The sequence below is a fragment of the Panthera onca genome, chromosome B3 (assembly GCF_046562875.1).
Source record: "Panthera onca isolate mPanOnc1 chromosome B3, mPanOnc1 haplotype 2, whole genome shotgun sequence".
In the NCBI taxonomy this organism is placed as follows: Eukaryota; Metazoa; Chordata; class Mammalia; order Carnivora; family Felidae; genus Panthera; species Panthera onca.
Window position 1 is genome coordinate 6279045 of NC_138344.1, and position 70134 is coordinate 6349178.

The 70134-nt window shown below is 55.3% G+C and overlaps 1 protein-coding gene across 4 annotated transcripts; it reads right to left on the minus strand.

Moving 5' to 3' along the window:
• Positions 1 to 21329: 21329 nt before the first annotated feature.
• LOC144616736 (uncharacterized) lies at positions 21330 to 54630 on the minus strand. Of its 4 annotated transcripts, none has more exons than XR_013556440.2 (4): positions 53373 to 53608; positions 37743 to 37828; positions 28469 to 28532; positions 21330 to 21531 (listed from the first exon to the last, which is right to left on the minus strand). XR_013556440.2 is itself a non-coding variant. In XM_078449009.1 (4 exons), the coding sequence occupies exons 1-4, from the start codon at positions 54589 to 54591 to the stop codon at positions 21513 to 21515; spliced, it is 426 nt and encodes a 141-aa protein (XP_078305135.1). In that variant the 5' UTR covers positions 54592 to 54630; the 3' UTR covers positions 21330 to 21512. The 4 variants fall into 4 exon arrangements, 1 of the variants encoding a protein (XP_078305135.1); XR_013556438.2 differs by having other exon boundaries at positions 53369 to 53608; XR_013556439.2 differs by lacking the exon at positions 53373 to 53608 and adding an exon at positions 38051 to 38355.
• Positions 54631 to 70134: the final 15504 nt, after the last annotated feature.

Sequence of the window (70134 nt, forward strand, 5' to 3'; positions counted from 1 at the left end):
ACATTCTGCAGAAGAGTGTGAGGGGTAAATAGGATAAAAAACCCAGCAATGCTGTCCAGCACTTGGTTCTGACAGATGGTCCACTGTGGGATTTACTGCCTCCCTAAAGTAACCCCCATGGCCTGGAGCCAACCATTTTGGCTCCGAATGGTTTAGAGAGGTTAAATGACCTGGCCAGGGTCACGAAGTTGGAAATGTAGTGCTCCATGACTCCAACCCAGCCTCTCTCAGAGTGTTTGGGAGGGCAGGAAACGGGCTCCAGACCAAAAGCTATAAGGTGGGGAGCTACAGGGCTGGTGAGGCTGCCTCACCTGAGCTGCTCGCTGGCTCCCCATGATCCCCGGGCCCTCGGGTGCTCAGGGAGAAAAGCGGACACATCCCGGGCGGGTCCCACCCCGTCCAGGTCCTGCCACCCAACCACACGCTCACCGTGGTGGGGGATCCCTCTTGTCCCGGGGCAAGGAGAAAACCATCAGGGTGCTTCACTCCTCAACGTCTTTCTGATTCTTGCATTTTCAAGCCGAGACTCAAACTGGGTTTTAACTAGCCACACTGATGGACTGTCAGCAGCTCTGATATTTTATGATATCTATGAAAACAGCTATCATGCCCATACATATATACTACCAGGGCTCTGAATTATTAGCTCTTCTCTCCGCAGTGGACCCAATACCACCTGGTAGTGGTGGAGAAAGTATGGCACAGCCAGAAGCAGAATCAAATGTCACCGTCAAGGCCAGTTGTTACAACTTGGCTCCTGCCAAGGGGGATCCAGGCTTTATCTCTTCCCGGACCTGTGCAGGGGTGGAGGGAAGGGCTGAAGGAGGGGTACTGTTTTCACTTCACCTCCAAACTGCAATGAAGGGGACTCCTTATGTCCACGCCTCTAGGCTATATGCAAAGTCTCCCTGCGACTCTAGGCGAGAAGTACGGGGTGCCTCCTCTGAGCTGAGTGCTCAGCGGAGAAGCAGAATGCACGGCCCTGCACCACCTGGGCTTCCATAGCACAGGCCCCACCAGGACCCAAACCTGGGCCACGCCACAGCGAAGGGACCCTCGTGCTCAAAAAGTCCGGCCTCCACCTGCCTGGCCTTCCTGCCCTTGCGACGCCGCCCAGCCCCTGGCAAGGACACCGCACACAGTAGGTGCTCTGTGGGGAGTAACTCCCTCCCGCTTCCGTTGGCCAGAGCCGGCTGCGCTGCGGCGCCTCGGGCTCCCCCTGCTGGCTCACGTGGTAATGACCTGAGCCGTAGCCGCGGGGAGGAAAAGCAAGAAAGCTGTTTTTAACTACAGGGGACTCTCCTAAGGTACCACCACCAACCGCCCGCCCCCCGGCCACTCCCACCCCGCCCGCCACTTCCGCGAAAGGCACACGAAAGAGGCTTTCAGGAAGATCTCATTTTCTGGCAGTTTTATCAAAAATGCAAACAAAATGAAAAATGGACTCATTTACCCAACAAATATTTACTTTAATATTAATCACCATGGCTAACACGGAGCACTTACTTGCTGCCTCCGTGGCTCTCCTACATGTATTAGCTCATTTAACCCTCACAACAACGCTATCGTGGTGGTACTGTTATTATCCCCACTTTACAGTCGACGACACTCAGGCCCCAAGAGATGTGCCCCAGGTCAGGCCTAGCTGGTAAACAGCGTGGAATCCACCTCCAGAGCCCGGAGCCCCAGCCTCTATTTTACACCATCGTGGTAAAACACTGTGGTAAGAAAAAGACATTGGAAGTGGCCTCAAAGCATTCCTTGTTCTCTAATTTCCCTGGGGAATTTCTCCTAGAAAAAGAAACCGACGAATGTTTTATCTAGACAGCGATGTTGGAATTTTGCTGGGCGTTTCCTGGGTATGTGTTTGCTGGTGGCAGCAGCAGTTACAAGGATAAGATAGTTTCCCTACATTTCAAAGGAGAGGTAAGGTTAAAAAAATAAAGAAACAAAAGCATGCAAATCACCAGCAGTTTGAGATCCCCACCCCTATCTCTCAAAACGACTTCCTTCCAGCAGAGAAGAGAATGAATCTTAGTAAGATTCAGTGGCCTGTTCTACACTCCTAAGAAGCCAGGAATCGAGAAGGAATTTGACCTACTGCTGTTCTTTGATGGCTTCTCCACCTCAAAGTGGATTCATCACTCTCTTCGTGAGCCTCTCCTTTGTTCCTGGGGGATGTGGATTAGGCCCCAGTCCCACACTCACCATGGACCTGGGCACCGCTTTGGTGCTTGGCAAGAAGAGGGCCTGAATGAAATAAATTTCCCCATAAAATCTGACTGGTGATCATCCTGCCCTTATCTGGATCTTCCAGCAAAGAGAGCACACAATATTTCTCCATAGGACTGCTTCCCCCGTGAGACAGTTGGTAGGTTGGGTTCTTCCTTCTGTGGCTTCCCAGACCTAGCATTGCCCTGTGAGCCTTTCCTGAGACCTGGGGAAAGCTACAGATTTTACTGAGAGCCAGATACCTGCCTTCTGTCTTCAGAGCCCAGTCCAGAGAGGAAATCTGGAAAGGGGAAATTTCTCTCCTCAAAAGGCATGGGGAGACCCACCTGAGCCTCAGAGGAAAATCCGGAGCATCTGGGGTTCACAGCATAGTGTGTATTTGCACGGGGGCGTGCCCTTCCAAGCCTCCTTATATCTGGTCTAGGAGAGGCTGGCCTAGATACACCAAAATACCGTAATGGTATTTCAGTCCCACAGTATTTTCCTGAGTTTCCATGTGTCAGTGTGGGCTAGGGGGTGTGCACGTGCCCATGCACATGCATGTTTATCAATTTCTGTATTTGAATACAGGCTAAGCATGGATCCAAGAATGTGACCAGAAGCAAGCCTCTCTCCTGGGGTGTGGGGGTGGGGTGACATCACCACAGTGCGCACAAGCTGGTAAATGTCCTACAGCCACAGAAGAAAATGGGGTCTGGATGATCCTAGGGGTGTATGTATACATACAAGTGTGCAGGAGTGCATGTGTATTCATAAGCAAATCCCAGTCTGAGCGGTGTGTGTGTGTGTGTGTGTGTGTGTACACAAAGACAAACCACAGTCTGTTTCTATGCCTGGGTGACAGTGTCTGTGGTATGGTGCATATTTACAAACACTCCCCGACCCGGTTCTGTGACATTGTGATCTCGCAGCTGAGCGCACATGTATGCAAATTTGCATGTAAATAAGTGTGTTTACAATATAATCCGAAACCTATATGTGAGTGGCTGTGTTTGTGTGTCTAAATGTGAAGCTGTATCTGAATCAGGGTCTGGATGAGTCTGGGTGTACGAGTGTTTTACGTGCACACCCTGCCTGGTTCCGCATCCCCGTAGACATACTTGGGTGCTCTGACCACAGAGGCTGAGCCCAGACGGGTCCTGAGGCTGGCTGGCGGAGTGTGTGTAGGTGACCGGTGTTTATGGGCAACCCCGCTAGAGCCTTTGTCTGGTGCCCACTCCCTGTGGCCCCTAAATTCCTCACCCTGGCAGGATCTTGGCTGTCCTTGCTCCTAGACCGCCTTCCCCAAGGAGTCCCTTTAACTCACAGCCCCTTCCCGGCCAGGGGGCTGAGAGTTGGGGGATATTCATCTCGGGGAGTTTTTGTTCCGCCTCATGAAAGGCCTCAATGGCTGGGAATACCATTCTAATTACAGGGAAGCCCAGCTTATGGAGGGGACACAAAGGGCTGTGATCTCATAGCAGCTCCTTCCATCCGTCAAATAAGGCTGTCTAATGACGGGGTGAGAGCTGTGAATGCCTAAAACAAACTCGAAAAGGAGGGAAAATAAAGCCGCCGGGGGCTTAAAATATATTAAATTACCCTGATTAGGAGTCGTGGCTTTGCAGAGCTGGTTGGAGGGGCTGAGGAAGCTGTGAGTCCCACTATTCACTTGGGGGGGAGGAGGGGTCAGTAGGTCGGGAGGGGTTCACAGAGCCCCGGCCCATTCTCATGCTAACACCAGGGACACACTGCAGGCTTAGTGGGCTGGAAAATAGAAATGAATTTGCCATAATCCTCCTCCTCCGGCTCCTGTCCCCAACCCAGGAGAAGTGGTGCCTAATTGCAGCTCCTTAGAGCCTGCTGGGCTCTGGGGCAGGGCCACACCCTGGAGCCTATGCCTCTGGGCCTTCGCACCCCGTTTCCTCCTCTCTCCAGTGGGGTGGGCTCAGGGCCTGGCAACAGGTCCCGGTGGAGGGGTGGGGGGAGTGGCGGTGTGCACGTGTGTGAGCGTGCATACACACCCACGCTCACCCCTTCCGACGGTGCAAACCCTCACACCTACACACGCCAGGCGCAGATGCAAATATGCCTTCCCTCTACCTACACCCCTTCCCAAACGCACTTTTGTAGGAGCACAATTTGTAAACATGGGGACTCCTCTGTGGGGGAGTATACACAGGCCTCCCTGTACTTTCACGGGCCTGAGACATGTTGCTTCTCAGATGACCACGTGCTGCCTCCCTGACATGAAAACACACACATGCACGTAGCCCTTCAGATGTGCTCCCAGAACCAGGGACCTAGAATAATTTCAATGTTTTACAGTAAAGGATACCGGGGCCCAGAATACAGCCAAGGTACAGGCTTTTCCCAGCACCACCTGAGTGAGCCCTATCTCTGCTGCAAGACCCTAGATAAGCCTGGCCCTCACCTGGGCCTCAGTTGCCTACCATTAAAACAAGGTGCTTGGACTAAATGGCGCAGAAAACCCCCTCCAGCTCAGAAACTAGGAGGGGCCAAGTGTCAGGGGCTACTCCCCCCCCCCCGCCCCTTCCCTGCCTCTGCACGCTTAGCTGTGTATACACACATACGCCACAGCGCACAGGACAATGATTCTGTCCAGTGTTCTGACAAACTAGAGGGCAGGCCTAGGAGCCCAGTAGCCTGCATCCGCACAGGTCCTGCTGCACGCGGGGGGCAACCACCTCGCCCACCCGCCTTGAGCCTCGCTCATCTGTGCCTGGGTCCACGCGATTTTGCCAGTTTGTGACGCCGGGGAGTCAGGGACGGATCTGAACCACAGAGCCCCACCGTGTGGCGCCCAGAACCCAGGAGAGGCATCCAAACAGGCTCCTCCTCGGTCGGGGGCTCCCTCTGCCGGCGGATCTGGAAACGCAGCGCAGGGAGGAATGCACGTGACCCTCAGACGTGACCCGAAGAGTCGGAGCAGTACGTACCCCACCCCTGTCCTCTGTTCCACTGTAGGAGTCAGGGAGCCGTGGGCTAGACTGGAACGGAGACTGCAAGAGGAAACTGGGAAGAGAGCATGGGAACCAAGGCCCGACCTCCCCGCACCTTTCCCCTCGTGGTCTCTAGGAACATTCCCCTCCTTTCATAGCCCCTCAGAGAACCAGCAGACCCGGGTGTGTGGAGGGGGCCAGGGTGAGGGCAGACACACCCAGGCCCACCACCAGCAGCTGGCCAACCTGAGCCAATGTGCCTCAGCGTTTCCACCTGTGCTGTGGGCGACGCAGGGCCCTGGGCAGCCAAGGAGAAGACCCAGAAAGGGCAGGAACCTCCCTCCCACCCACTCAGAGAAGGTGGGGACCCCAAACCTCCAGAAGACCTTTCTTGGGGGCCCTCAGGGTCAGCCGAGGCCCCTGCTGTCCTCTGGTCCCTGGAGGGAGGCTAGTTGCTGAGAATAGGGGCATGACCCCTGGCTGCAGTGGGAAAAGGGAGTACAATCCAGATCTTCCAAGCTTGGGCACCCAGATGCGGTGAAGTGCTGATCGTGCATGGGACTGGGGAGGCAGAGCAGGGGTCTGGGGGACCAAAGGCACGTCCTATAGGCGGGGTTGTTTCAACGAACCAGGCTGTTCAGAAGGAGGGAAGATACAGGGATGGCAGGTCCCTCCCCACCCACTCCACGGGGACCAAGGTACCTGCCCAGGGGCCACAGGTACTCCCAAGGTGGGGTGGGAGAACGTGGGTCTGCTGAAGCCTAATTGTGAGGTCAAATAACAGGCTTCATGCGCCCTAAGCGCTCTTCCTAGGCCCCAAGCATTCGCCAGCTGCTTCCCCAGCCTGTGACTTGCTTGGCTTTGTCAGAGCTCCGTTTTCGGGGCGGGGGGGTGGTATCTAGACCGAACCCCACAAGCCTTCTCTGGGCTTTCCAGCTCCAGGCCAGGCGGCCTGGCACACCTTTGTCACAGGGACTGTGGAAACTCCCGCAGGTCCGGAAGAACCCAGATGAAATGGGGGTGGGGGGAGATTTGGGGAAGGTGAGCCGTTTCAGGACCAGCCACGTTGGGTGGAGGGCATGGCTTATGCCCAGTGCTGAGGCCCAATGTAGCCAGGAAAGCCTCGCCTGGGCCCCCAGCGTTTGCCAAACGGCTGCCCTGGCCCGGGGCCTGGCTGCGCCCAGCGGGTAAGGGAACCAACCCCAGAGCTGCCTAGGCCTGCTCTGGCTCTTTTCTGCTCCTCCCGGTTTTGGGGGAAGTTGGGTTGGATCCCTGAGGGATAGCAGAGACTGAACCAAGGGCGTGGCCAAGAAGAATGAAAACCGAAGGGCAGACTGGAGTGGACTGAAGCCCTAATTGCTCCCACCAGGCTCCAGCCATGCCTCAGTGGCCAGTCCCAGTGTTTGGGGAGGGCGCCCTCTCTTCCCGGTCCCCGAAGCCCTTCGCTGCAGCCAGCTGCCCTGAAATCCATAGATTCCTGAGGGAGCACACACACCCACATCACACAGGCATTCAACATAAGCATACAAGAGCAACGAATTCGAATTCCAGAATTTTCTCCAAATAAAATAAAGCTGCAGGAGGCAACGCTCAGCCTCTAGACTCTGACGTGGGGAGGAGGCACCGGAGAAGGGGTTTGTTGGATACCCTACCGGAGCATCTCCCGCCGGCCTTTCCGGAGATGCCCCGCGGCCTGCTGCCCTCGATCTGGGGCCAGGAAAGCGCCCGGCGAACTCCATGGCCACAAAACGAACCTGTGTGCCGTGGAGGCGGCCCACGAGCTGCCATGCAGAAACGCCCGAGTTCTCCCAACACAGGAGCCGCCAGAGTCCGATGTGTAGCCAGAAAGGCCAGAGATTGGGGAATTTCGAGTCGTTTTCAGTATAATGCATGTCTCCCTAAGTCACCCTCACAGTTCTGCGTCTGCCTCCGTGCAAATGGCCCACCCTATCAATTACCTCCCTTTACTCATAAAGAGAAACGGGATCTTGTTTTTTTCTAGAATATTCAAAAACGAGCGGCCGGATTTGGGTGAATTCCAGCGGGGCTGAGCTTATTTTCTTCGGCACGATGGCGCTGCCAGGGCTCGGGAAGGATCTCTGAGGGCCGGTCGCCGCACGGTGGTGGAGACCGACCGACCGGAAAAGGGCTGGGGCCTTGGGGCCACCGGCGCTTCTGCGGAGAACCGCAACCCAGAGTTCGCACGCCCCCGCAACAGTCTGGGGGTCTCATGCTCCGGCCCCGCGTGCCTGTGCCTCTCGAGGAGAGAACCCAGGTTCCCCTGCAGGCCTCTCCCCCAGAGCCCGGGACCGGGCACACTAGCCAGCACGACAGCGGGACCCTAAGGGTCCTACATAGTCTTTGGCAAGAGACTGGAGGCTGCATTTTCAGAGGCTGCCTGTCTTTAGCGTCAAGGGAACGAGCTAGGGAAACCCTAATATGCTGAGATTTTCTAAACATCCCGGATTCCTGAACACCCGTGACCATCGCCAGGAGCCAAGCAAGGGCTGGGCGGCAGAGCTGGGCTCTTGGCAGTGGCTCCGGGCTTCTATTTGTAAAATACAGAATGAAATCGGGAGAGCTGAATGTAGACAAAGCCATCTTAAAACGTTCGATTGGCGAAATCGCCACACTTAGCAAACACTTTCATTTTCAGAGCCGCCCGTGGCCGTAGGCAAGTCCAGAAAAATCGATTGCGTTTCCGGACGAATTCCACCCAGGGAACAACAGAGCCTTGGGAATGCTCGCCCGCCCCGCGCACATTGGAAACACATATATTGGAAGGAATGGCGGACTTAGCCCTCAAACAAGCGAACCCGCCGGACGCAAACGTGCTTGTAAACTCACTTGCGCGACTTTGAGTTCATCTACACATTTATGCCTGTTTACCTGGCTTTTATACCCTCTGCGGAACTGCTATATTTGTGTGGGCTAGGCCGGCCACCCCTTCTCTTCCTCCGCGGAGAAACCTTAGCTGCGTGGGCCGGAAGCTACCATTCGGACCGGCCCCGGAAGAGCCACTTTTCCTTGTACTGGCCACGGTTTCGCAAATTGAGCTGTCCCGATCCTTATATTCTCGGTCCTGCATGCCCACGCCTTAACGGTCAGACCCAGGTGTAGAGCCCTACTGGAGAGAGGAAAACCGAGGATAGTGAAGGTTGGGAAAGAGAGTGCAGCTGCGGCGCATCGAGCCAAGGTTGAGGGGCACGGAGGACACCTTGGCTCGCCTCGCCGTTGCCAACGTTTTGCCCAATGTCTGGGGGACTCGCGGGATTGTGTGCAAATGTGTCCTCAGGCACCGTAGCCGGAACACAGGACTAGGCTTTTCCAAGACCGTGCATTCCGCGTGATGACTTTTCCTATCAATGGAAGAGACGTGGGCAATTGACCCAGCGGCCTTCTCCTCTCCGTCTATTGTGGCGGCTCAATCACGCATTTACCGAAAGAAAAGCGAGTTTATCTTAGCCTGGAGGAGCCTCGTGTTGCGTGTGTGTGTGACTAAAGGGTGGGGGAAATTCTGCAGCCACGACTGTGCAGATGGGCTGAGGATAGACACGTTCAGAAAAGGGCCAATTTCCCCTTCACAATGAGCGCTAAGTACCTGATAAATGGGGCTGGTGTTTATTCATGAGCAGGTACTTTGGAGATGGCGATTAGAACAGCCGCCCGCGCCGCCTCGCCAAGGTACTTAAAGCCGGGCAGGTGCAGCGCTGCGCGCGGCCTGAGCGCACAAAGCCCGCGGCCGCTGCGGCGCGGGGAGGGGCGTGAATGCGGGCCTCGCCGGGCCCCAAGGGCGCGCGGCGCGCAGGCACCTTAGCCTTTTGTTCTTCAGCCGAAGCCAAGGCCACTTCACCGAGGGGCGTCCCGGGAAAACCTCCCCTCTAATTACCAAGGATTTCCTACATCCCTCCTGCCGAAGCCCAGTCGGGCAACTCTCGGTCTGGCGGACGCGGGGACGCAGCGTGAGACCGGGTTCGGCGTTTGCGTAAATGCTGCTTATGAGCAGGCTATTAGCTAACCAGCTGAGTAACTAACTCAACAACTAGGGAAGAAACAGAACCCGGGCCTGGGAACCACGCGGGCACGCAGTTCTGGCCTCCCCCGCCGCCGAGGCGCCACCTCTGGCCGCGCGGGTAACCTCGGGCTTTCAGGTTTTGTTTCAACTCCAAGGGGAGAAAATTGGGGTCTGTCTCTTTCCACAGCTTCCTGGCGCCAAGGTCGTGGGACAAACTCAATCTCGCCCTCAGAGTGGCTCCAGAATCCCTAAGAACCCCCAGTTTTCTGCCCATGATCGCGGCCTGGGCTGGGCGCGCGCAGAGAGAGTGCAGCTGGCGTCTGGCCTTGGGGGGCCAAGTGCAGCGTCCTCTGCGCAGGGACGCGCCAGCGCGTTTCCCTTGGGGCCCAGCGGGGCAACCTGTGTCTGACATCCCTCCCTGCTCCCCAGCATCTTTGAGGGTGCTTCATGTGTGTAACCTTGGGTGGGCTGAGGCACTCGTGGGGTAGGCACCCCCGGCCTGTTCCCTGGGGCCTATTGGGGTCGCTTTTTTTTTTTTAATCGTTTGGAAAAATAGACCAAGATCGTTTCTCTCCAGTCCACAGAATGAGGAGAAATATGTGTTGCGAACAAGTTGGGTTCCCCCTTGGAAGAAAATTGTTTCAGAATGACCGTAAGCAAGGGGCAGGGATTTGATGTGACCCACCACGAGGCAGTATTTTCATTTTCCACCACGAAGAACCCGATGACTCTCCCATTCGATCAGACCAGGAAATTGTAGACACGAACCTTCATTATAGGTTTCCTTAGAACCTTGGGGTTCGAATAAATTGCATATATAATAATCCCGATTTCGCCGGGGAAATCCGACCCTCGGCGTGTGCATGCAAACCGAAAGTGGTAACCCAGTAGAGCAGCAGGGAAGGGGCGAGGTCAGCCCAGTGCCCACGGCCCCGGACGGCTCTGCCAGCCGCCAGCCGCGCCAGCCCCGGCCGGTGGCGGTCCTTGGTTAAAAGGATCGCAAGAGAGGCAAGGCTTCACCTCTTGCCTTGCACCAGAAGCTGAGTTAGGGTGGGAGAGTGAAGCATTCTCTCGAGTTACAGCCTGTGTCCCCTGCTCCAAGGAGACACCGGGGGATTAGGGGACCAACCGTTACCGACAGAAGGCCAGAGACCCCAGACGCAGCACCCCCTCTCCTTGCGTGTCGCGGTGTGGCCAACGTCTTGCAAATAGCTTCATTGCACGACGGCCTTGGATGAGTGTTGCGGGCCGTTCAGGGGCGAGGGACGGGCCATGCCAATCCCCGCATCCGAAAAGCTGGGAGTCGGGACCGCCAGGCGCTGGAGGCGACGGAGCCCGGCCTCTCCTGTCTCCACCGCAAGATGGTTGCCGGCCGGCATGTGGCTCCAAATTTAGGCAGAAAGTGAGAGATAAATTGGAAGGGGAGCGGGGCGTCGGTGGGACTAAAGACGATGCATTCCAAAGCAGTTTTTAGACTATCCATTCACCAAACCTTTAAGGCACACCCAAAAGAAGCAGGTGTGGGCAGGAGGAGGGCCCTCCATACTAACTCCACCATTGATTTTCTTCACATTACAGATTTCGAATAAATCATAAAAATATAATGAATAAGATTCCTGGGGAAGCAGTTATGCCCAGCTGTCATCTTTGGCCCTGGACTCCTCAGATCGGCTTCCACTGGCTGAAAGTTGTTTTTGTTTTCCAAGGAAAACCATTTGGGCAAATGCATATGGGGCCCGCATGGGCGTCCCCAGCCTCTGATTCACACATGTCACTCTTTCGAAGGTCCACGGACCAAGGGCCTCCATCTAGCAGTCTAGGCCATGAGGCCTGCCAAGGGGGTGGGGGGTGGGGCTGGGTGGATCTGCTCCTTTCCAGAACCTTTTCACCCATGAAGAGCCTTATCTGGTCTTTTTTTTTTTTTTTTTTTTTATCTGGTCTTGAAGTAAGTTGGGTCAGGAATCTCCAAAGGATTTCTGTTACTCCAGCTACTATGTCACAAACACCTTATATTTCAGCTGGTTGGTGACAGATAGAATCGCTATGTCCTGGAAAAGCCAGGAATATCTCACTAACCTGGCACCCTCCTCATCCCCAGGCCAGTGACAGATGTCAAGTGAGCTCTACTGAGTGTCACGTTCTGACCAGAAGGCTTCAAGGTGGAAGACAGACTCCTTGACCGGTCAGCTTGGTGTGTGTTGTTGCCCCCACCCCCCACCCCCCAACCCCAGCGACATCCTCGCTGCAGGGAGCCCCTCCGCGAAGTAGGACAAAGGCAGCCCTCAGGATGAAGCCTGCGCTGGGGAAACTCCGAGAAAGCCCACTCTTCCCTGGTCATCTCTGATGCTGTTTCTGGGTTTGTGAGGAAAGGACTGAGGTTTCTCTGACCCAGGACCCTTGAAGAGTCTCCAGTAAGGGAGGACGCTCTTCCCCCACCCCCCAAGACCTGGACACACAGCCCCGTGTGGCACAGGTGGGCCACACTCCCCCAAGAAACTAGTTTTGATATCCACTTCACCAATGACTTTGGGGAAGGTCCCTCCCCCTCTTCAGCTTCCTCGTCTGCCCACGGGAGGAGGGTTATAAAAGAAGCCTCTTAACATCTCTAACCTGGGGCTCCAAGAAATGTGAGGGAAGGCAGCACACAAAGACTTTGAAGACTTCCGAGGACACTGGGGGCACCTGGGTTTACTCCCTGAACATCTTTTTCTGAAACGTGGTCCTTTGATAAGCAGCTTGGTAGTAGAGTTAGGCACAGAGACCCTGGAACCAGGCTTCCTGGGCTCAAATGTGACACAGAACTGCCCTTTGCTACCCATGTGGCCTTGGGACACTTTGCTCAGTCTCTCTGTGCCTCAATTTCCTCATCTCTGCAACAGAGATTAATAACGATCCCTATTTCACAGGGCACTGGACGGATTAACTGAGGTCATACATGCAGAGCTTCTAGAAACATGCCTGGCACAGGTTAGCTGTTAATAGGAGTTGCCCAGACCCCTGGATGCAACCTCACTCCTCCCCAGTCTTCTGGGTTTTCCTCCACTGACCGTCACCATTTCTGTCCCTGCACCACTGCCAGGATCTCAGCCTCCTGTAGGTCCCAGCACCCGAGGAATGGGAGGGAGGAGGGCAGAACACCCATGCATTGCCTGCTTGCTGAGCACTTTGAGGACTCTCTGTGCCAGCCCTTATTTTCTGATATGGAAGGAAGTTGGGTCAGACTCCCTCCCTTTCTCTCTCCTCAATTCAACCCATAGACGGAGACAGCTGCGTGAAAACCTATGCCCTTGGCTTTAAAGAGGGAGAGAGTGAGGGAGACCCAGCTGATCCATTTCCACACAAGAGGGGTCCTGCTCAGAGGCGGTAGGACTATACTGCACAGAACCACAGATGTTCTCTACACACACACACACACACACATACACACACACACACACACACACACACACACACACACACACACACACCAGTCAGCTCCCTGAGGGCAGAGGCTTTTCTGTCTCCTTCTCTGCTGTATCCCAGTGCCTCAACACAATGCCTGGCACAGAACAAGCATCCCCCAAAAATAACATTAAGTCAATGAAAGGAGGAAGTGCCCACTGACCAGATCTGCTTCTGTGGCAGGGTCTAGTCTTAATTTATTTTCCACATTGAGAAGTGATAGATTTGGTAGCTAAGGGGAAAAAAGAGAGAAGGGAAAAGAACATACTTCCAAGTTCTCTCCATAAAAGTCTTCCGTCTCACCCTCCTGTTCTCTCACTTATCCGTGGGATCCTTCTTCCAACTTTTCCACCACACACACACACCTCTAAGTGGTTAGGCTCCAGGAGAGACAAGATCGGAAGGGTCCGTATTTAACGTATCACCTTCAAAGACATTTGGGGAATCTACATGACCTCCTGGGGGTTGGGTTCTCTGCCCACAGAAAGGAGCTGGTATCTTTCCACAGTCCAGGCCCCTCCTCGGCTGTTTGGTTAAAGCGTTGGAAGACCAACTGGTGTCAGTTTTTTTCTTTTCTGAGGGAGGAGGGACACTGTTTTTTGAAAACGCAAAGTGACTTAGTCATTAAAGGTGATTGCTGTTAAAATAATAACAGCTCTCATTCATGGATACATTTACATTTCTCAGGCACCTGACTGAGCACATCTGTCTTCTATCCTCACCAGGAACCCATGAGATCCATTTGCGAGCCCATTTTACAGATGAGGAAATGAAGATTTGGCAAAAAGTCATACGGTTGGTAAGGGAGAGAGTCAGGCTTTGAACACAATATTCCAAAGGCCGTTCATCCCTACTCTCTAACTCTTTTCTGTCTCTGAGTGATAAGGAAAGCAAGAGAACCCGTGCGGAATCTGGTTTGGGAGGAATTTTCCATGACTAGCTTAGGAACAAAGCTAGAATGTTGGTAGTTCAGTCAAGCACACTGATTCTAAACCAAAGACACCTGGACCTCTTTCTAGCTTCGACGCTGAAGGCAATTTACTGAATGCCTTTACACTTCAGCTTCCCCTTCTGTAAAAGGGGGCTAAAGACCCATCTCCTTTAGTGGGGAGTTATTATATATGAATAACAAATGATTATTCCCTCCCCTCAGTCTACTTACAGAGAGTAGTGCTTAGTAGCGTTTAGCTCACTGCCCTTTGCAGAATGCTGCCTTAAATTTCCTCATTCCACCCATCCACGAGTTGGGAGCCTCAGCTATTAGGGGAGAAAATGGCAGCTTGTGGAAGATGTCACAACAACCCAGGGAGAATCAGAGCAGAGCTCAGGCCAGAAGTTCCTTCGCTGAGGAAGAGGAAGCGTCTAGAGCAGCATCTGCAGTTGGTTTTGCAGAAAAACGTTTCAGTCTCGCTTTTTAAAAGGGATGTAAACATCTTCCCAGGCTCCTCTGACATCAGCCTGTCAGTGATGAATCATTGGGAGCGTGAACACAGGCACTAGGTAGGTCACAGTCTCCATTTTTAGTCAACTTCCTGGTGGCCCCGCTGAGGCCTTGCAGGAGGGCCCAAGGTTTGATAAAGCGCGTGAAACCTCAGCCCCTCTGTGCCCTCGGGGACCCAGCCAGAGGGAGAGCAGAGCCTTACAGAGAGGAGGGTTCCCTTCTGACATTTCTTAGCTTTTAAATTTTAAAGCAATTTGCATAGAATTTGTCGTCTTGGGTTTTGGTTTTTGTTTTTAATAACAAAAGTACAGGGGACCAGCCTCTCCTGGCTGCTTCTTGCTTGTGAATGAGACCTCGGATGTAATGGACTAGAAGCAAAGCGCCCCTGGGAGATGGTATCTCAGTCTGAGCCAATGTTTAAAAAAAATCTCAATCGTCGATGCTTTTCAAATTTATGTGTGTTTGATTTCAATTAATGGATCCAGAAACGATTTTATTTATTGAGTGTCTACTAAGCACTTGGCAGTGCAGCCAAAGGGGTTAAAAGGGGAAGTGATGTGGGGGAAATCTGGGCAGCCCTCCTGGAGAAGGAGGCAGAAACTTTAGCATGAATGAAATCCCACAGGTGAGAAATTTGGAGACTGCAACAGAGAAGAAGACGAGAAGGGGAGCAGTGTGGCCTCAGGGGAAAGGCCATCTCCCCCTTTTTAATTTGCTAATTCCAATTTGCTGTGAATTTAGAAGCCAGATATCAGGGATGTTACGTTAGAACCGTGTGTACAGCAGGAGGGCGTAAACGACTTCAGAGCGAGCATCAGAGAGAGGAAGGCAGGAACGGAGGGCAAGGTTTGGACCTCTCAGAAGCAGCTCTCTGTGCCAGGTCAGCTTGGCAGTGTGCCCGGCCGGTGAGGTACAAGCGAACACCTGTCCCCACACAGAATCCAGGAACTAGGCACACAGGGACAGAAAGAAGTTCTACGCGCAGAAACAAGGGCCCGCTGTGGTCCCTGCACTGCCACTAGATCCCAGCCCGCCCGCCTTCACTCCAGCTACCACCCTTTGGCCCGGGGCCTTAATTCAGGTGCTAAGGTTGGAGCGAGGAGGGAGTGCCCTCAGCTGATTCTCCTTAGAGCCGAGCCATACGCACACATTCCGGGGCTAGACCCTAACCGGGGGCTCCTCCGGCCAGAATCGGAGGGGAGTCGAGGAAGAGCCAGAACCAGAGCTAGCGGCACAGAAAGTGGACACCAAGAGGCTAACCGACGAGAGATGGAGAAGCTAGGCGCCCTCGGGAAAGGCCGGCGACCTCACCAGGCCGTCACCGGGCGCCCTTGCTCCCCGTGCCCTGGCCCCCGCCCCAGGCCTGGTACCCCCGAGAGCCCTGGAGCGGCAGCGCGCCCCCCGGAGGCCCGGCGGGGCTGCCCAGTCTCCCAGCCGCTTCGCGGCACACGGCCCTCCGCGCTGTTCCTCCGGCTCGCACGGTCCGGGGCGGGGGGCGGGGCACAGGGGGTGCGGGCGCACCCCGCCACGGGTTCTTACCTCAGCGCGGGCGTCCGTCCGACCAAGCTCGGTTTGCTGCTGGGACTGCGGGGCTGGGGAGGCTCCCACGGACGCGGATCGCGCCTCCCCCCCGCCCCGAGCCCCCAGACCCTACGGTGGCCCCGAGCGGGGGCGCCGGGACCAGGGGACAGGCGCCGCGCCGGCGGGAGGAGGCGGCTCCTGCGGGGCGCGGTGGGGCGGGGCGGGGGCGTCTGCCGGGCCCCGCCCGGAGGGGACTTGGGAGCGATTATCTTCCAGAACAAAGGAGGCCGGGGAAGGCTCCGAGCCCCCCGGGCCTGGCCCTGAACTTGAACTTGTACTTGACACTTCGTCCGGAAGGTGGCGAGGGAACCCATCTGAGCTAGGACGGAGGCTCATCCGTTCACCTCGCGTCCCGGGGAGGGAGCGACCCCGGCCCCCCCTGGGCGCGGGGCGGGACCCTAGCATCCCCAGGTGCCCCCGGGCCCCGGTGCGCCCCAAAGTGCCTCGGACCCGAGGGCCCGAGTCCTCGCGTCCCCCTGGGAGAGTCAGGGTGCGGGCGAGGCCTCTGGGTCTCCGGCCGGGAGGAGTGGGCCGGGGCCCTGCCCCCCCCCCCCCCGACTCCCACCCCACTCTGGGCCCGGGCCGCAGCCGTGGCTGCGCGGGGCTGGCCGGATTCTCTGCACGTCGCGTCGGCGGCAGCTATTCAGCCGCTAATTGAACGTTAATGGCAGGTGCGGATGAGGTCACCGGAGCTGGCTTTTCTCACACATTTTTCATGCAAATTCGCGAAACTCTAAACAAATTTAAATAAAAAGCTCTTTGTGCCGCGCGCGCCCCTCCGTCCTCTCCCTCCCGCCCGGGGTCCTGGGTCCTGGCTCCTCCCGGGGCCTTGGGGCCCCGAGCCCGCTGCCCGGCGGAGCGCGGCCCGAGGCGGGAGCCGGACGCCCCGCGGAGCGCCGCCTGCCGGCCAGAGGTGCACACCCTGCCGCGCCGCCCGTGGCCAAACGCGCCCCGGCTGTCGTGGGGCCGGAGCGAGAGAAGTGTCACTGGCGTCGTGGGGCAGGGCGAGGCCGGTGGCGCAGGAAACCCTCGAGGAGGCAGTGTGGGCAGTGGTTAAGTGCCTGGCACCTGGACAGGCGGGCCTGTGCTGGCACCCTGGCTACACTGGCACCCGCACCCACAAGGTGACCCATGGGCCACCTTGGTCGGCTTACACGACTTCACTCTCTCCGTTGGTTAAATAGGAAGTAAGATAGTGCCCAGTTATGCGTATGTATGTCTGAGGCTTAAGCCATGATTTAGGACACGAACAAGCACTTAGAATAGTGCCTGGCCCAAGAGAGTGGTGATTATTATCTGGGGTCCAAGGGCCTTGTGACCATGAATGCTGTGATTTTGCACATACATGGAATCACTTGTCAGGGGCTTTCAAGAGATTTACGACTCCTTGCATCCCATTCTGGTCACAGAGATGAGATTCAGAGCCCAACTCCACTGCCTCTCACACCGTGTGCGGCTCAGCCCTCGGCTGTGTGGCTTTGCATAGTCCTTAGCCTCTGTTTCCTAGTCTGTAAAATGGGACTAAGTCTTGTGGAGTCATGGTGAAGGATGAAATGAGAAACTCAGTTGGAGACTTAGAAGGGGCTTGTGAGCTGCCTCACAATCCAGAGCCTCCAAAGCTCCTCTCCTGAGGGCACTTCACCTGATTGCCACCCTCAAGGCTAGAGAGGCGGGCCCTGGGCCAGCCAGCAGCCTTCATCCTCTTACCCAAAGGACGCTAGCCCGGGTCAGGGAGACAGACTTTCCAAGAACTTGCTAGGAAAGAAACCCACTCTTTCCACCCATGCTAGGCCCCTTCCCACCCACCCCCACCATACGTTTTCTTTGCTAGTGGCTAAGTCGTACTGTCCTACCCGTGTTCTTCCAGAAAAACAGACCAGAGACATGGACGTTATCCACTGTGGGTTGGGAAGATGAGTCTGGAGACTCAGGGGGCAGAGTTCACAGGACAGAAAGAGGCCTCTCTCTCGGAATTTGCCCTAGTCTTCCCTCAGGACCATCCAGGGACCTACTGGCCTTGGAAAAGTCCCAGTGATTCAAGCTGACTGGGTGAGGTCTCTCCTCTCCCACCTCCGCTTCTGCAACTTCAACTTTCCCCGAGCCTCCCATTAGGCAAGCCTCTGGGAAGCACTGGGGCAAGCCTGGGAGTGTCTTTTCCTGCTAGGCCCCTTCAGGTCAAGGAAGCAGCAGAATCTGCAGGAGTGCAGAGGAACTGCAGTCAGGGGACTATGATGCTAATTGACCCTCAGACCCCACCCACCCTCACTTGCACCAGCTGGAGACCCTGGGCCTTCCCCAGAACCCTGCCCCAGCTCTCCAGTGCTCACATAGGCTTGTCTTGACAAGCTGGGCTCCATCTTTGTCTCCAGGCCACCACCTCCAGGAAGCCCACCTAGACAATCCTACTGTCCCTGGACAGCTCTGGAGGAGAGACTATACTACCAGAGAAGACAAAGACCCCAAAAGTCCAGGGCTGGACACACTGAGGGAGATAGATGGCATTAGGTGAGACTGGGGGAGGACCTCAGGCAAAGGACCATCTGCGGTGACCTTGCAGAAGAGGGGTTAATGTCTCTATGTGTGGGGGTTGGCAAGGGGGCATTGCAGCTTTAGGAAACTCCTTTAAGTGGCCCAGCCAAACAGGATCGCTTTGGGGTTAGGAGTCAAAGAGACTGGTTTGGGGGCAGTCTGGTTTTGGTTTTGGGGCACCTGGGTGGCTCAGTCAGTTGAGCATCTGATTCTTGGTTTTGGCTCAGGTCGTGGGTTCAGGCCCTGTGCTCTATGGTGGAAGTGTGGAGCCTTCTTGGGATTCTCTCTCCCCTTCTCTCTGCCCCTCCCCTGCTCATAAGCATTCACTCTCTCAAAATAATAAACTTAAAAAGAGAGAGAGAGACTTGGTTTTGGACCTCAGTTCTGACCCTGTGTGTGTGTGTGTGTGGCTTGGGACCTATAACTTTTCTGTGCCTCATTGTCCTGATCCCTAAAACGAATGTGCCAGTAATACTGGCAGCCCATGAAGTCATGGGGAGTCACTACACCCCTCCTCGTGTGGCCATTGCTTATTTATTTCTTTAAGAAGGCTCTACAACCAATGTAGGGCTTGAACTCACAACCCTGAGATCAAGGGTCGGATGCTCTACCTACTGAGCCACGCAGGTGCCTAAACACGTGGTCATTCATGCTTCTTTCCTCCTCTCTCCGCTGGCCCCACAGCTGATTTGCGGTGACTGACCATTGCTATCACCCAGGCCCCAGGGATCCCCGTGGGATTTCCCGCAGCTACTCAATCTGGCCCAGGGGTGCCTCTTTCCTCTGCTCCTCCGGGCCCTGGCAGGTGGGTAGGGGGTGGGGGCGGCGGCCCCCTGGAGAGCTGCTACAGCAGCTGGATCCAGCTTGCAGAAGGCAAACTCACCCCGGGCCTTGCTGCTACTACACCACCTGTTGCCTCCTCAGAGACACTTGCTGGTCCATTTACTTTTTTGTTGGGGGGGAGCGGGGGGGGGGGGGGGACAGGGGCAAAGCAGGGGGAGGAAGCAATCCGCATTGGGCACCTACATTCAGCATGGTGGCATCTCTCTCAGGGAACACGGGAGATTTCACAGCTCCATCCATTCGTCAGCCCAAGCCCACCAGCCACCCCAGCATGGTGACACCTTTACTGGGTGGCAGTGGATGGGGGCACCTCCTCCCCTACCCTGGGCCCCAGCCCACCCTGAGACTGGACTGGTTCAGGCGTGTGGGGAGGTGACGAGGCTGGGGCTTCCAAGGGCCCCTCCTAAATAGGCAGCTCCTGAAGGTGGAGGGGCAAGGTCTACTCCCAGTGAAACAGGGAGCCCCCCCACCCCCCTCCCTGCTGAGGAGCTGGGACAAACTGATCACCTTCTCTTCCACACGATGAAATCGGAATAATGATACCCACCTAAGCAAGACCCAGAGATACTAAGCCCGGCACTTAGTAGGCCTTTAATTAACAACAGCAGCCATGATGATGATGATGGGGGATTATTAGGCCTGCAAATGGCCAATGGCAGAGTCTCCGGGATGTTTTTTGCTGCAACATCACCAGCATCCGCTTAGAGCTCTTACCCTAATGTGGGTTAACAGAAGTTAAGCCTATTATATTCAACGGCCTCTTTAAAATTTTCAATACAAGTATTCCAGGTGCATGGAAAGGAAATAGAACAGTAGAGAAAAGGACATCCGTCCATCCCCAGAGACAGGCTTCCAATACAGAGTTCCAGAAACTCTTCATATAGAAGCATATAGGACTGACTTCAATACACACAAGTAAGATCGAGCTCTATTGCCTGTTCTGCAGTTTATTCTCCTCAGGCAACAAACACGCTGGCCAACCTCCTGGATCAGTTTATACAGAGAGCTGTGCCACAGTGATTTTTTCGACTGTCTAATATTCCACAGTATGAACGGCCCATAGGTTCATTTCCATTGTCTTATACTCTCAAAGAGAAACGCTCTGACGAACATCCTTGTACAGACTTCTTGGGAAATTTTTGCATATATAACCGTAGAGTGAATTCCTAGCAGTGCAATTTGCTTGTGGCTGAGTATATATATGTCTTTTACATTGTGATAATGCCACATTTCAGAAAATACTGTACAATTTACATTTTCCAGCCAACAGTGTTTGACAGTGTCTTCAAATAGACACATGATGATAGAGAAAGGCCCCAAAATAGCCAGCTGTGTGAGATCCGGGGGCCCGCTGAGAACAGGCCTGTTGTCCCAAGGGCAGTGCCCAGTGGCTTCCTCCTGTCTGGGCTTGTGCATGCCAGTGGCCCAGGGGGACCCTGAGTCAGAGGGGAGTGGGGGCCACAAGGGTGCTGGGAGCAGAGGGCGGACCAGCATGGCTAGAGTCCCGCCTGAATGGTTTCCCGTGGCCATTGTCTCTGCCCTGCCAGGTCTCCTTGGGGGGAGTCTGTTTAGGGGCCTGCGGAGAAGGGGTTGGGCAGGAGGAAGAGGAGGGTGCAGTCCTTGCCAAAGGCACCCAGGAATGTGTCGCAAGAGGGAGAGAAAGAGGAAGGGCGGGGGGATCTCATCCCTGGGAGAGACGGGACGTCAAGAACCCCTGACTAATGAATAGTGAGTGTGCCCTTGAACCTCACTGGGCTTCGCCATTCTCAGGCACAGAACAAGAGCTGAGACACGTCTGAGCCCAGCTGCACGGGGACGGCGGCGGTTCATCTCAGACACTTTGACAGGCCGGGCCTTTTCCCTGCATAGCTCAGGTCCGCCTCCCAGCTCCCCTGGCAACAGCACAGCGGCACTGGCTCCCAGGTCCAGGCCCTGCCTGCTGTGAGCGGGAGGAGGGAGGAAGAGGAGCACCAAGGGGAGGACAGCTGGGGAGAGGGAGTCGTTAACTCCTAGAAGGCTGGAGCCCCTTGCTTTGGCCACCTCGCAGACTGCTGCCCTCGGTCCTCTGGGGCGGACGTACGGAGAGCAAAGAGCTTCTGTCTGCTGGAGGCCTGGTCAGAGTACCGCAGACCCGAAACAGGCACGTGGTGTGACAAGGGCAGAAACGGGGGCCCACTGGCCAAAGGCAGAGGCCCCTCCCTGCAGGATGGACGGTCAGGGCGCGTGTCCCCAGGTCCTTTGCCAAGTCCTAGGTGGGCATGGGTAGGGGTGGAGCCTGCCCCTTTGCCCAGGGCCGCCTCCTCCATCCTGGCCCCTGCCCGCTGCAGCCTCAGGACAGCGGCTCCTGCAGCTTCGACTTCTGCTTGATGTGATGATCTCTAGGGTCCTGGAGTGGCGTGGCTCTGGATTCTGATCCCGTGCCCTTGGCAAGACCCGCAGTTTTCCTCTCTGTCTCCGTTTTCGGAGAAGCTGAAAAGAGGCTGTCCCATCACACTTCACAGGACAATCTAAAGATAAGAGAAATAATATGTGAGAAGGAGCTTTGCACTCTGGGGAGGAAGGTGTCCTATAAATCTCATTCAGGTATTATTAGGGCTGAAAGTAGGTACTTCTGCTCCCTGGGGCTGGGGGGAGGTGCTCACTGAAGGTTGTGTCAGAACCTCCCCAGCACAGTAGGACTGAAACTCAAAGGCAAGGGGTCAGGAAAGACAATGGTTTATGGTTTATGTCTGTGGCCTCTGGAACCTCTGGGTTCAGCTGGCACTGGGAGGTAAAAGACAGCGACCATATAATTTCAAGGTGTTTTACCCGTATTCTACCCCCCACTGCAACTTAATGAGAAAGGTGTGGTTATTCCCATTTTGGACATAAAGAGACAGTCTCAGAGAGGTAAAGGGCTGGCCCAAGGTCATGCTGGCCATATAAGGGCCTGAGCCCATGCTGACCTGACGCTATGGCCCACACTTGTGTCCACACTGTGACACAGCCACCTGGCTGGGGGTGCTGGGGAGAGGGGCCAGCCATTGGGAGATAGTGTCTTCCCCATGGACTGTTTCTGGGGGCTTTGGCTTCTAAGTCTAAAGGCCCTGGCCCAGGGAAGTAGGACGGGCAGGGTCCCCAGAACACTGCAAAGCCGCCCAAGGGGCCAGCAGCTGGCAGTCAGAGGCACCTGGGCAGACACCAGTCAGAGAAAAGGGGAAGAGAAGAGGAGGCTTCCGGTAAGAGGCCGGGAGCAAACTCAGCTGACAAGTGTGCTCTCCAGCGCAAGTCTTGCTCCAGGGCGGGTCACCTCCCAGCTTCGTGACACTTGCCAGCAGTGAGCTGGGTGTTCATTTTTGTAGCCTCGGGGTGAAGGTGCCTCCCTGCATCCCAGGGCAACTTGAAGGGAACCAAATTGGTTGGGTTTCCTGTGAGCCAGGGGGCTGGGTGGGGCGGGGGGCACTGCTGGCAGGCAACAGAGGAGAAAAAGCAGGCAGAACTTCCAGATTATAAAACGTCACAGCTAAAAGGGACCTTAGATGCCATTCTATCCAATGCTGCTTTTCCAGCTCCAAAAAGGGAGCTGGTTCACCCAAGACTCTGCAGCAGGAAGATGGACTGCAGGCCAAGTCTCTGACTTGCAGCTAAGTGGGGCTGTATCTCCCCATGCCCTTGTCACTCCACCAGGCCGCCTTGGGCCCTTAAAGGCAGGGATTTTACACAATGAGGCAAAAAGAAGGACCAGGCAAGAGGAGCTCCTGTTGGCAAAGGGGTGGCTTCGGGAAGCCTTGAGGCCAGAAGCCTTCCTGAAAATGAGAGAACACTCTCCACACCACCGCCACCACCACCCACCCTCCCAATACTCCACAGCCAGTCACCGCCAGGATCCTCTCCTGCTGATGACAAAACAGGCAGGAGGAAATGGATCTGAATGCAGACAGGCCCCTAATCCTGACCCATGATGTTTCTGAGAAGAAGGGACAGGAAGGAGGCCGGCTCTAAGGGATGTAGGGAGGGTAGGGGCTACCAGAAGCTTGTCCCCACAGAGCCTGGTGGCAGAGCTACAGCCAGGGCAGGGCCTCAAACTGGAAAGGACCTCAGCTCCCTGCCCTTTGTCGCCGGCTCCTCTGCCAGGCGGGGCCACGGCACCCCATGCCAGGCAGACCTGACCTGCTCAGAACGCAAAGGAGATAGAGGGAGCCCGCACCCTACAACCTTGTCAGCAACTGCCCTCGAGGGAAGTCTGTGCACTTGCTGATGAACAGACACGTGATGGAGCAGAAAGACACAAAGACAAATGAACTTATTCTGGCCCAGCTGTGCCCTCCTCCCTGGGCTGATGATTTGGGCCAGCTGCCATTCCGACTGGCCGGTGCCCACGGTTAAATATTCCATATATCACCGCTGTCCTCCTCCCTCAAATCCCAGCCGTATTACCTGACCCTGAGGAGCTCGACACCGTCATACCTGCCCTGTACCTAGGGGAAAGGGAGAAGGAAAATGAACCCTATCGAGGGTTTCCTGTGTACTTAACACTCCTCATTACAACTCTATAGATGGGGATTATTATTCCCATTTTACAGATGAGAGTTTAGAGACTTGGAGACATTTAGGGGATTGCTGCACAGTAATGCCAGAAGCAGAGCCTCTGCCCCCAGCACCTCTCCCTCTTTCCCTCCTCTCCAGCTAAGTCCCAGGCTGGGGCCACCCTGTCCTGAGGTGCCAGAAGCCGCCCGAACCACGTGGATCTGTGCTCAGATCTCTGCCTCAATTTCCTATCTCCCCAGGGCTCTCTCAGGGCTACTCACTCTAAGCTGGTGAGCAAGGGAGGTGTACTGCCCAGCATATTTGATTAGTTCTAGAACAAATGCGTATCTTCGGACCCCGACAGGTTGCCGGTGGGGGGCGGGGAGGAATTCCTACCACTTATGGATGTCTTTTTCTAACTGGGAAACGGGAGCCAGAGGACTTAGGAGGCTGGGGTAAGGGTGGGGACAGCCACCAAACAATAAAACCTTCGCCATGCAGAAATGGCTGGAGAGCCTTGGTCTTGGGAATTTTCCTCCTGAGGAACAAAGAACAAGGTGACGCCGGCCTGGGCCCCGCCACTCCACTGGGCACTGCTCATGCCGGGTCCAGCCTCAGGAGGGGGAGCCGCGCTTGGAATGTGATTCCCTGGCTTTGCGTGACGCTCGGTTAGCAGAGTGCGACTCCCAAGATCCCCTGTCACCTCCTAAAGCCTCTGCCAGCCCGCCCCCCAGCACCACGCTGATCACCAGATTAAGGAGCTCAGGGCTACAGCTGAGGCAGCTAAAACCGGGAGGGCGGCGTGGGGAGGGGCAGGGAGGGCAGCGGGCAGCGTCCCAAGGCCCTGCCTCCCCTGTCTCCCTCCCCCACTCCTACTGTGGGTCCTTTTCTCTGCTCCTGCCATGAGCTCTAATCTCTGTGCTCTTCCTCACTGAGCTTCCGACATCCTCCCCCTACAGATACCCAGCTGGAGCTGGGACAGCCCCGGAGCCCAGGAGAGGGTAGGACGGGAGAAGTGGCAGGGAGCGGCAGCCAGGGTATTAGGAGTGAGCGTGCTGGGCCGTGCAGACCGGCTGCAGCCACATGGGAGGGAAGGAAGGTGGGCGCTGGGAGGCAGGCCCAGAGCCTCCCTGCCTGGACTGAGAGCCACCGAAGGGTAATCCCAGAGGCTCCCTGTGGGTCCCTCTGGGCGGCTGCCGGACTCCAGGGCAAGGTGCCTCCCATATACCTGAGGGGAGAGCAGGAGGAAGTGCCAGAGGCAGGGGAGGCTGGCAAGGGCCAAGGGAAGGAATTTGGACACTCAAAGCTCTTCCCCAAGACCCCAGCGTTTCCTGAACCAAAGTCATCCCAAGTCATTTAAATCACAAACACAGGAAAAAGAGTTCCCTTCTGTAGGCAGGGTGTCACCAGATCTGTAACAAATGAGATGGGATGGGTCCATCCAGGATAAAGACCCCACAGGAAGGAACTGGAGGTTTTGGCACAGGGCTTTTTGGACTGTGAGCACCCCAGGCTCAGGGTGCTTCCGACCCAGGAGCGGTGGTGAGAGGGCAGGGCCAGCGGGGCTGAGGGGGGTGAAGGCTGCGGAGGGTCTGGGAGCCAGACCGCCTGGTCACTGGATCCTGAGACCCCTGCACTTGCACACGAGGGGCCATGCCCCACGTCCCCCTCCACCTCTCAACGTTACTATGAGGAAACTCTGACGGCCCAGTTCCGCAGGCTTCCAGCCCCTTCCCCACCCTGTCCCCCATGCCAGGGCCTGCAGGGGGCGACCCGGACATACCCGGGGCACGGCCAGCAGCTGCTCTCCCTTCAGCTTCTCCTTTGCTGCCACCGCCAAGCTCCCTTCTGCTGGATGGGGGCAGGAGAAGGGCTTGGGTTGCTAACGGGGGGTCTGTGAGAGCCCAGGAAGAGGCACTCTGCCAGCTCCTGATTCCCCACCCGCTCCCAAAACCGAGGTCCACGCTCCAGAGTCAACAGGAGTGAAATCTTTCCCACGATGCCCTCCTTCACCCCTGGCCAGAATTCACGGGTCCCATCCCTGTCCTCGGGCTAAATTGGCGAGTGCTAAATCAACACAGCTTTGCAATGCTCACCGTCACAGACATTCTGAGCTATAAGGAACCAAGAGTTTTCGGAAGTACAACTCACTCATTTTGCCGGTGAGAACACTAAGATTCAGGGTGTCGGGGAGAATTGGTCTGCCCGAGGTCACACAGCAAGCCAGTGGCAAGGACATCCTCGTGCCTGTCTTCCAGACCCCTTTCCTGTTCAGGGCCTGAAAGAGGGCTTCTCCATCATATCCCAAATAATATCCTGGCCCAACTGTGGGCGGCGGGGGTCTGGGGCCAAGGGAGGCCGTAATGCGATAAGCAGACTGGCCATCTGGCTCGGGGACGGAGGAGAGCCCAGACTGGCCGCTTCTGCTGCCCGTCCCGGGGGGCCCTGTGTCACGAGAGACAGACTGCCAGATGGACAGGCACTGGCTTGGGTCTGGGTGGAAGCCAGTGAGTTCCCTGTAGTCAGAGCTAACCAACTTTCAGACGTGCTAGGGTAAGAACAGAGGGGGGGGGGTACAGGGAGCAGAGCCAGGCCCCCCAAAGGGCAGAGAAACAGAAAAGCAGGATGAGGACGCTGAAATTCCCACCCAGGCTCAGAGCCTGGCTCCCCAGGTAGGCCCGGCCCAGCCCAGCTCCACCGCCACAAACAGGTCCCCCTCCCGGGGAAAGGCAAACACATCCCCCCTGGCACCTTCTCAGACATGCATGCAAAACTAATTAACATGGGGAGACATGCGAGCAGCCGGCCAGCTCCACACCCTCGAGTCCACGCAAACAAGGCGAGCCCTTGTCCAGGGGACGTGCACAAAGCTTTGTTGCTAATTTAGGCATCTGTCTCTGTCTGGCCTGGTCCTCCTGCCTGTGCTGGGGTTTTTCCCAGCCCCTCGGACAATGCTGGGAACGGGCCCGCCGATCCCTTATTCAAATCACACCCAGGACAATGAGCTCATTGTGCAGGCCACAGAAAAGGGGATGCTGGGGTTGGTGGGGGGGGGGGTGGTGTGTAACGGGGCATCAGGAGTGGAGAAGGGTAGGGGGTGGTGAGGAAAATGGGAACCCAGGAAAGTGTTTACTAACACAGCCCCTGCAGCTGCTTGGGCCCCTCTCCCCTCCCCCGCCTGGCTGGCAGCTGGGGAGAAGTCCTAGGACTCAGAGGTGGGGGCCCCAAGAATGGATGAGGGGCCTTGTATCCACTGGGCCAGCAGTCAGCAAAGTCTGGCTCAAACCTCCACCTTTGACAGTCTATAGCCGCCCCTGCATGTTCATGGCCAGACACGTTGTTTTTATAGATTGGTTCCGAGGTGGCGGGGGGGGGGGGGTAGTTCTTTTTATTTCTTACTGCAGACGAGCAGTGTTAACGTACAGATCCAAGCTGCAGAGGAGGAGAAGGGGCTCGGGGGAGAGGTGCTGGCAGGCCGTGCAGGGTGGGACCTGCTGTCTCGGCCATTGTCTTCAGGCAACGTTTCATTTTCTCCTCCTTCCCAGCTAATAAATTAGAGAGGAGATGGTGAGCTGCGAAGGGACAGGCTCCCCACGGACGGTGGACGGCAGGCGGGCGGGCGGGAAGGCGAGTCTGTGAGCTCACGGCAGATGGGGCTCACCCAGCCTCGAGGCTGCTCACACCGCACCTGGTCAGACACTCCCATGCATCCCCACACAATGAGCCCCATTAAGAAAACCACGCGCACACACACGCGCGCGTGACATGGACGTGTGCATGTGTGTACACATGTATACGCACATCTATAGAAATCTCCCGAGGTCCCCGAGGGGGGAGATGTGGGGCTTTGAAATGCCCTCCCTGCTACCAACAACCCCCAGCTCCTTGTCGCAGTGAGCGGCCCAGACAGGCCGATGTAAACAGACACACACAGCCTGACACTGACACGCAGACACAAAAAGAAACACACCCACCCAGAGGCAGCCGCAGACACACACACTGACAATAGTGTAATGAATGCAGGACGGGACGGCATTCAGTCAAAAGCCCACATCGCTGCTCGCCCAGCACCGGGGGTGGCTGCAAGGTTATGGACAGGCTGCGAGCCAGCTCTTGACGACCTGCTCCTTTGCTCCGTCTCCCAGGAGTGCGGACTACACGGGAGACGAAGTAAGAATACGATTCCAGGCATCCAGATGGAAGCAAATGCCCCACGAGCCAGAAAAGTTCGGAACCGGTCTCGGCCCTTAGTCAGGCTCGTCTGAACTGCCCTGAGGATTTTTTTCTTTAATACTGAAAGAGAGGTGTTCAAAGTCATATTAACTCTCCTGCATTTTAAGATGGTGTGGCTTAAAGTCAGGGCAAAGTGGAACCTTGTGGGCATTGTTTTCACAAGCAGCAGAACCCACAGGTTGGGGTGATCTCCTCTTTTCAGTTAAAATAATTTTGAGCAGGGTATATAGGATGCAGAGGAACACGAAGGGTTTACATCTCAGAGACCCAGTAAAAAGTGCTTCTAAGGATACAGGGGAAGGGGTGACCCCTTCTGCACTGGCCCAGCAGAGCAGAAATGCATTAGGCTCAACCATATGAAAGTACCGATATTTGACTGTTTTAGATCGATAAAAAAGAAATTTCATATAGGTCAACTTAAGTAGGCAGCTGGTCCAAGAACCATCAGGGGATTTTCCTTTTTATTTCCTACCCAAACTGGGTTCTTTTACTCCTGATCAGAAGAAAAAGAAAAAAAAAAAAAAAAAAAAAAAAACATAACCCAAGACCCAAATCGACCTTGGATCACCCATCTACAGCCACATAACCGCATCGTGCACAGAGTCTGGAGCAGCCGCTGGAATGAACTGTGGATACGCACACGCACGTGTACACATGCACACACACGCACACACAACCCACGGCCTGTGTCAGGCCAGGACCCACCTTCGGAATCTTCCACCGGGGCTCCCGCTTCTTCGTTCCCTGTCTTCTGATTCCGGAATGTGTCCTGGAGGGGACAGAAGGAACATGAGAGAACACAATGGAAAACGGGACAACCATGCTCTTGGCTTCTCCTCTGGAGGAGTGTCAGGGGCTAGCATGGGAGACTATGCACGCACTTTGTCCTGGAGGAAATGTCAGCTTCAGAGCTTCATCTCTGAAGCACCGCTGTCAACTGGCTACCAAATGTAAACCCAAGGCCAGTCTCTGTGCACATGACATTCATTCAGACTACCTCTAAAGAGGCACAAGGGAAGCCAGAAGGGTGCTGAGGCCACCCCGGCATAGGGAAGGCCCACTCCTTGCCAGCATCTGGATATCCATGTGTCCAGTCCTGGGAAATCACTCTCCAGAACGTCTCTGGGTTCCCATGGGAGGAAAGTGGAAGGTTTTGGAAGCAGAGTCAAGAACTGTTCTGTATCCCACTATCTGTTTCTTGCCCACCGAGGAAAGCCTGCTTCACATATGCTCATCCTACCCCATCAGTAGCAGGTGGGTGGTCCATACAGGAGCCGAGGGGTAGATTCGTCCACTGAGAGTCTTCTAGTGGCCAAGGACCTGGGGCTCCATTCAAAGACCTGGAGCCACCTTCCATGCAGATGGAGATGGCATGGTCCCTCCTACATCTCTGACAAGTACTTTAACCAAAAATACCATGTAAGTTCTAGATTTATCTCTCTAAACACACACACGTACATGCATGCATACACGCACGCACACACACACACCCACACACACCCACACTGACTTCAACAAGAAAACCACCAAAGCAATAGTAATAATAAAATAAAACCTGTTTGGCCTTCCTGCTCCTGGGGGCAAGTGACAGAATGACAGCCTGCGGTCTGGGCGTTAGGGCCAGTGGAGTCATTTGCAAGTCGGGCCCCAGCCTAGGGGCTACGTGGATGACTCTTCCAAACTCCAGCTGTGTTGACAGGAGGCATCTGGGTGCCCACTGCTGCTATAGGGCAGGCTTACCTGCCAGCCCCTGTGCTCAGGATCCAGTCTGAGCAGAACCAAGAGAGAATTCTGGCTCGGATGCCCCAAACAGTATCTGATTTCTTCCAAGGAGGAGAAACCTTCCGTACGTGAATTCTTCCAGATGTAATTTATTATTTGATTGCATTGAAGATGTTCCTTACCAACCTCACACACAAATCTCAATAGGTTCCTGCTATGCTGATTTCTAAGATCAAAGTTGTTCCTCAAACGAAGAAAAGGCAATTGAGATATCACAGTTCTAGAAAAAACCAATGGAATCTGGAAAAGCAAAGTTCTGGCCCAGGCTAAATAGCAACTTCAGGTCACCACAGGCAAAGCATGAAATGACCTCTGACCCTGCTTTCCGAGGCTCCTGGGACTGGAAAGCCAGGAAGCTACAAACTGGTGAGAACTGTCATCCCCCCCAGCACCCCTTCCCCCAGCCTGGCCTTCCCAACCTGGATGGCCAGATGAAATTCTGTATTACACAAGTTTAAAGTGCTGAGCACGGGACTGTGGTTTGCTTCTCTGTATCCCCAAGGCACTGTCCAGAGCCTGACACATAGCGCTCGGTCAGTAAATGTTAAGTGGATAAACGAACGCAATAGCAAAAATACAGCCTGGCATGGGAAGACTTCCGATTCCTGAGCTCTGAGGTTCCGTGGCATAGTCCAGAGGTGCTAAAGTCCTGGCCAAGAGCCATCAGACGTGAGAGCCCAGGGGAGGTACCGGCTCGGCTCAGGCCAGCCCAGTAGCCTCCCACATGGATCTTGCACATGGTGGTGACAAGACCAGCTCCCTTAGCCTGCCCTCCACCCCTCTTATTCTCAGCCTCTACCATCTGACCTGCTCATCTGTACCCAGATTTCTGGCCCAGTCCTGCAGGAGTCTACCCTGCTGCTCCATCCCCAAACTTTTGTTGGGGAGTCCCTCCCCCACTCAGCCTAGGAGACCTGTTTGGGTACAGTGAGGCTTCTCTGATGACTCCACTCCAAACTAATTCCTCCTCTCTTAACTCCCACAGTCTGAGTCAAGCCATCGACTCTTGAATGTGTGCTTTACTAGGCTCATTTCTGCTTGGAGGGGCCAGGGAGCAGGTCTGGGGTTCTCCTGGGGTTCTCTCTGTACTGGAGCTTGGAGCTTATGCATGGTCAGTAAACACCATGACTTATTCCAGTGACTGACAGAGAGCTGAGCCCCACGCCTCGTTGGCTGCTTTCCCTGCGCCTCCACACATTACCGATGTGCGGCCCACCAGGGAGATGGTCCCCTATGGCACAGCCTTGCTGGCTCATGCGTGCTCAGCCCGCCTCCGCCCCCCAACACATATACACCCATTCTCTAACAGCAGTGGATAGAGGGTGCAAACTGACATTCCTGAGCGCCACAAGCTCAGTATTACTATCCCCAATTTTACAGATGAGAAAACGGGCTCAGAGAGAGGTGAAATAACGTGCCCGAAAGGGTCTGAACTAGAGCAGACAGACCCCTGATGCCCATCAGGCCGCACGCACTGCTTCAAACCACCATGATCTTGAAACCTGCGATCCAATGACAAAAAAGAGAAAAATGAACCTGAAACAACTAAAAATTGGGTAAAGGAAGCTGCAGGCTCAATGTGGAAGGGGTGGCTGTAAACTTGAGCCTTTCCTCTCTATTAACACTCTCCCCAGCACTCCCCAAGGAAATGACATGCCCTCGGGGGCATCTGCCACCTCTCCTATCCCGGGCCACTGAACTCCGGGGACAGGAAGACGGTCTAGCATTCTCTGCTTAAGCACCAGACAAGACTGGACAGAGAAGTGGATCCCTCACCCCCCTCCAGAAGACTCAGTGCTATCTCAGGGGGATGTAACATTCTAGAAAACAGAGGCTCAGCCTCGCCCTGGGCAGGTATGATCCCTCGGCACCATGGGCAGACTGGTGGACTTTGGCCAACCCGATTTTACAGAGTGAGGCACAGCCAGGCTACAGTCCACACTGACAACCAGGAGGAAGCCAGGGTTGGGTGGGACACTTCTCACCCCTCCTAGAGTCTCACCAAGGCTCCCGAGGGCCCAGCACTGAGCCCTCCTACTCACACTCTCCAGGTACACTGCCAGCCCAAAGCAGGAGGCACTTCGGAGCCACCCTCTAGTAACCCAGATGGGCTCATGCTGTTCCCCAAAGCCCAGGCAGACTCCTTGGGAGATGAGGGCCCACGGGGGGACCCAGACTACCGCCTACTCAAGGGCTGTAGCTTCTGAGACATTCCCCATGCAATCACCCCATGACATCTGGCTTAGAAAAACAAGGGTAGACCCTAGATTACATTTACCATTCTTTCCGCTCCCCAAAGAGACAGGCCTTAAAGAAGATAAAGTATGCGCAGCGTTAGCACAGGACTCGGCACAGCAGAAGTGCTCAGTAAATGGTTCCTGTCACCATTATCGAGCGTCATTATGATTTCCTGACGGCCCATTCCTCACCTCCCAGGCTCGTGTGAAGAGCTGTCTTTTCATAAACTCAAGGCTTACTGAGGCTGGGAGACCATTAACGGAGTCCAGGGTTTCCGGGGCAGGAAACCGGAGTTTCTGACAGGAGAAGGGGGCTGGAAGCAAGGCTGGACCCATGGCCAAGAGTCCTCTGAGGTGAGAAGGCCCCTTTGCCCTCTGGCAGCAGGATGAGCCCAGCACCTCCCCAGAAAATCTCTCTGAAGACTCAAGGCTTGGCAGGGAGCCAGGGCAGGAGGCCTCTCGAAGAAGACGACGCTGGCTCTGAGCCAAGGCGCATCCCAGAAGCTTCAGCTCGCACAGAGCAGCACAGGCCGAGGGGAGGAGGGGCAGCCGGGAGAGGGGCAATGAGGAACCCTCGGGCCAAAGGAAACCTGCCTAAAGGGGGTTTAGTGTGAACTTGAGATGCACAGCCACCTTCCCATGCCCTGTGGTTTCCACACACCTGAGACACTACAAAATCACCATAAGCACAGGGACGCGGGGTGGGGAGGTGCTCTGCCCCCAGGACAACGCTCCTGTCACCTACATCTATGTCCACACAAACTCCATCCAAAGACTCCTGGGGGTTACCCACTGGTTTTCTTCCCCATCTCTTAAACTCCAAAAACAAAATGTTGCCTGTAGATTCAAGGCCTTCTCTCTCCAAGGACTGTGGGGTAACCCCCATTTAAGGGGCTGTACTAGGCACTTCTAAAAGCCCCATAAGACCTGAGCCTCTCCAGTGGCCTCCAGCCTGGCGTTTCCATGGCCTTCTTCTATACAGAGAGCTCTCTTTGGCCAGGGACCTTCCAGGGACAGACGAAGATTCGTTACTGAACTTCAGGCCTGGAAGAGATCTTAACCCTCTAGTTTAGACCAATAAACTATGAGCTGCATGTATCATTTTAAACTTCCTAGAAACCACATTAAAAAGGAAGAAGAAACAGATCAAACTTATTTTAATAATGTTTCGTTTAACCCAGTATCATCGTTTCAGCTTGCTGCGCTGACCACATATCATGAGATCAACAGCGGTTAACTGGGCGGCCCAACTCTTGGCTCCAGCAACCTCCCCAACTTTGGGAAGATGAGGTGGCCCAAGTATCTCTAAGGAGAGGGGAGCAGGGTCGGAAGGGGAGCCCCAAACTCCATCCCTACTGCTGGGCCCACCGGCCTTTCCTCCCAGCCTCCCAATTAATACCCGCCTACGAGACAGCTGAGTTTACGATAAATCAAATTCAGGGGGACGAGCGCAACACGAACCTGTTTGGAACAGGAAACCTGGAGGGGAGAAGAGATGGGTGTACTTGACATCACAAGCTCGGGAACAAAGACCAACAGAAAGGAACAGGAGGGAGGTTCGGCCTGACCTCTGCATTGGAGGCAGGTCTGGAGGAGGGCGTGCCGCCCCCAGTCCCGGCCACCCGGCTCCTTCAGGCTGCAAATACCCACGCTCCAGCACTGGGTCTGGTGAATTTTCTGCCGCGTCTCCCTGGAGGAACTACCCACAAAAGCTCCTCTCTGCTTTAGAAGGCAAGAACAAGTCGTGCATTTACCCGGTGCTTCTTACTCGGAGTCGCCATGCCAACACACAGTCATAATTACCGAGGAACGCGCCAATAGTGGCAGCATTGACAAAGACACTATATCAGGGCCTGTGAGCTAAGCAAGGTCAGGCTCCTCGCGCCCCCCCCCCCCCCAGCTTCCTGCCCACTTCCTTTATTCCACTCTGATCCATCTCTTTCCCTTCATTCTTTCTCTCCCACCCAGATGGTCTCTTATTATATTTTCTCTGCAAAGAAAGGCACTACAGCTCAGTGTATAAAACACTTTTATAGCAATTAGGAGACAGGTTCTCCTTTGAGTCCCGATTTTAACTTGTGGGAAAAGTCACTTTAACACCCAGGCCTAGTTATCTGGCCGTGAATGGGGAGAGTATTTCGGACAGTGCCTATTCAGCAAGTGGGTGCCTGCATTTAATTCACCTACTAAATTCAGAGGCTGCTACGTATCTAGTGGACTCCGAGATCTCCTTTATGAGCAGCACCGGAGGTACCAGAAACTCAGAGAAACAAAAGAAGGTTCAGATCAGAGAGGGAGTTGGCTCTAATACCCTGAGAACAGCAGGGCCTGTATCTCCCCCCAGGAAGGGTGCAAATCTCAGAAAAGGGGCCAGGAGCAGCTGAAGGGTGGGCTCTATCAGATTATAAAAAGATGGGTGAGATGGATGAGAACTATCAGCCTAAGTGACAAGCATCCTGAGGCCCCCAGTGAGACAAGGACATGCACCCATTTAAAATGAGAGGTCAAGAAAAGAAGGCAGACAGCCACCACCAGAGCCTGACACAAGAGCGCCCCAATTTCAGAACACCCAGTGCACCAACATCTGAACTTACAAAGGAGATAAATTGGACGCCGATGATTAGCATCACAAAATGATTATTCCCTTTGTAAAAGGCTTCACTGCAGGACTGCTTTAAATAGTGCATTTAAACCATGATCTGATTTGCTAAATTCGATTTATACACATCTACTGCCTAAGCTGGCGTGCGGCTGTATTTACATGTCTTCCCTTGGCACGGAGGAGGGGAGAGGCCAGCCATTATTTGGGGCCTTTAATCCTTGTAGACAGTAACTAATCTGGGGAGCTGAACCCTGTTTTTCTTCCACAGCTGGGGCTTTCACTGTAAACTGGGCCTCAGCTCTCCACCCTGCCTTGCCTGGCCAGAGCCAGCCCAAAGATGATGGTCAGGATTTGGCCAGGATGTGTTGGAGCGTTTCTGCCAATAGGGGCTCCTCACCAAGAAGGAGACGCCCCTCTCCGCACCCAAGGATGACAACTTTCTGGTACAAATTTTCAGAGAATCTGGTCCGTGGCAGGCTCACTAAATGCATTCAGCACCCACAGTTATCATGCCAGGGTTCAAAGGCCGGCTACCTTTTGGGAGCCATGGAAACTTAGTAATCTGTAGAAGTTCTGGGGACCTGGTGAACTACATTCTGCTATTTGCACTTAAGCCACAGGAACCAAAGCTGGGCTGGCACAGAAAGGCTGGCTCTCCACCCCAAGACAAAAGAATGGGTCCACCAGGTCTCACGGTGACTGTGCCGGTGTAATGGGGAAACCTTCGTCAGTTACTCTAAAGGGACTTACGGCTCTCATTGACAGCATAGTCCTTCAGGAGAGAAATGACTCCTTCCCACAAGACCAACAACGTGACAGGACAGTTAGGGGCCAGACCACTGCCAAAAGGTCACACCACTTGCTAAAAGAGAGAAATCTAAGGAATTCATGGGCTCAGGGATGCAACATTCAAAAAACCAAGTCCCTCCAAAAAACAACTTAGAACCTCTCCCTCCACCACCCCCGCCACCATTTCCAAGAACCAGAAGCTTAGTTTTTTAGAACCACGTATTCATTTACCAAATATTTACAGACATCCACAATGATGAGCCCGGCCCAGCAGTGGGAACTGAGGGAAAAGAAAGGAACAGACAGCATTCAGGTCCGAAGAATTTATGGAAGATGGAGGGGTCACCAAACGTAACTGAACTATTTCACTGTTGAGAAACCCACTAAAACCTGCTCACGAAAGAATGGGAAACTGGGAATCGATTGGACTGGACCCCAGTTCTTGCTCTGCCAGCTAACTTTATGACCTTGGGGAAAATCACTTAACCTCTCTGGGTCTGGTTCCTCATCTGTGACATAAGCAGTTGACCTCCATAATAACCAAGCTTTAAATTTTCTATAAATCTTACAGAGGAAGAAATGTTCATATCCCTAAAAACCCTAATCAGCTTCTTCCTTTTTTTTTTTTTTTTTAACAAGGTTATAAATCGTCCCATTTTCTTCTTTGTCTTGGCTGCCAGGAGGCTCAGACCAATATTGAATACAACATTTATTTTAGGCCAGGACTTTAGGCCAGGAGATTAGGGGTGGGGGAAGCAGGGTATGACAGGAGAGCTCTCATATGCGAGGTAGGGCTGTGCGGAGATGGGGCTTGGATTCAGGACAGACTCGGTGCTGGACAGATGAGATCACGATGGTGATGAATCCGTGTGTCTGTGCGTACGTATGCATGTGCAGAGCCTGTGGTTAAGAACTCGGACGTTCGGGCAGACAGCCCTGAATCCGCATCTGGACTCTGCCACAACCTGGCTACAGCCAAAGTCACAAAGAGGGAATCGCCACCACTCTCCCTGTCAAGCTGAGGCCCGAATGCATGTGAAGTGCTTAGTGCCCCGCCAGGTACGAAGCGAGGACTCAATACAAACACAAACGAACAGAACTGGAGTTTCTTAGTCACTGTACAAATGCCTTAGGGCAGCGGTGGATCAATAGGGGCAGTTAGGGGTGGGGGGTGGGGGGAAGGGAACCGCGCTTAAATAATTCAATCGGTGGGAAGGGGGCCTCTGCGGGGCCACTGCTCAGACTTTGGGCCGAGGCCGGGTGGAGAGCCGAGCTCGGAGCTGCTGCTCCGGCGGCACCGCCGGGTGGATGCGAACGGAGCCTCCGGGGCCGTCCTCGGGCCACGCGCACCAGACGCGTGGGTTCCTCCGCTCCCGGCCCCTGATGTCCGCGAGCCCCGGACCGCAGCCGGTCCCGGGCAGGGCGGTCTGGTCCCGCTCGCCGCTCGGGCCTCGCGGTGTCGGGGGGAGAAAAAAAGCGGGCGTCGGCCATGCGCCTGACACGCCTCGAAAATAATGAAGAAGCGCGAGGCACGCGCGGTTCCGGACTCCGAGCCGGCGCCACCGCTCCGCCCCTACCCGCAGCGCGCGGCTGGGCGAGGAGGGCCCGGGCCGCACGCGGCTCTCGCGCGCGGCTCCGGCGGGAGCGCACGCCCCGGCCCGCCCGGGGCGCAGCAGCCGCGACGGAGGGCCCCGCGGCCGTCCGCGGGCCCGGCCTCCCGCCGTCATCGGCGGCCGAAGGGCCTTCGCCCGGAGCGCGGCGGCGGGGACGGCCGGGCGGGCGCGCTCGACGCGCGTTCCGCTCCTGTGGGCCGCGCCGCGACCTACCTCGTGCCCACGCAGCCATCTTGCCGCCGCTCCTCGCTCTCTCAAAATGGCCTCCCGGCCCCGCGGCGCCCGCCTCCCCGCCCGGCCCGGGGTCCGGTGTGCGCGGCCCCCCTCCCCGCGCCCACGCTCCGTGGCCGGCGGCACCGCGGAGTCCGAAGGCCGTAGGCCCACGCGGCGTCCCGGCGTACACGAGGCGCGGGTGCGGCCCCGCGTGCGCGCGGCTCAGCCCGCTCTCTGCAGCCCGGAGAGTGCGGCTGCGGCCCGGCTGGCTGCGTGGCCGGCGGGAGGCCGCCGCGCCACCCCGGGTAGAAGGGTAAGGCTCCGGGGCTGCGCGCCTCGGACTGCCGCGGAACGCCGACGGGGAGAGCCCCCGGCGTCCAGGAGGCCGCGTCGGAGGCCAGAATCAGCGCCGCCTTTACTGGGCGCCTACTGGGAGCCCCACGCCGTGCTCCGCCGAACTGTATCACAGAGCCCAGAGTGCCTGTTAGGTGTGTGCTTAATGCCCGCTCCCGGCGTGTTGGGGAGGGACGCGGACGGGGATGACACCGGATCCGGGCCTAGGGAGGAGGAGGGGTTGCCTTTTTTGGGGACCAAGGTAAAAAACACAGACGCTCCACCGATCTGATGGTGGAATCTCCCAAACTCCGGACTGCCGGCCCGCGCGCCCGCTCTTGGCACCCCCGGGCAGAGCGAGGGGGCAGGCGTAGAGCTCCTCTTCCCACACCCCGGCTCTGGCCACTCACCTTTCCACCCGCACGCCCTCCTACGAACGGTTGCTGATGGCAAGTTCGTGCCCGAGAAGAGGAGGGAGGCGCCTGCAGGGGAGTAGCTGTAAAACAGAAAGGAGACATCAGGCGCCCCCCACACCCACCTAGAAGCGTGCTGCGGCCCCCTCGGAGGCGGGGGTAGGGGACGCGCGTCCTCCAGGTCACGACAACAGCCCGGGGCGGCTGCTGGGCGCACACCGCATCTCAGTCTCGCTCACGCAGGGCGCGAGAGGGAAGTCCAGTACTGGGTAAGGGGGTTCCGTCCCGGCCCCGGAGCTCCTTACCCGCCAGCGGGCCAGGCATCCAGCCACCCGTGAGGTGAGACACCTCCGTGCACCTAAGGCCAAGCGCATCGCGGAGAGCCTGCCGGCGACCGCCCTAGGACAACCCCGGCTTCCCCGACAGCACAGCTCCTGAGTCCTGACGCTGGAAACCCGCCCGAACCGGGACCCCAGGCCATTTTCCGGAAGCCCAAATGTTAGAAATGCAGAACCCAAGCTAAAGTGGGCCTCCTGGCGGCGTCCTCTTGGCCTCGCAAGTCAATCTGGATCCTGCTCCCTTCAAATCTCTAAGGACACTCGCATGTACACTTCCCCGGCCAGCCAAGCAAGGAACTTACACCTGCCCCGACCCCCCTTCCAACAGGGTGCTCCCTGGAGTCCTAATACGTCTCCCAGTTCAGGACCAGTTGGTATGGCAGGCGCTGGGGAAAGAAGGCAGCTGGTCAATTCTCCACAAAACTCTGGCCATTTATTGGTGCTTTCACTCTCTCCAGCTGGTGGAGGTTTGAACTTCATATCCAGACATTCATATGCACCCCCTGCTCCAGCCTGGAGAAAGAGCTACCATTTGCTCTGCGCCCACTGTATGCCAGGGACTTCATTTGTATATTTTACTTAATTCTCACATGAGCCCTGGAGGTGCAGTTACTTATGTCACCCCCATTTCACAGATGAGGGGAAACAAGTCTAGAGAGGTGATGTGTCTTGTCAAGGATACACTGAGTTGCAATGGCAAAAGCATGCCTCCCCCCGCCCCCAACCCCCCAAAAAAACCCTGCCTCACAGGTGTGGGCATCCTCCCCCACCCAATGAGCTGCTGCCCTTATAGATGTGGATTGCCAGCTTATTAACCCAGACTAGGATTGCCCTGGGTCCTCCACTCTAGCGTCTCAGCTCAGGAATTGTCACCCCTAGGGACAGAAAGGCCACAGGCCAGTCCCCCTGCTCTCCCCATGACCAGAGAACAAGAAATTCCTGCAGCCTCTCTGGGCACTCCAGAGGCATTTCCATCCTAATTCTTTAGCCTGAGTCCAGAACCTTGGGGGAATCTGGCAAAACCTCATGCTGGCCAATAATCCACTCCTGATTTTTAAAATCCCAGTCCTGGGGCAGCTGGGTGGCTCAGTTGGTTAGGTGACTGACTTCGGCTTAGGTCATGATCTCACAGTTCATGGGTTCGAGCCCCATGTGGGGCTCTGTGCTGACGGCTAGGAGCCTGCTTCGGATTCTGTGTCTCCCCTTCTCTCTACCCCTCCCCTGCTCACGCTCTGTGTCTCTCTGTCTCTCAATAATAAATAAACGTTAAAAAAAAATTTAAAATCCCAGTCTACACAGCCAAAGAAGTGGGTGACCTGCGTTATTACCAGGGTAATTCACGCAGGAGAGAATGAGATGAAGGCGCAGATTGGCCATGATATTTTTACACAAAACCCCAATGGAGACCTGAGGAGATTCAGGAGCTAAAAAGAGGAACATTGCAAGGAAATACCCCTCTTTCTGGTTTCCTGCAAAAGATTTCATCCCAACTGATAATCAGGCAGAAAGCCCTAACTCCCCCAACCTCCAAAGCTGAGAGGCGCTTTTTCTTTAAATGACGTTAATGTGACGTTAATGTTTCTTTTTTTTTTTTCAATGAAGCCTCTGTAAGAGACAACCTCCATTTAAAAAATTATGCCCATTGGGCCTGATGTGAAATAAATTTTACAAAATCGCAAGTTTGGGCTTTTTCAGAAGAGAGCCAGGGACACAGCCCCCACCCCCAGGCTGCCTGAGGTGATAAAGGGGCACCTAAAGGTTGAGACGAGACGGGGTGGGTACAACCAGACTTGGGAGGCACCGGGAACCTGGGAGGGGGGATGGAGGGCACAAGGGTCTGCAGCCACACTCCCCAGGGGGCGGAGGATAGCGGGTCCCTTTCAAAATAAACCCAAATCGGTGGTGTGAGACCAGCCTAGCCAGGAGGATGGCTGTGGTGTCTGAGCCCCTGCCCCACTTGCAGTGCATCTCCACCCTAACAAGACAGAGAAGACTCGAGAAATGCCACCCTGTATATTCCTGCAACACACAAAGCCCCGGGGTTTGGCTGGAGACAGAGGAGAGCAGCCCCACTCACAGCACCCCCTAATTCATAGGGAAGGGGTGCAAGACTAAGTTGCAAGCTGATGGGGAGGGGTGACGCTGACCACTGAGGGGTCAGAGGGCCTGTGCAGATGGAAGCTGAAAGGAAGTTCTAATTAGCACAAAGCCGGCACCTTCCATTAATAGCTCTCCGTGGGCTCCTGGATGCCGCTGAAGAGAGGCAAGTTGGAATGTGTGAGGCTCACCTGTCCCCGGCTCATTAACAGACCTCGGGTGAGAACAGGGCTGTCCTGGCAGAAGACCAGCCCAAATCGGCAACCCCTCCCCCAAATTTAATTACAGGTTTGACTTCTGGGCCCATCTGAGGGGAAAGTGTTTAGCGCAAGTCCAATGTGACTGTAAACATGAAATCTGGACACTCGCTCAGCCAGGCCTCTGAGGACAGTGCTCCCTCCAGACTTGAAATAAAGCCTTAAAAAAAAAAATAAGTCCTAGCATATATTCCATGTGTGTCGAATTCTAGATAGGTCAAAGTAATCCACGGTACGAGGCATCAGAAGGCAGGTAAGCAGGGATTGAGTGAGAAGAGGCAGGAAGGAAGCTTCTGGAAGTGAGGGAAAGGCCGTCCATCTGAGTGTTGGCTACATAGGTGTAAAATGCACTTGTCAGAATCCATACAACTGTATAGCTGTGATCTGTTTCTATATGTAAATTATACTTTTAATATATATTCAGGTGTATTATGCATGTGGCTTACCTCACACACATACACATACAAAGGCCTTGGCCCCTAGCTGATTTCTCTATAGCCCGTGATATCCCCCAATGTGAATGTTCACACCCTTTTCAAGGGTCACCGTGGAGAAAGGGGCCAGAGCAGATGGGGAAATGGGGCTGTGCACATCTCACAAACGCACAGCCTTGGCTGGCCAAGTAGGGAGGAGGAATGTCTGAATTGAATCAATTAGCTGCAGAAAACTTCAGAAAAGAAGTAAGGCCCTTCATAAAAACAAAGCCCACTCCTTAATCCCCAAAGGCAATCCTCTCCCCCATTCCCATGGCCATTCCTCAGTAAACAAAGAAATCCCTCCTTCCACATCCACACCTCAATATTCATTATGAGCTGACGTTAGAGGCTGCACTCCAGCCTCCCAGAGCGCCCTAATGACTGGAAACCTAAGGGCAGAGACGGTAGGGGTTTTCCTAGGTTTCTTTCCACATCTCTCCTGTCCTCTTCCCCTGGCGGTCTCTTCTCTCTTCCCTCCTCTCTCTCCTTCCGTCTTTCTTCTTTTCTTCAAATTAGTGACTAAGCAAACCGAGGCAAGCAAATCAAGGCAGAGACATCACTAACTCTACTTTGTTCATTTATTTTGACAAGTGCAGTTTAATTTTAATTATTTATGATAATACTTCACAGTAGACGAGTAAATGTGCTGGGGTATATTTGGTAACATTAATGAAGTCTGCCTAATAGGAACCTTCACTCCAGCACCCCGCCTGCTGGAGAAGTGGGGTGAGGCCACTGGTCTGTGGTAGGGTTTTCGATTTTTTTGTGGGGGTGGTGGGGTGGTGGAGGGAACTTAATGGGTTTGAGGATTAGCAGAGGGAAAATTAACCTGATTCTGGAGAAGAGGCAAATACGCAAGCCCATAATCGTGTGTCGATGTGGATTGTGTGTATTTAAACGCGGAGAGAGCACACTTTGTGATAAGGAGGCCCAGGCGTGCACACGTGCCACATGCATATTTACACATGAATCTCAAATGTGCAAATCAGCAGAGGCCCAAGGAAATTAGGCTCTGGGCAATTAAAAATTGAAATAAAAATGGAAAATGTGATACACAGAGTTCTATATCTCTTCAAAGTACCTTTCTCCTACTTACCATATGCCTCAAGTGGGCAAACATGGAGAAAAATGTGGAGGATAATAAAGAGGGTAGGGGGTTTCTTAGCTGGTGATTACTTGGAAATGCTCCCTTCGACACACAATGAACCACGAGAAACGGGTCTCAGTCAATGCAGCGTCATTTTAAATGGGACTGATTTTTTTTATAGCTCCCCCTCAACCCTGCCACCATCCTTAATATACCTAATGGTCATATAAGTGTATGATTTGATATGCAGACCTTATATATACAAGAACAGATATATTAGATACACAGATGTGCAATCATTTGGTCCAAACACATAGAAATCTGGTATACAAGATATATGCTCCAAAGTATTTACACTAACATTATCTACAATAACGATGGGCTTGTCATAATACAATTAATGCTTACTTTTTAAATGTAAAGAAGTAGTTAACCCTTTATTTTAAAATAAATAAATAAAATAACCCAAGGCCCCCTGTTTGTCATCTCTACATTGTTGCCAATGCCCAGGGTAGCTTAGGAACATTTAAAGACAGAGAAGCTGGGTACCTTGAGACAAACGCACTGCCCGCCTCAGGATAGAGTTCAGAATTCTCCCAGAGTCTAAAAGCCTAGCTTTGGTCCAGGTCTGGGGACAAGAACTATTAGCTAGACAATTACTGGATGATTCCAGGGGGGAAAAACAAGGCCATTCCACAACTAAGGTATGCAAAAGGCTCAGAGACGAGGGCCCCTTTCTAGACACCACCACATGTGTGTGTGACAGGGTTAGGAGAACCTGCCTGCACCCACGAGGTGCCTTGTACCAACTCCCCGCCCTCCAAGCAGAGAAATGTCTTGGCCATTAGGAAAGGATCTTCAGCTGGAGGCACCTGGCTCCCAGCTTTCTCGCCTGGGCCCCAAGCTCCTCAAACCCTTCTCCTTAAAGCCGTGGCCTGGCTCTGGCGTGGGAAAGGCAGTTTGGAGCTTTTCACAAATCCAGTATCCCCTTGAACCAAAACCAATTAGCCTGGCCCAAGGTCCTGTCATTGAGGCCCTGGCCCTCTTTTCAAACCCCTGCGGCTCAATTGCGGTGAGGGGCCGGCCAGTGAATGCCGGGACCACTTAAAGTGGTGCTTAAGCCGGACCGGCCTGGAAGGAAGGAACCAGCGCTATAGGAGGTGCAAGGGCCCATTCTCAGCGCCACTGACCAAGGTTTTGTTCCAGCCACAGCCCCCACCCTGGCTCTATTTTTAAACACCCTCCCCTTCTCTCTGATTCCCAGCTGTCTGGAGGAAAGATGAAAAGCTGGCTCTAGGAAGCCATGAGACTCCCAAACTTGGCTGCCCCCAGACAGAAAGGACATCCCCAAGTTCTGAGTTCTGCCCTCCAGAGTCTTGCCCTCCCGGCTTTGGGAGCCTTTGGGAGCCGGGTCTCTCACGTTGGTAGAGCATCCTCTGGACGCTCTCCGTGATGAGCCTACACACCAGCCCATCTTAGGGACGAGAAAACTAAGACTCAGAGAGGGGAAGTGACTTGCTCCAAATCACAGCACTCAAGGGCAAGGCAAGGTGGGGGAAACCTCTGAGAGCTCCTGAACACCACTCTCTTAGGAAGAGAGAGGTAGAAGAGGTTGAGAGATAGACCAGGGTGGGATTTTGGACCAAGAGGAAAATAACGGAGGGGAGTAGACCTCGGAGTAATGGGAATCCTCCCAAAAGCGCCCCTGCGGGACAAACTCGGGGCCCTCCGAAGGCCCTGCCCATATCTTCCAACGTCCCCCTGCCCGACCCAAACTGAACTGACCCTAGGCAGAATGGGGTGGGCGTGGGGAGGTGCCACAGCCTTCCTCCACCCGTCTCCTCCCCTCCTTCCTACCCGTCCAGGCGCCGTCAAGACTCGCCCTCTGCGATGGGCGGCACTGCCAGGGCGCCCTGGCCGTCGCCATGGTGACGCGCATCCCACCCTGGGCCACAGCTGATTGGTCACTCTATCCAGGCTGCCGGGGTTGGGGGGCTGGGGGTAAAGTCAAGGCGGGATGGGGGGCAGAGACACCCCAACACATGCACGCGCGCGAGATGCCAAGGGGGGAAATGAAGGCTATTAAAATGGCGCCGCGGCCTCCGAGGGGCCGCCGCCGTGGGAGCGCAGCCCCGGGTTGCAGAAATCCGGGCGGCTCTCCGGCCCCGCGCCGCGCCGCGCCGCCTGGGTCCCGGAGGGCGCACAGATCCCGCCGGGGCCGCCCCCTCCCGCCTCTCCCGGCCCGGGGCGCGCGGGCCGGCACACACCCCAGCTGGCTGGGCCCGCCCCGTGGCACGTTCGGGCCGGGCGAGCGCGGCGCGCCGGATTAGCCCGGAGCCCGCGGACCCGAGGGCGCGGGGCGGGCGCGTTTGGGGGTGTGAGGGCGGGGCGGGGCGGCGGCCGCGCGTCTAATCCCCGCGCTGCGTGTGGGAGCGGCCGGATCAGGGAATTAGCGCTGTAACTTCGGATTAGTAACGCTCGCTAAATGAGCGCCTAATTCCGACCCTTCATGCTTTTCAGCGTCGCGGCTGGGCCCTGGGAGGCCTCCTGGCCTCGCTCCCTCCGCGCTCTGGTCCCATTTCCCGGGAGGTCAGACCGCGGCCGCGGACGGCTCCCCGGCCAGCCGGCACCAGGCCTCTGGTCGCGCCGCAGCCTGACTTTCGGCGGCGCCCGGCGACGCCAGCTTTCCATTCGCCGGGGCAGAGGCCCGCCAGATCCTACAGTCGTTCGGGGTTGGGAGTTCCTGGACCAGTGAGAAGCAAGCCCTTGCTGCCTCCGTCACCTCGGTGGCTGCCCTGATCTCTGCCCCACCAGTGGCTTGCTGTGCGACCTTTGGCGAGCCACTGGGCCTTATTGAGCTCGGTATTTCTAGATGTCAAATGAAAGGGGTTGGGTGAAGAGCATCTCTGAGATCCCAATCAATTCTGGCTTTCAAGCTGAAGCTTCAATTGCGTTTTCAGGTTCCCCAAAGCCTTTTCGGATTGGGGCAAGGTGGAGAGTAGTGCAGACTTTCGACAAAAGTGAAGCCCAAACATGCGGAGCCGAGGGGCCAGAGGAGGCCTGGGGGAAGGCTTCCCTGGGGCATGGGGACAAGGGCTGAGAAGGGCTCCTTCAGGCCCGGGCAAGTCAGAAAAGGTTTCATGGGGTGAGGCACCGATCTGAGCCTGTTCCTGAGACGTCAAGTGTCCGGAGGGGATTTGAACGTGGCCCTTTAGGGGAAGGCATTCATACCCGGAGGCCGAACTCGGGAGGCTTGGCCTGTCTCAGAGGGCCGTTTCTGGTGGGTGTGGGGCGGGTCCCGGAGATTAAGATTCCAGCGCACACAGCCCGCTGATGCCCCGCCGCTGGGATCCGTCCCCTGACCTGGGAGGTTTGCATCAACGGATTTTCGTAGAAAGCGGAAAGAAAACCGCATTTTCCCTTGCGCAGACTCCTCCTCCCCCCGGACCCAGATTTCAGAACTGCCTGGACGGTTTGGAACCCTGGTGTTTAAAAATAAAAACAAAAATTAAAAAAAAAAAAAAACTCATTTGAACTGTATAGACACAGCTGTGAGGCTGCAAAGCCACTAGGCTCCTGGTAGAAGGACTAGTTCTTGCAAAATAGCAAAGGGATGGGGGGTGGTGGGAAAGGAAGACGGAAGCCCCAGGGCCCAGGGCCAGCTGGCTAGCAAGGGAGGCAGGGAGCACAGGGCGAGGGGGTGGGAAGAGCTGCTCTGGTTTCCTGCGAAATGAGGTCAGGATCGGAGCCTTGGCTCGCAGGTGTGCTTGGAAGGGAAGGGCAGCCCAGGGTGTGCCGCCCAAGGCCTGGTGGATCCTGAATCGCACTGGTCACCCTTCTCCAGCCTCTTCCCAGGAAAAAGGGAGACTGGCTTTTAAGAGGGGGGAGAAGAGACACGCAGGATCCATGAAAACCTTCTACCTGGTGATTATCTCTGGGGAGGAGAACGGGGGACAGAGGAAGGGCAACTGACTTTCCTGCCTGTTCTTTTGTTTTCTTATTTCATTTTTATTTTCAATAGCTAACACATCCATGTTGTTCAAAATTCAAAAGGTGGTATAGTGCAAAGTCTCACTCCACCATCCACCTTAGCCTCGAAGTTCCTCTTCCCAGGGCCAACGGATCTCCCTTTCATACTATTTGAATTTTCCCCTTTTACACATTCAACCTACTTTCAGAATAATTTTGTTAAGCAGAGGCCAAACACGAGGGTTGGGGATGCTTGAAGGAATGAGAGTAGAAAAAGATTTCTATTGTTACAAGGGGACTTGGGCAGGTTCTGGGTAGGAGCTGGAAATAAGGGCCTTATAAATAACTGAGAAAGAGGCTCTGAGGAATGAAGCGGGCCAAGATGGGGGTGAAGTGGCCTGGGCCGAGCTCTGCCCTTCCGAGCTCTATGCCTCTGGAGGAGTCATTTCAGACTTCCACATGTTTCCTGGTGTATATAAGGGCAAGGGGATGGGGGTCGTGTCTGGGTGGTGGCTCAAGTTCCTTCCAACCTGCCTGTCACAGCGCTCACACACCCACATACCTAGAAAGCCTTCCAAACCATCAAGGGGGCTGAATCTTTCTTCCCTGAGGCAAGGTAGGGTCCAGGGCTGGCTCTACAGCCACTCATCCTCCAGGAGCCCAGGTGGTTCCCCAAGCTTCCGGGAGCCCCGAGCTTCAGGACAAGTTGAGGTGTCAGAGGAAAACAGTAACCTGGAGGTAGGTAAGAACCTCAGGAGGGCCCCCAGCACTGTTTGCTACATGGGACCTAGATCCCCATGCAGTGATCAGGGGCGGCCCCACTCCCCACACCCAGCTAAGGGGCTGGGAGCCTGAGTGGCCGGGTGTGCTGCCTTGGGTTGCCATGGGAACGGAATGCAGATTTCCCCCAATTGCTTTTTTATTTGCTAGACATTGTAATACATCTTATGTTGGGGGGGGGGGGGTTGTGGGGAGAGAAGGGGGGGAATGACGCTGGGAGACTGCCTGCACCTTAACCACTCAGGGAAGTTGGGGAGGCTCGGGCGGGAGTGGCCTGGCCAGGGCTGGTGCAGAGGTGGCGCGGGGTTGGGCTCCGTCCCTCCCGCCCGCCCGCCCGCCAGCGCTTGGTTTGTATGCAGGGCAGGGCCCGCCCGTCGGGGAGGGAGGCCCCCGCCCCGGCCCCTAGCCATTGAGCGCACTCCTCGCCAGTTCTGCTCCGCTTCACGCTGCACACAGACCCCCCAACTGCACACAAAGGCAGCTGCCAGAGCCCGTGAAAAGTGATCAAATTATCAAGAACTTGACCTCACCGAGGGGCGAAGCTCCGGCAACCCCCAAGCCGTATGCTAATGGCGCTCAGGGGCTGACTCCTCGAATAATTCGATAAAGGCCGCTTTGTTAGCGGCGGGGCAGCCCCCTGCCCACCCCTTCAATCCCCCCACCCCCACCCCCTACCGGCCGCTGTCTCTCTCCCATCGCATTTGCATCCCAAAATCCCCGTCCGCAGCTCCGGGAGAGGATTGTTCCAGCCTGATTTATGGGGTGAAGGAGAAGGCTGGTGCCTTCCCCGCCAGCGACCCCTCTGCAACCCCAACCCCCTCCCTTCCCCCTGTCCTCTCCACTTTGGGGTTCCTGCTTTGGCGCTGAGGGATGGAGTGGGGGCGGGGAAAGAGGAGGAGTAGGGGGAAAGCTGGCAAGTTCCTCCAGGGTACGGAAAGTGTCCCTGGAGAGAGAGCCGAGGTCAGGTACCTGGTCCGGGCGCGGCCGCTCCGCCGGGCTGGAGTCCGCTGGGCCGGCACTGGGCTCCTCTGGGTTCCTCTGGCTCGTGCGGGCCGGGGCGGCCAGCGGGGCGGGCGCTCGCACACAGAAGTTGTGAGAGTCATTTCTACTTTCGGTTATCTAGCTTTATGACGGCTCTGTGGCACTCATACAGCTAGATAACCAAAGAGAGAAACGGGCCTCCCTTCGCCACCGCCGCTGCCGCGCCGTGGGCCCCACGTGCCGCTGCCCTCTGGGCGCGGGAACCGGAGCGGGCGCCGCTCCCGGAGCCCCAGGCGCACGCGGAGAGCCAGAGGGGACGGACGGACACACAGACACACTGACTCCCATAGCCAAGGCCGGCAGCCCCCGCCCAGTCCCCTCCCTCCCTCCTTCGCCCTCCTAGCGCGTCCCTCCCCGGCTCCCCGTTCTGTGCGTGCGGGCACCCGCGCCTGCAGCCCGCTCCGACGGCGTCCCAGGGCGCACTGAGGGCACCCGCGCGGTGCGCTTCGGCAGCCTCGGGCGCCGCGGCCGCCCCCAGCGCACTGGACCGCCAGCCCTCCTCTCGCACGCTAATCGCCCCGCGGGGAAGTGACGTCAGTCCAGGGATCGGCCAATCACAGGCTCTCATTCAAATCCCAGCCCCCTTCCCGCGCTCCGCACCACCCAGCCTTACAATGGCCTCGGCGTTCACGGCTTTCCTTCCCCGAGGCGGAGAGAGCGTCTACTCTGCCCTGAAATGCGTTAGGACAGCGCTCCTGTGTGCGCACCGTCTGGCCTTTCCCACCCCCCAGACTCCTCTGCTTTCCCCAAGCGCCAGGGAGCCTGGCAGCCGCCGCGAACCTTCAGAGTTAGGGAGCTCTGGTGAGGAGGTTTAGGGACACACGTGGTGGGGCGTGGTAAAGGTCTCTCCAGGGCGGCCAAGTGCGCACTTGGAAGGCCTTAAGCCGAGGGTAGGAGCCGGTTCACCTTTAACTTCCCTCTTCTCCCCACGCCCGGCACCTTCCAGCACCAGCCCACGCGCGGAAACTGAGAGTGGAGGGAGGAACTAAGCGCGAGGGTCGATGTCTCACCCATAGTGTTCCGAGCCATGCTGCACTGGGGCTAGGCCCTGGTGCCCACTATACCCTGCCGCTGGGTCCCTCCTCTTTCGAAGAATTTAGGAAGGTACAACCGATTGTGTCCGCCGGCTTGGAGACGTCCTGGGCCTGAACCAGGCTGCTGGTTAAATTCATGTTCCACCGAAAAATGAACACACAAAGCCGCGCCTCAGCCCTCCTTCTAGGGCTCTCAGCACACACCCGGCCTACTCAACAGCAAGTGGGTCAACAGGAAAAGGGGCTGCCACGCTGGATCTCCCAAAATGACCCCCAACTGAGCCTGACCAGCAGACCAGGAGGCCCCTTTTGCAGCCTTCCAGAGGTGAGTGGCCCATGTATGCCGCTCGTCGCTCACCCCAGCCATCACTCGCTTCCTCCCTTCCTCCTCAATGCTGCGGCTACCCTCCAGCCTTGGGTGCTGGGATTCACCTTCCCCTGCCAGTCACTCTCAGGATGCACAAAGATTAAATATGAAAAAATGTGATATCTTTGCTCTCAGATGCTCCCAGAAAAAAAAAAAAAAAATCAGTCCAGGATATAGGGAGAGAGAGATTCCGAAGCAAAACTGGCAGGTGAAGTCCCAGCTTTTGGTGGTCCAATATACATGGGTTTTCTCCTCTCAGGGCCCCCTAATGCTGCAGTCTGTGAGGACCACCATAAGCTCGGGCAGAGGGATCTATATGAGGGTACATTTTAGTAGGGCCTGGGGCACTGAACCACTCTGAGCCAGGCAAATCCCTGCAGAATGGGTTCCAAAGAAGAGAGCAGAAGCGGATGGTTTGGAAGGGATTTCATGATTTTTCTAAACATGCTTTTCTCCCCTATTTCCCCCTAAAAAGGACACATCTCCGTTTTGTCAATTTCCTGATTTTGCCAAGTTCCCGTTGCCCTACCGCTTATCTCAATATTGTTCAATTTTCATCCTGACCCTAAATCCAAGGCGGCCTGCATCGCACTCCCATCCCAGCCAGCCAGTGCCAGACCAGACCTGGCATTTACATATCTCCCTCCAAATCCCATTTTGCATACACATCCCTTTTTCCAGAAGGCAAACATGAGCCAGACAGAGCGGCAACAGTGGAGAAACAGAGAGGCTGGCGGCAGCCCTTGGGAAGGAACCACCCGAATTTGGGCCCGAGATAGTTAATTCCAAAGGATTACCATAATTGGGAGGCGCCCCTTGCTTTCCCTCCTCCTGCAGCTCCAAGATCCCGCACTGTCTCCCCATCTTGGTGTGTGTGGGGGCGGCCTCCTGAGCCCTAGTCCTTCTGGGCCACCCGGGGTGGGAAGGGTGGGGCTGCGGAGGCGGGAAGGGGCGGAGAAGCAAGGTTCACCTGCGGGAGAGGAAGGGAGAGGGAACAAGAGGGGGGAGAGAGCGAGGAAGGAGCCCCTCGGAGTGTGATTTAAGCAGGATGCTGCACAAAATGGCTCCTCAGCGAGGCTCACGGTAACACAGCGGCGCCGGAGGCCCGACCGGCAAGCTGAGGGCGGGTGAGGGCTCTGGGAGAAAAAAACTAAAAGCCCGATTTGGATTGAATTCAAATGTGGGAGGCCACTGTCATCAGGGCCACATCTCTGCTGCCCTTTTTGGGAAACTGAGTCCCTTCGTGGGGAGCAGGTGAGGCTGGCTGGGGGCTTCTGTGCTCTGCTTGAGTGTGACTGTCTTGGAATCCCTCCACCTCCACCTCCAGCACCTGGCCATCATAGCACCACTCCCAGGAAGGAAGCCACGGTGACATCTGGTGAGTAGGCTGCAGAGAGGGTGCTGCCCTGGTGGGTCAGGACTGGCTGAATCTCTGTGGCCTGGTGTCTGGCCTCCACGGCCTAGCATAGTTTAGACAGGGGCCAGGAAACGGTCCAGGATGATGCTGGGTGGAGGCACATCTCATCTGGCACCATCAGATGAGGGTGGCAGGATGTAGGGCAGGCCCATTCCAAACTGGAGCGGGGAGAACCCCATCAGCCCTATCCCCATCACCCTCTCATCTGCATGTTCTATGCACTTGGTCTCACACCAAGCCCCTGGCCTGGGCCCACAGGCTGCAATACAAGCCCTATGATCATGGGGAAGCAGGCACTGGGTCTGCCTGAGTGTGGGTACTGATAGCAAAGTGCCTGTGGTAGTGGCCAGGCCCTGGCCACGGTGCTGAGAGCTGCCTATCAGACCTCTCTCTCCACAGCTTCATTTGCCCCAAACTTCCTGGTCTCTCCCTGAACCTGAGCTCCAGGGACATCAGCAGCTACCAGGAGAAAGTAACAGCAGCCCGAGAGAGCGCCCCAGTGGCAGGTGTCTCCTCAAGAGGAGGCTTCTTTCCTAGGTGTGTCTACCAAAGGCCAGAGACTCCATTTTTCATATTCAAACCTCCATCAAAGGCCAGAGAGGATCCTCGCCCCACCCCCATCCCCGTGTCTATAGAAATGCCCATTCTTGCTGCAGCCACATGTGTGCCCTGTACCCCTTTAGATTCATACAACTGCAACATCTCCCCCCCCCCCCACACATACACACACACTTGGCCCATATACCCATCTAGCAGCTGCCTAAGGCAGGTGGCAGATACCTTGCCCGTGCACACACACGTATATACAAGCACTCTTGTACCCATTTGGTAACCTCAGCTGCTTGGGCTCCAAGCTGGCTTTGGTCCAAGTTCCTGTTTCGTGATGGTGGTTACACAGGGGCCGTGATGACCCACAGGAGTGTGTCTCCCCTTGCCCCAATTCAGGACACAGTGAATTAAGGGATTAAATGGAAGGAGAGTGGACAGTTCTGACTCTAGCCAACAGCCCTGTTCAAGCACCCGATATCCTGTGACCAGACTTGCCCTGATCAGGCTGGTAGCCTGAGATCCATGGAGCCCCCCAAGCTCCAGTAGAGACCTGACACTTGCCAGGAACTAGCACTCCTTTCCGGAGCCCCTATGGGCCTTAATTAGGAGACAGTATCACCAGTCACAACCTAGGCTAGGTCCAGGATGCCCTTTCCCCCCACTGCTTCCTCCCTCCCTTATTCCTCCCTCCCTGGTTCCTCCCTCAGGCCCAAGCTTTGATTAAGCTGGGTCTTCCTATTGTGTGGATTCTTGAAGTCCAGCACTGAACTAAGGCCTATGGACCCCGCTTCCTGCACTCAGGGTCCCCAGGGATTCCACACCCACCTTCAAATTGACATGGTCACCTGGGCTATAGTGCCCTCTCTGGCTTCCACATCTGGCCTCCTTTTTCTCAGAAGCTGAGGCTCAGGCATCCAGGGTGTGGGCTCTGGGGAGGCCCAGGCTGGGCACAAACCCAGAAACACCCCACCTGAAAAGGCCTGGGCAGAACAGCACCTCTCCCCCTGGGGTCTGCAGCAGCTGGCATTGCTAATGGAGGTTCCTGCCATTGAACCTCTCATGACACCCCCTCCCCAATGCCCACCTAGCCTACCCTCTGGTCTCTGTCCCTTGATTTAAAGCCAGACCCTCAAACTCTATCCTTTCCCTTTCTACAGCCAAGAACCCACCTCCTCCAGGATATGGCAGGCTCCAAAAAGGTCTCTCTTTCAGCCCCAGCACCTGAATTTCTCCCCAGTCACAAGGACTCAAACCATGTATTTCTGAATGCATGCACTACTCCCATGATCTGACCCCACAGTCTCTCCCAGCTTCTGCTACCTCCCTGCTTTGCTGGGGGGCCAGGCTAGATCCCCCCCCCCCGGACTGTCTTCTCCCAGAGAAGCCCCTCACCACAGCCTCAACCCCCACTGCTGTCCTCATTCTTCCCAAGCTCCTCAGAGCCTGGGCTGGAAGAGGCTGCAGAAACACCCTCAAACAGATCCAAGAGGCCTGTTCTTGGGCACGGGGTGGGGAGTGCGGGGCGGGGGGGGGGGGGGGGTCGGCGACGGCTGGGGTTGGGTGGGGTGAGGAGCAGAGCAGAAAGGCTTTCCTAACAACTTCCCATTACAGAGGGGGAAAGCGTGCCATAAATCTTGTCCAGAGTGGGTGCTGTGTGTTGCATTATTTCTTAAAATATTTTTTTTTTCAGGAAGCCACTTTCTGGGTTATTATTTTTTGCGAGGGAGGGGATGAGACGAAAGAAGGGGGGGTCAGGAGCAAAGGTGAGGAAGGGGGCGGTCCGGAGACTCCCGGGAGCCTCACTTGGGAAACATTCTCTCCTTTCTGGTGAACCTGTCTGCAGTCCCACAACTTCCATCCGGCCCCGCGCCCCTCCCCTTTCTGCACACCCAGAGTCTTAACCTCTGGGCGCTTCCCCCTGCCCCACGACCCTTGACCTTGGCCTTGACGATTTGCAGGGGATGTTGGGTCAGGCCCCCGAGGCTGAGCCCCGCCTTCCACCCGCAGTCAGAGAGCACCCCTCACCCCGCCGGGCAGCGACGCGAAGCCCCGCGCCGCTGGTGCTGCCCAAGGGGGCCCGAGCAGGGATGCCCCAGCCCCCTCTCCCAGTCCAGACCAGCTCCCTGACGCCGCCCTAGCCGAGGCTACCGCCCTCGCGCCCTAGCCCCCGCTCCCCAGCCTCGCTGAGACACAGCAGGCAGCGGCACTTACGGACCGGGAAGGGGGCCGGGGGCCCGCGAGGCAGCGGCGGGGGTGGGGCGGCTGCGGGGATAGCGGCTCCGCGGCCCCTGATGAGGCGCGGTCGCGGGCCCAGGCCCGGCTCCGGCCGCTCTCCAGGCGCCCCTGCCTCGGCGGGCGCACGGCCGAGAGCCGCGGGAGGCGGGCACGGTAGCGGCGGTGCGGGGGCTCCTGGCGGCGCGCGGCTTCTCGGGGCTCTGAGCGGCTCCCAGCGCCGCCTTCTCGGGCGGGCACGGCCCGCAGTGACGTCAGCGCGGCTCCCCCCGCCCCCCTCCCCTCACCCCGACCAGTGCGGAATGGAGGGGGCGGAGGCAAGCTGTGAGGGGCGCCCAGCCTCGCGCCCCGGCGCTTCCTTCCCCCCGCCCCGCTTGCCTCCCAGCTTTGCCCGGGGAGTCGCGGCGCCATTCAAACCTTCGGTCCTCCCCCCCCGCCCCCGCACCGCCCCCGCGCGCTGCCAGGCTCGTCCAGAGCCACCAACAACCTGGGAGGTGGTGGCGAGCAGCGGGTTGGAAGCCTCGCAGGCAGCTCTAAGCTGAGGGATCCAGGCTGCTTTGGGGAGAATGGAGAGCTGAGGAGACGGGGGCGTCTACTCTCTGGGCCGAAAGGGGGCTTTTTACTCTAAGCAAGTGTTGGTACGCTGAGGGTATCTTCGCTGGGTTGATCGGTCCGGGGGGCCTCATGTAAGCTCGGAAGGAATATTTTGGCTTGCGGAAAGGTGTCCCTTTCGGGGCCGAGGGTTCCCTCCAGGCTTGATGCTGCTTTTCCCCTCCCCCACCCGCCCTGGACTGTGCACCTGAAAACTCCAAGCACAGGGCTGACAGCGCCCCGGAGCCGCTGTCCAAATGCTGAACTCGGCCTCTTGAGAAGCGGGCTCCCGACACCCAGCTCCCCACTGCTCTCGGTTGCCCGCAGGGGAGGGCAGGGGGTTGTGGGACTTACCGCGCGAAGCTCCGGGAAACTTTGGTGTTCCAGGACGGTATGGGAAAGCTCCAGCGGAGAAGGCGAGCGGTCAAGGGGAGGCGGGAGCCGAGAGGGCAGGCAGAGCAGCTCGCCTTTTCGGTCGCCCTGCCACGCCAAACTACAGTCTTCTCCGCGCGTCCCGACCGCTCGCCCCGGGTCCCTTCCGCCTGCGTGTTTCTCCCGCCGCCACAGCAGGGGAGGTCCCTCCGGCTGAACTTGTCAGCGGGTCTCACCATCCATCACGAGCCAGACAGACAGGCCAAGTTCACGAGCAACGCTGTTAACCCCTTGCAAACCAAGCGCCTCCCGCAGGAGAGAGCCGCCTGGCTGGGGCGCGCTCTCTCTGATTCCAGAGGCACCACTTCTCATAAGCAGTGGCCGCTAAGGCTTTTTTCTTCTTCCCTACTTCCATCTCTTCTGAACAACTTGAGGAAAGGGCTAGAAGAGGGAAAGCGGATTTGTTCCCCCCTCCCACCTCAATGCATTTCCTGACAGTTTTTCCTGTCATTTTACTCTTTTGGTCTCCATAACCTCTACAGAGTCTCCTCTTGTAAATTAGTTGGATATCAGTGTAACTCACTACTTTTCTAGATGTCTTCCCCTTCTCCCATTTTGTGACTGTGCTCATTGTGGCAAAATGGGAAAGTTCAGAAAAACATAAGAGATAATAATAATTGGCCTTAATTGCTATGCCTAGAGGCCTGACTTTAAAAGAAAAAAAAAAAAAGAATATTCTCACCAAAAGAATCTAGATTGCTGCTTGTATGGGATGGGGCGAGCCAAGGGGCAGGGGTACCCAGCCTTTCTAAACTGGGGAAGGAAAAACAAAAACAAATTCTGAGAAAGGGATCAGAAAGGGAAACCTGTCCAGAAAGAAACTGCTAGAAGAGGCTTGGAGAGACTCAGGGGTAGACCCAAAGAGAGTGCATTTTCAGTCTCTGCTGTGGAACCAGGACAAAGCCCACTCACTTCCTTCACCCCCTATTGACCCCTATTCTAGTCTCCAAAGCCCAGAGAAGCTTCTCTCAGGCTTCCTGGGCAGCCCAGCTCCTGAGCCTGGCCCAGAATGGAAGGCTGTGGGGGGTGGGGAGGCTGGGGAACCCCAGTCATCTCTGGGAGAACTTTCTCAGCCTCTCCCTGTGGTCAGGCAGACTTGGGCCACTTCCCCCTCCCCCCATATCCTATTGAATTCTTGGCGTCTGGTAGCTGGCGGCAACTAGGGCGACCTACCAACTTTTCCCCTGGGCATTTTCTCACCCCCTCCACCCCCCAGTGCTTTCTTTTCTTCTCCCTTCGCTCTCTTTGAAAGGAGGCACCCAGGCCCAGAACGTGTTCTGCAGTTTAACTACTTCCAAATTCTTTGTTCGGGTCACCCCGGGACTCCATTGTCCGCTATTGAGAGCAGGAGCGGGCGGGCGGGTGCGCCTCTGCCCGGCAGGCCTGAATCCATTAGGCCGCTGCTCTGGCCCCAGCGGCCCATTGAGGCGCCCGCCAAACCGGGCGCCGGCGGCCCCCCTCCCATCCTCTCCACTCCCGCCCTCAGCTGCCTTTTTTGGATGCCGCAGCAGAGTCACGGGATGCTGCTCCATGGTGGGAGGGTTATCTGGGTCTCACCCTGTCTGGAGGGACTGGACCACAGGTGCAGGCCTAGTATGATTTTGGCTGACTCTGTCCCTCGCTAGGGTCCTGTCCAAATTGGGTCGTTTGCCCCTTGGCACTTGGATCTGCCAAGCAGCTTTTCAGGAGGCAGTAGCCCTGACCTCAGGAATGGAGGTTGAGGGAACGGTCAGTGACACACCTCCCTGGACTTCTCCAGCCTCCCAGCTGCACTCCTACAGCCTGGAGTTCCCCTTCCACTTTCCTCCAGGCCCAGACCCCAGCTCCCAGTTGGTGCAAGCCTGCCCTGAGTTAAGAGAGTGAAAGGAAGCAGTCCAGGTTCAGGGGGCAGGCATAAGTGCCAGCCCCATGTGGCCTCACAGGCCAGTTTCCCCAGCATGGCTACTCTTCCTCAGTTTACCGGGAAAAGGACAAATGGATCCCAGGGTGCCAGGGCTGGAACCAGGCTGTCTGTCTCCAACATCCCACGCACCCTCTCCAGCCTCAGGACCCACGGAGACAGTGACAGCGTGAGTTCCCCCAGCAAGCGCAGCCCAGAGTTGCGCACCGGTGTCCCGCAGCCCGCCTCAGCAAGTGTCCCCCAGCTCCTGTACCGAGGTGTATGCTCTCTGAGCCCGCGAAAGGCCTAGAAGAGACTGAGCATTCAGCCTGAACCCAAGATCGAGATTCAGAGGGGCCAGCATGCACAGGAGTGCCCAGGAAAGGGTCGGCTGCTGTTAATGTATCTCTTTTTGGTGCCTGAAAGTTCTTTCGCGCCGCCCCCATTCTGTCCCTCCTATTCCGGGGTTATGGGGTCTCTGAGTCCAGGGCGAACATAGACGCCCAGCCCTAGAGGTCACTCAGGCCTGGGTCAAGCCCGCCCTGTCCAGTTCGAGAATCGGCCATGCCGTTCCTAGGAGTTAAACTGGAGGGGAGATTCGCGGAGAAGCCCAGGGCCGGGGCCAGGGTATGAGGGCGGTGCCCCTCACCAGGGAAAGGCCGCGGACAAGCGCGCGGGGCGCACAGGAAGAACGCTGGCCAGGGAAGGGAGGGCGGCCACCGCTGCATCGTTCCCGCGCCCGAGTCCCCACGACTTGGATCCACAGGCCAGGACCGCAGGGAACTGGGGGTGGGGAGACTTCGTGGACCTGGCGGTGGCCTAGATGCGTAGCGGGGGATGTGAGACTAGCGCCCCCTGACGTCTCTGCTGTAGCTCGAGCAATGCCGCCCAGCCATCCCCTTCCCACGGGGTTTCAGATCTAAAGCTGGGAAGGCTGAGGCCCGCGCACCCCCAAGACCCGGCCGGACTACGCTAGGGCTCTTGCAGGATGCAGGAACCCCTTAAAGTCTCCCAGGCTGCCACCCCCATGCCCTCCTTCTGTCATCGTCCCCACCCGTCTCGGGTCCTCCCGTCTGCAGTCCTGACCTCGCCCCTCTCCGGCCCCAGAGCGCCGCTCTGCGCGCTGTCCAACAGCGCCCTCTGCCGGCAGTTGCTGGGAGATGCAGGCGCACACGACTCGCGGCCGAGGCCAGCCGAACGGACTCGCTCCCTGCCCCGGTGAGCTCTGTCCTGGCGCTTACTTGAAGGCTTGGGGTCTGGATAGCGGGGACAGGGAAGCAATAGCCGTCTGGGAAGCCCTTCCCCCCCTTGGTTCTTCTCTGCTTCTCAAACTCCACGCAAAGCACCCTCCCCCGTGCTCAGGGCCCTCCCACCTATCAGCAAACAGGCACTCCTGGTAGTGAGGGGGACAGCCAGACGTCAGGCCTACAGCTCACCTCCTCTTCTATCTGAGGCTGGAGACTCTGCTATTCTGACCCCCTTCTGGAAGGTCCCATGGAGACTGAGGTGGATGGGGCAGGCTCCCGACCTCCCCAGGGTTCTTGCAGCCAGGCAAGCTGTGCCCCTTGTCCTATTTCCAGCCTCACCTTCCCCATCTGTGGCTTTCCTTTCATATTTTCAGGACCTACGAAAATTAAGTAACAAAAGCCCCTTCTCATCACGCCTGAGGATCTCATCTTCCAAGGGCGAGTGAGAAATGAGTAAGAGGAAATGACAGGACATGCAGGCAGGGCCGGGGTTCGGGAGCCTTGAGATTTCCCCCAGGCCCTCACCTCCCTCAGCAGGACATCTCTGCCAGCCCAAGCATGACATTCTGGTCATAAGTTTTGACAGATTCTCGATATTCATTCATTCATTCATTCAACAAATACACACTGAGCTCCTACCATATGCCAGGCACTTCTGAAGGCAAAACTCAGAGAGGGTAAGTAACTTGCTCAAAGTCACACAGCTAGAAACTTCTAGAGCCAGGGTTTCAGCCTCAGATGTGTGCCACCTTACCCCCATCTCTCCTCTCTCATCTGAACGATTTCAGAAACATCCTAACTGGGGCTTCACCTTAGAACTCAGTATGTCATTGATACCCCTGGGCACAGACCCTTCTAAAATATCAGTCTGAGGGCACCTGGGTAGCTCAGTCGGTTGGGCATCTGACTTCAACTCAGTTCATGATCTCAGAGTTCGTGAGTTCAAGCCCCACATCGGGCTCTGTGCTCAGAGCCTGGAGCCTGGAGCTCAGAGCCTGGAGCCTGCTTCGAATTCTGTGTCTCCCTCTCTCTCTGCCCCTTTCCCACTCATGCTCTGTCTCTGTCAAAAATAAATAAACATTAAAAAAATAAAAATAAGGGGCGCCTGGGTGGCTCAGTCGGTTGAGCATCCGACTTCGGCTCAGGTCATGATCTCACAGTTCATGGGTTCGAGCCCCGCATCGGGTTCTGTGCTGCCAGCTCAGAGCCTGGAGCCTGTTTCGGATTCTGTGTCTCCCTCTCTCTCTGCCCCTCCCTCACACGCGCTGTCTCTCTCTGTCTCAAAAGTAAATAAACATTAAAAAAAATTTTTTTAATACACATAAATAAAATGTCAGTCTGCTGATGTCTCCTCGGTGCTGGCCCACCCAGGCCGATCTCTGGCCCACCTTGAGCCCACCAGAGTCTCTCCCGGGCACCAAAATGAGGCTCAGGCTGGGAGGGTGCACGGTGGGCCTGATGGAGGGGGTGCTGTGGTCAGCCCACGTGATGAAGGAGCGGAGAAGCAGAGACAATGGAGCAGATGGGTAGGGAGGCTGGCAGAGAAAAGGCCATCAGGCTCCAGAGAGTGCCTGAGACTTTCTCAGACAGCTGCTGCTCCTTCAGTGGCAGGAAAGTGTTGCAGTAAGTAAGCCCCTTTCCTTTGGCCTGCTTTGAGTAGCATTCTGTTTTCTGCCACCTCCGGTTCCCTGACCCCACCCCCCTCCTTCCAAGCTTAGCTTTCCTCCCCCCGTGTGACCTCCGGTCCTGGCAGCACCTGGCCTATGTCAAGGGGCGCGGGGGCACCTCCCCTGGAATCCTCCCTCCTGAGGAACTGACCTGAAGGAAGTGTTTCTGTTGAGCCAGCAGCAGGGGCGCCACCGTGTGGCCATTATGACAAGCACAGTTTACAGTCCCTCCCCTGCCAGCTCAGAAGGATGTGTTTATTGATTGACGTTAAAATATTATAGGATTTGTATCTTCCAAATTTGCTCCCAGAGTGAGGATTTGCCAGCAGTTAATGCTCACTAGGTGGGTACATCATACGAGACGCTATTTATTCGCAACGCTTTGTTTTTAATCTTCACCACTGCCTTATGCCGCAGATGCTCTTACTCTCATTCAACAGATGGGGAAACCAAGGCATAGAGAGGTTAAGTAATTTGCCCGAAGTCACAGCTAATCGGTGGCTAAACCAAGATGAGAACCAGAATCCAAGTTCTTTACCACTGTTACACTGCCTCTTTTTTTTTTTAAGATTTTATTTTTAAGAATCTCTGCACTCGGGGCGCCTTGGTGGCTCAGTCGATTGGGCGTCCAACTTCAGCTCAGGTCATGATCTCACAGTCTGTGAGTTCGAGCCCCGCGTCGGGCTCTGTGCTCAGAGCCTGGAGACTGCTTCAGATTCTGTGTCTCCCTCTCTCTCTGCCCCTCCCCTGCTCATGCTGTGTCTCAAAAATAAGTAAAAACATTTTTAAAAATTAAAAAAAAAGATTCTCTGCACTCAGTGTGAGGCTTGAACTCACAACCTCAAGGTCAAGAGTCGCATCCTCCACTGACTGAGCCAGCCAGTCGCCCCCACTGCCTATTAGTAATAGTTTTCTATTATCCCCTTCTCAGTTCAAATAATCCAAATGTCCATAAAACCAACCTGCCAGTACTTGTCAGACTCTCTCAGCTTGTCTCTTTCCCTTGTATGACTGCAAGCCCAGCGAGGGCAGCACTCTTACTCCTCTCCACGTTCTCAGCTCCCAACACAGAAGATGAAGTCAACATTTAATGCACCCTTCTAGAAATAAGAAGCAGCTTACATACCGAGTTTCTGCTTATTTTCATTATTCCCATGGCAAATTCTGGCATCTCTCTTCCAGAGTCTGCCACCAAATTCTTTGAACTATTGTCCATTAACATCCCACACAGGTTTGGGGGAGGGTCTGGAGAAAAAAAAAAGGGGGGGGGATGGGGCCTCCTTGGGGACCACAAGTTTATCACAAGCCAACAATTTGGTAGCAAGGATACGAACAAAGCTCATAACATACCAGGCTGTAGTGCACAAACTAGAAAGCCAGAACTGCCTTATCCAGACTCGCTCGAATCCTGTATTCTGGACAGGAATTGGGATGCACTAATTAGAAGCAGTTTGGAGGGGGAAGGTGTGCAGGGAGCATCTTCCAGTTGACTTTGAGCGATGTGTGAAGATGTGGGGCTTTTCCACCAACGTGTTCTTCAGCTTCCTGAGTGTCCATAGGCATGTCCAGAGTTGATGGTGGTAACTCTTCTGATTCCTGGATCACAAGCCCAGCAGTGTACTCTTAAAGCCAACAGTTCTGTGGACTGCCTCTTAATTCCCTACTTTCCAGACAGTGGTGGAAATAGAGGCTCCTCTGGCAGGCCGGTTTGGGGGAGTTCTGAGAGCCATTCCTGCAGACCCAATCCACAGCTGCTTCTCCAGTGCTTCCAGCGTGTTGGAATTGCCTGATTCCCTAAATTAAATTCTGTTAAATTCTTTTCTGTTTCAACTATCAGAATGGTATCTGTTTCCCGTGCAGGTGCCTGACTGGCGTAACTTTTGTCCCTTCCTTTGTTAATTTCACAAGTATTTCTTGAAAATATCACACAGATCAGGGGCGCCTGGGTGGCTCTGTCCGTTGGGCATATGACTTCAGCTCAGGTCATGATCTCACGGTTCATGAGTCTGAGCCCCGTGTCGGGTTCTCTGCCATCAGTGCAGAACCCACTTCAGATCCTCTGTCCCCCATTCTCTCTGCCCCTCCGCAGTTCGTATGCTCTCTCTCTCTCTCTTTCTCAAAAGTAAAAATAAACATTAAAAAAAGAAAATAGGGCATAGATTAGGCAGGCCACTGGGTGCTCATGCCGGTGAAATGCCAGTCAAATGGTAGAGAAACAACCCGTGCCCTCCGACAGCCTCAGCCTTGTGCTGGTCTCGAAGACTGTGTGGTCTTACCACACTGGGGCGCTGTGTTCCCGTGAGCCCAGGAGCGGACACCATTGGTTCCCCAGCCAGATTCCCTCCCACCCCTCTTACCTGATCCGTCCTTCCAGCCCCCAGCGCCTGCGGTGTCCTTGGGAAGATCGGGGCTTCGTCAGCTACATGAGTGGAGGGCTGACTTTATGCCTCCACTCCAGCTGCAGAGTAGCCCAGAGCCCATGATGTCTTGTGTATGAAAGTCCACTTCCCTCAAGGACAAACTCTGAGGTGTACCTCACACCCTAGAGCCCTCTACGGGAACAGGCTGAGACTTTGCTGGAAATCCCCTTTCCGCCCCTTCCCTGCCGCCCCACTCCCTTCCTAGTCCTCCTGGAGCACTTCGGTAGCATGCAGAGCCTTGCCTTGGGGTCTGCTCTGGCAGAAACTGACCGAAGATGGCACCATCATTTAAAGGGGGCATTGACTGACAGAGTGATCTAGCCAGTGGGTACTTTGGTCATCAGGCTGTCTGACTAGACAAGTCCTGGAGAGAGAAGACCAAGAAGATGCCTGTAGTTCTGGAACATCGGAAGGGCAAGCCTGTAAAAGACCAGGCAGAACAGCGTGAGCGGCCTCCAGAAGCCAGAATTGCCCTGTGATGGTTAATTTTATGTGTCCACGTGGCTAGGCCATCGTGACCAGTGACTTTGTCAAACACCAGTCTAGACGTTGCTGTGAAGGTATTTTTAAAGAGGTGATTAACATTTAAATTGGTGGGCTTTCAGTAAAGCAGATTTGAGTAAGGCATGATTTGGGTGGGCCTCATCCAACCAGTTGAAGGTCTTAAGAGAAAAAGACTGAGGTCCCCTGAAGAGGAAGAATTCTGTCTCTGGATTGCCTTTGGGCTCAAGATTATAGCACCAGTCTCCAGCCTGACAGTCTGCCCTGCACATCTTAGACTTGCTGGCCCCATGTCTCTAGATCTCTAGATTTCTAGATCTGGCATGCTCTCTCTTGCTCTCTTCACCCTATCTGTATCTCTCTGTCTCTCTTTCTCTCTCTCTCCACACACACACACACACACACACACACACATAACATGGGGGTTAGGGACACTGATCCCTGTGCAATCAAAAATCCTCATAGAACTTTTGACCCCCCCAAAAAACTTAACTCCTCATAGCCTACTGTTGAGTGGAAGCCTTCCCAATAACATAAAACAGAGAAGAAAAAGAAGAGAACAGAAAACGTTACCGGGAAAATCATAAGAAAGAGAAAATACATTTACAGGACTGGACTGTATTTATCAGAAAAAAAGCCACGTATAAGTGGACCCATGCAGTCCAAAGCCACGTTGTTCCAGGATCGTGTGGGCATGTGGCAGTATGGCAAGGTCCAGCACAGGATGGCAGGCAAGCCGGGCAGTGCAGGTCCTAGGTGGTGGCAGGCAGGACCGACACCCCAAGGACATGCAGGTCGGTGGCGGGAACCCATCCCAAAGGTTCACCGAGGACAGGCCTGCCACCCCACACCCGGGCTGAGCAGCTGAGCAGAAGACACAGGGCAGTGGAACAGGACGGCCAGCCCCCCCAGGGCCTTTCCTGACATCATCAGGCAGGTGTGTGCCGACGTCTGGCACCTACCAAGGAGGGGACCCCAAGCCTGAGACCAATGTTCTCATGGTCCCAACTCACACCCACTCCACCATTTATTTGCCGTGGGACTTTGGCAACTGAGAACTTTTATGTCCTTGAATTTTCCTATCTACAAAATGGGGCTATCACAGCCCCCTCCTCTGGGGGTGATTGAAAGGATCAGATGGGGGGGCGCCTGGGTGGCGCAGTCGGTTAAGCGTCCGACTTCAGCCAGGTCACGATCTCGCGGTCCGTGAGTTCGGGCCCCGCGTCAGGCTCTGGGCTGATGGCTCGGAGCCTGGAGCCTGTTTCCGATTCTGTGTCTCCCTCTCTCTCTGCCCCTCCCCCGTTCATGCTCTGTCTCTCTCTGTCCCAAAAATAAATACAAAACGTTGAAAAAAAAAATTTAAAAAAAAAAAAAGAAAGGATCAGATGGGATAATTGCTAGAAAGTGCTGAGAATAATGGCCAAATGCCAGTGACCAATGCGCCTCAGCCGCTGGCTTTTACGACAGCAGCGGCCCACTCCACTCTGCGGTGTGGTCTCAGACACTACGTTGTATACATAACAGGTTTTCAATAACCTGATCTGCCCAAACAGGAAATGGGCTTCTTGCTGAGGTGGTGAGCCTCCTGTAGCTGGAGGTGTGTAAGCAGAGCCAAGAGGATGGATGAACCGGACAGGGGTGCTTTCAGGCCACAGTTCATCTGGGGCTCCGGGAACCATGTTAAATCCCCATGTGCTGTTCGCCTTCCCCTCCCGATTCTCCATCTCCTTGCTTTCGGGCCCCAGTTTTCTGTCTCTGCGAAGCCCTTGTGGCTTGGCTGCCTCCCCATACCTTTTGGTGATCGAAGTCGCCCTCCCAGCGAAGGCCACAGGATGCTAGCCAAGCCCTGGATAGCTCCCTGAGGGCCTGAAACAAGGGGACTTCGATCCTTGCTCTGGCTGCAGAAGGAGCTGGGCAGGTACTCTTTCTCCCTCTCCGCAGACATTTCTGCTTGTCTTGGGGACTGCAGCCCCCGCACTTTGACGGTCCAGCTTTGACAGCTTGTGGAGCAGCCACGTTTACCTGGGATTGCCTCCTGAGCCAGGGCCACCATGGACAGTTTGTACAGGTGGAGTACTAGATAACTTCAGGGGTGCCATTCATATGGGCCCTGGTCCTTCCTTCCTCCCAGGGGTGCAAATTGCAGAGAGAGGGGGAGTGGGGGGAAGTGCATATCGGAACATGTAGGCGAGAAAGAAGGCCATTAAAAAAAACCATTTAATATGGTGTAAGTTAATATCACATTGTAAGTGAACTAAATGGAATGTAAATAAAAACTAAAAATATATATATTGGTATATAATTTATGTTTCAGAAAAATGAATCCTGCATTGTTCATGCAACGTAACTATGGAAAGTAGAGGTGGATGAAATCTTTTCTTCTGATGGGGCCCATGGAGAAGATCTGGATTCTTAACAGCGTGTTAACTGTCGTGGGAAAGCAGATGTTTGTGCCCAATCAAAAGTGATCAAAGAGGGGCACCTGGATGGCTCAGTAGGTGGAGCCTGTGACTCTTGGTCTTGGGGTTTTGAGTTCGAGTCCCACACGGGGCATAGAGATGACTTAAAATCTTTTTTAAAAAAGCAAGTGATGAGGGGCACCTGGGGGGCTCAGTGGGTTAAGCATCTGACTTCGGCTCAGGTCATGATCTCACAGTTCGTGAGTCCGAGCCCCGTGTTGGGCTCTGTGCTGACAGCGCAGAGCCTGCTTCAGATCCTTCCTCTGTCCCCCATTCTCTCTGCCCCTCCCCTGCTTATTCCCCCCCTCAAAATAAATAAATAAAAATAAAGTTAAAAAGAAGTCTAGGGGTACCTGGGATGACTCAGTCTGTTGAGCATCCGACTCCGGCTCAGGTGGTGATCTCGCAGTTCGTGAGTTCGAGCCCCGCGTCGCGCTCTGTGCTGACAGCTCAGAGCCTGGAGCCTGTTTCAGATTCTGTGTCTCCCTCTCTCTCTCTGACCCTCCCCAGCTCACACTCTGTCTGTCTGTCCATCTGTCTAAAAAAAAAGTAAAAAAAAAAAAAAAAAAAAGGTGATCAAAGAAAAAAATTGAGAAACCCGAAGAGCGGGTGAGCTACCTCTGAGCCTCCAACAGGGGACAGTGCACAGGGGAGGGCACTGGATACAGTGAGGAATGAAGGGGAAAAAAAGGCAGGGGGCCCAAGCCATTCAGTGCCAGCGGTGGGCAAGGGGGTAGCTTTAGGCCCCCCATAACCTCCAACGGCCTCCCATAGTCACCCAAAGAATAGCAGCAATCAGGGTCATACATAAAGAAGGGGAGGAACACGAAGTGGTCAAGTACTTTCTGCCACTGGGGTCGTCTGAACATAGGCTCTAAGAACACACGGTGTGCCCCCTGGCAGGGAACAGGGCAGCGACCACATCGGTTTATCCACAGAGTACCCTGCATGCTTGGCACAGTCCTGGGCACGCGGTGGCCACTCCCTTCTGCCGGGATCCACATTCTGGAAGATGGTTTGCCAGGCTGCCATAACAAAGTACCACAGATTCAGTGGGTGCGACAAGGAAATTTACTTTCTCACAGTCCTCGTGGTGTGGCTGGGCTGGTTGCTTCTGAGGCCACTCTCTTCGGCCTGTAGATGGCCACGTTTGTAGCCGGGGCGCAGGGGTGCGAGAGAACCCGGCTCCCAGGCTCCCCAACACCCCAGGCCCGGCCTCTCACCGCTGACAGAATCCGAAGGCAGAGGGTGAGTGGGGGTGCGACAGGAAAGGAGTGTATTTCAGGGAGGCCGGCACCGGGAGGACAGCGGACTGTCGTCCCCAGGACTGTCTCCAAAGTGCAGAGAACACCTCCAGTTTATCTGAGGAGAATGTGGGACGGAGGCAGGTGGGCCCGCGCAGGTGGGCAGTGAAGTTCACGTCTCAGACTCAATCCCGGGCGGGGTCTTGCTGGCTGGAGGCAGCCCCTCGTTGCTTGAGGGGGTAGTTTCTGTTCCCTTCCAGATTCTGCGTTTCCCACTCTCTCTCTGCCCCTCCCCTGCTCACACTCTGTCTCTGTCTCTCTCTCAAAAATAAAATATACGTGAAAAATATATATATTAAAAAAAAAAGAGCCACATACTTCACTGAGTGAGCCGGCCAAGCTCCCCTCCTAGTCTCTTCTCTCGCTCTTTTTTTAAACATTTATTTTATTTTTGAGAGACAGACGCTGAGTACGAGTCGGGGAGGGGCAGAGGGAGTGGGAGACACAGAATCCAAAACAGGCTCCAGGCTCCGAGCTGTCAGCACAGAGCCCGATGGGAGGCTCGAACTCACGAACCGTGAGATCACGACCACAGCGGAAGTCGGAGGCTTAACCGACTGAGCCACCCGGGTGCCCCTAATCCCTTCTTCTTATAAGGACACCAGTCAGATGGGATTGGGGCCCACCCTAATGACTCCATTTTAACTTCTTTCTTTAAAAACCCTTCCTCCAATACAGGTACATTCTGAGGTAGTGGGGTTAGGACACTGTTCTTCAACATGAATGAGGTAGGGGGAACCGAGATCAGCCCCAGCAGATGGGCTATATCCCAACCCCATCTCCCATCTTGGCTGGTGGACTCCAGCCTGCCGGGGCTAGTGTAGATTTGGGGCACAGGGATTATCATCATGCAAAGACCATCCCCTTCCATGTCCGAAGGAGTGTGGTCTTACCCGGTCTTATTCTGGGTCACCAGGTCTTTCTTGCTTCCCCTCCCCCCCCCGGGCTCCACTACCACCCTTCCTGAAGCCTGCTGTGGCCCCTGCTGTCCCGTCCTGTTCTGATCCACACATGCCCGTCCCCCACCCAACACACGCTCCGGAATCTGCCATCGGCTTCTTGCACACCATCAAGTCCTCCGTTCGCCCTGGAAACTGGGACCGCTCCAGGCTGACGCTGGCCCTGATTACAGCCTGGTTGTGGAGGGAAACGCTGTTCTTTTGCGTCCTCCCTGTCCTGTTCCTGCTTCGAGCCTAGCTAGTGCCACCACTGGGCATCGCCTCACTCCAGGCTGGAGTGGGTCATAACGCCTGTCTCTCTAATGGTCTATTTTCATCGGTCCAAAGCCTCTTTGTTCCAGAGACAGGCCGGTTCTAGATCGTGAGGGATCTTGTGGTATAAACCAGGGGCACGTTCCCAGCAGCCTGTGCAGGTGGCCTCTGTGGGTGTTTGTGTCTCAGCTAACTCGAAACGTAGTGACGCTACCCTTCTGTGCCACAGGGGCGGCTCCCAGCCCTGCTGAACATTTCGCCATCACCTCGGCAAAGCCCACGGGTGCACAGAAAGCATCTGCGGTGGGGAAGGCCACGTGAGACAAGAAACGGGTGGAAAAGAGCCGAAGTGTCCAGGCAGTCACAAACAGTGTGTCAGGGGTTACATGGGATCAGGGAAAAGTAACCCCTCTGTAGTGTCAGGGGTGTGGGTGCACAACATATACCGAGAATTACCAATACAGCAACATCGTGAAGGACGCCCACCAAAATGTTAGTGCCTGTCTCTGGGTGATGCGTTCGAGGAAGGTTTGAATCCTTCTTATCAGCACGAGGGGTGGTGGTCAGGGCCAGCTTGGATCTGAATGGGATTCAGACAGCCCATCCGGGCTGGCCTGGGGAACGCATAGGACTTGCGGCCAGAAGGCTATTTTCCTGTTACCTTTGGGAACGACAGTTCTGTGCCTCTATCCTATCAACTCGGATTGGAATCACGAATTCTGACGCGTGTAGGGGTTTTTCCCCACAACGCCACCAGTCCTCTGACACCAGCCGGGTGTCCTACAATTCAATTTAGTTCTGACACTGTCTACCCAGAGACAGCACCAGACTCCGCAGGCTGAGGGCTCAGCCCCACAAGACCACCCCCACATCAGATGCCCATTCCAAGTCCAGACTGTTATCTGTGCTTCTGACCATTCGGCTACAAATCAGGAGTTTCCATGACCCTCTCTTTAGGTTTGATTAATTTGCAAGAGTGGCTCACGGGTCAACACTAAATTACTGGTTTATTACAAAAGATACTGAAAGGTATGTGCCAACATCCAGATGAAGAGATACACAGGGTGGGATCCAGAACAAAGTAGCTTCTGTCCCGAGGGAGTTTGGGGCCTCACACAGTGGCACGTGGGAGCGTTCTGGAAGCTCTCTGAACACCTGCCTTTTGGGTTTGATTTTCTTACGCAAGATTTCAGTCCAGGGGCACAACTGATTAGATCATTAGCCGTTGGTGACTGATTCAACCTCCGATCAGAGGGACAGAAAGCCCCACTCCTCTATTTGTGGTTGGTTCCCCTGGAGACCAGCGCCTCCCCCATCGTTAGGGGATTTCCAAAAGTCACCTGATTAACATAAACTCAGGCGGTTGAAAGGGGCTTGGTATGAATGACAAGACACCTTTATGGCTCTGAAGTGATCTCAGGAACCGAGGACCAGAGATCAAATATTGTAACAAAAGATGCTCTTTTGTTAAGGAAAACAAGCAACATAATAACAAGATGCTCTTATTGTTAAGGAAATTCCAAGGGTTTTGGATGCTGTGAGCCTAGAACTCTGGGCCAAATCTGTACAGTATTTCTTATAAATCTCAGTCTCATAGGAACCTTCAGAAAGTTAATAAATTCTCACATAACAATAATAACAGCTAATCTTTATAGGGTCCTTATGAGGGGCCAGGTACTTGCCAAGCAGTTTGCTTTGACTTTGATGCATAGGTACCACCGGTATCCCCACCTTACGGACGAGGAAATTGAGTCCATGTGAGGTTAAGTGACTCATCAAAGGTCACACAGCGTTAAGAACCCAGCTTTTTAAATTTTATGTATTGATTCTTATTTTTTAGTTATTTTTTAATTTTTTAACTTTTACTTATTTTTGAGAGGCAGAAAGACACAGAGCACGAGCGGGGGAGGGGCAGAGAGAGGGAGACACAGAATCCTGAAGCCGACTCCAGGCTCTTAGCTGTCAGCAGAGTCTGATGCCGGGCTTGAACCCGCTAACCGCGAAATCATGACCTAAGCCGAAACTGGATGCTTAACCGACTGAGCCACCCAGTCGCCCCTATTTATTTATTTTTAAAATTTTCTTTATTAAGTAATCTCTATATCCAACATGGGGCTCGAACTTGCGACCTCGAGTTCAAGACTCACATGCTCCTCGGACCGAGCCAGCCAAGCACCCAAGAACCCGGCTTCTAACCACTTACCTGTGTCCACCCTTCAGTGTTCTCTGTGGTGTTAGGAATAACAGCCCTCCCTCTTTCCAGCAAAGAAGCCGGGTGCTCAGGGTGCCTTCTGGAGGCCCCCTGGCGTTCAGATAGGCCTTGGTGGGTTAACAAACTGTGCAACTGTCCTTGAACCCAGGTGAGATGTCCCTAGGGGAATTCTGAGGGTGAGGGCTGGGGTCAGGGACCAGAGTGAGGATCACCGATGTCACAGTAATTCCATCTGTACCCACAGGTGGTGGCACCCAGAAAGAAAGCCCGGAGCAAGCAGCAGTTCCTGCCTTTTTTCTCCCTGTCATATGAAGCTTCTAAAAATGACAAAGTGATACACGCCTCTCACAGCAATGCGTAGCAGTAGATAGAAAAAAGACTGTCATCCCCCTCTGCTTGCCTGCCCTCCACCCGAGGGAGCCAGGTTGCCCATGTTCTCCATGTTCCAGCAAACAAAGAACACACACATAGAGGGCTTAAAAAACAAAAAACAAAAAACAAAAAACCAGGGGCACCTGGGTGGCTCAGTCAGTCAAGTGTCTGACTTCGCCTCGGGTCATGATCTCACGGCTCTTGAGTTCAAGCCCCGCGTTCGGCTCTGTGCTGACAGCTCAAAGCCTGAAGCCTGCTTCAGGTTCTGTGTCTCCCTCTCTCTGTGTGCCCCTTCCCCACTCACACTCTTGAGCTCTCTCTCTCTCAAAAATAAACATCAAAAGAAAAAAAAAACAAGGGGCAGTGAGGGTGGCAAAGAAAACAAAAAAAAAAAAACCCAGAACTGCTTAATTTGTTTGGTTGGTCTGGGTTGGTTTTTCTTTTTAAGTT

Bases quoted from the DNA above. Each gene is read 5' to 3' on its own strand.
- LOC144616736 (XM_078449009.1), bottom strand. From the start codon at position 54,591: ATGGTGAGACCCGCTGACAAGTTCAGCCGGAGGGACCTCCCCTGCTGT. The intron at 37,829-54,334 runs GTAAGTCCCACA...TCTGTTTTACAG, and splicing joins GTTTCCCGGAGCTTCGCGCG to CTACTCCCCTGCAGGCGCCT. The intron at 28,533-37,742 runs GTGAGTGGCCAG...TGTCCCCTCCAG, and splicing joins GAGGGCGTGCGGGTGGAAAG to GACACATTCCGGAATCAGAA.